The sequence below is a fragment of the Argiope bruennichi genome, chromosome 10 (genome assembly GCF_947563725.1).
Source record: "Argiope bruennichi chromosome 10, qqArgBrue1.1, whole genome shotgun sequence".
Classification (NCBI taxonomy): Eukaryota; Metazoa; Arthropoda; class Arachnida; order Araneae; family Araneidae; genus Argiope; species Argiope bruennichi.
In genome coordinates this window covers 75,232,592-75,304,680 of record NC_079160.1, presented here as the reverse complement: position 1 = coordinate 75,304,680, position 72,089 = coordinate 75,232,592, and the positions used below count along the sequence as shown (strand labels likewise).

Genomic DNA, 72,089 nt, shown 5'->3' with positions numbered 1-72,089 from the left:
TTGTTATTCACAGAATTTGAATTTTTTACAAACTTATTTATTTGTTAATTAGGATCTCTTACAGATTAACCTACAGAGTACCTGGTTGGAAGTAAGTAACAGCTATTCTCGTGTCCATCTTTTAAATTCCAGCAGAGTTTTTCTATGAATATCTAAGTAGGAAACTTTGGTGATTCTCCCTTAATTACTGCCAGAGTATTTGACAAATACCTTAAAGAAAGATAGCAAGTGCATACAAAATGGCATGCCTTGCTATAGCAAGCAAATGTTTTTAAGTTTATAGCAGTCTGTTTAGATTACTGTATAGAGAAATGCGATGCCTGCATGTTGATGACATTCAAGTATCTTCATCTGACCATCCCTGATTTCAGTCATATTCTGTATGATGGAGTGGGCAGGACCTTCAAGCTTATCAAACCTGAATACACTGGACTGCGATTTTCCTAGGGGGCACATGAAGCCATGTACAAGACACCTGTGGATCCCCATGGAAGATAGCCAAAAAATTGGATTTGGAAAAAATGATGACAAATACCTTAGCAATATCCACGCAAAATTCAGATACTTGATAATGTGGATGAAAAATCAACTTGCAAAAAACTTTCAATCCAGAACTATCCAGGTTCAATGGTATTGCGACATTTTTATTAACTAGCGATTGTATTTTCTTACTTGGATCGAAATAATACTTGAAATCTATTTTGTGTAGAACAATTAAGTTTTGATCATAAATATGTCTCTTCATCTCATTTAATTGGCTATCTAATTTATATTTCAAATTTCAAAAAAAAAAAAAAATTATTTTGAATATTAGGAGTAAAATCTAAATAATATCTGTGGAAATCTAAGTCTTGTAAATAAATTTGTATTTTCATCATATTTAATAGATTTCTCGTTTTATTTGGATTCCTTTCATTTCAAACTATAGAACTCAAAAGAATTTTTACTGATCGATATTTGAAAACTTCCAATAGCAATCCTGTTAACACTTTCATCGCGAGGAACGAGATAACTCGCCTTTCAGGAATATTCGCTATGAACGAGACATGAGATAACTCGTCCTCTGCTCAAGATTTTTCTATATTATGCAGCTTGTTCCGCGACTTGTTTCAATTTTAGCACTTTTGTTTCAATTTTAGCGCTGCGGAAAGCGGCGCAGACTCTTAGCGCAGAGGGTGGGGACAAAGGCGCGCCATTACAGCGATGAAAATGTTAATAATAAATTACTTATTTTAACTTGTAAAAAATAAGTTAATACAATAATTTATTAATATCTTCTTTTCAATGAAATGTCTATATCTCAGGATTAATAGAAATCAATCCGAATCTTTTCTTTCAGAATTTTCTGTTTTGTGATGCTTATTTTATCTTATGTTTCCTAATAAAAAGATCCGTTCTCCATCTTATCACATGATACGATAAGAGAAAAAGCATGAGTTTGCAATAAAATAAAACATCCATTATCAAGTTAATGTAGATAACTGTATCAGACATTATTTAAATAAAGTATCACTCAAAATATCTTATTTCGAAATTTGTAAAAAAAATGTTATTGTTTTATTAATTTAAATTATTATTTAATTAAGCATATATATATATATATATAGATAGATAGATAGATTTCATCTAAGAACTATTATGAGATAAACTTTGTAATTTAATTAAATTAATAAAACAATACTTATAAGTTTGATACCCGAGTAGCAATGTTCAAAATCAAAACTCCACATCGCATCAACGCAACACTGTTTAAACCTGATTGATTTAATGTTCACAGTGTTTGTTTAAACAGCTGATTTACTTGAAAATCGAGTCTTGAAATGAATCTGATTCCAAATCTGAAAATTGGATGCTCCAGGGTACTTTAACCCTTTCTAAGGCCTTGGGAAGTATTTTTCCCACCAAATTTATCAATCTTTGTATGAAATTATGTAGGTTGGCATAAGTTCTGACAATTTTTTTTAGTAAGTCAGAAAATTTAGATGCTTCAGTTTTTTATCTCACACAAAATGATGTGTCTTGATTTGTTACTTAATTATTAATTAACCAAATTAATGAATTAATCAAATTAAATTTATCTAATAAGCTAAATGAATCCCTTTTATTATTCTCATTTCAAGCCTAAAAATATTTAAACATAATATGACTAGAAAAAATGGCCCTTTAAAGGGTTAAAGCTGGTCATTTACAATGATTACTCAACACATAAATGAAGTAGTTGAACTCAATTCCATTTTTAGGCCATCGTACCATTCGCGAATATATCACGTAAATTATTCACCAATTTTATCGATTAATGCTTTCATAGAATTCACCGCAAGGCACACAGATCCACGCACCCCAAACCTCTGCCTTCCCACATGCACGCTCTGAATATTATAGCCATTCCAATTGTTGCAGCCAAGACTCATATTATTATATTAGAAATATTACAAAATGTGACGGTTAGTCAAATTGGTAATAAGCCGTCGGTTTTTGATGAATAAAGACACCCAAAAAGATCTTAGTTTTGCAACCTTGCAAGATTTTCACAAGGAACTATCAACAAGATTTTTTGAAAAAATTGACAAAAGTGATAACATCGCAATAAAAGAAATGGAAAATTATGACCTTACTCTTCAAAGAAACATCGTCATCTTCTTCATGTCTAAGTCATCATCATAGCTTTAACACACTAATTTGACTCTGGAAAGAATTTGCAGAAAATCATTCATGCAAAATCTTTCTTTTTCTTCTTTCGGTATTTTAGTAATAAGTTCACTCTTCTAAGTTATATCTTTAATTATCTAGACACAATCACTTACTAAGTATTCTCATTCCCATACCATTATTCTATTCAACTGTTATATCCGAAGGTTAAGAACCTTGAGTTCAAGAACTCCGCGACACTCAACTTAGATCAGAAAGCGGTCATTCCGTATCATTCCATAAACTAATCGGTGTCCATCCTTCCACTCGTACGTCAAGCCATTTCTGACCGAATCTTCGTACTGACAACTAATTTTAAAGTTCTAACTTTCTCATATCGACAACTAATTCACAGTTCAACTTAATCTTTTGTTAAGGTTAAGCTGAACTGTGAACGTTCAGTTTAACCTTAGCAAACTAGATGAAAATTTAGTTAATCCAAGAAGCTTGAAAGACTTAGATGTTAGAATCTCGACAACCGAGATGGAAGATATTCAATGCCATCTGAAACCAGTAGTATACGTTAGCTTGACACACTTTAACTTCTTTGCATACAATGACCGATCAAATTACAGATTCTTTTATTTTTACATCTTTATTTAGGGCACAATTTTCATGAATTAAAAAGTTTTAGAAAAGATATTCGAACCTCTTGAATGAAATATGTCATGCTAATTTTTTAGATTCGATTCGTTTATCTTTATATTATTTTTAAATTTTCAATATTATATTGCAACGATAATGTATTCATGAAAAATATATTTAATATCGTTGCAATGAAGTTTTTATAAATGTTGTAACTGAAACAATGAAAAGTTTTGTTATGAAATATACTTAAAAATAATTTAAAGATGAATTAAAATTATGGAAAAAAAAAAGCTGCATGTAAATAAAACTAGCATTATTAAAAAACAATTTTTTTTTAAATTTACAGTTTCTTTGAAGATGTTTAGTAAAAACATAAAATTTCGTATGATTTTTGATTAAAAATTTGAAGAATATTTTTCCATAATGCGCCTATAACCAAAAAAGTAACTGTATGTCAAATTTGGTACCTCTAAGCCTAATCTACTTTATATTAGGTTTTGTATTTTGATTAAAATTTCGAATGTCGCAATTTATAGATAGTATATCAATCTATATGCATTAGCATGTCAAAAATTAATATAAATTTAGTCACGTGATTGTTCTTCCTTTATTTTCTCGTACAGCATTACGTATTTTTTATTAAGATTCGTTCTTGTTGTTTTTAATGGCACTTGTCATAGACAAGCCCACTGACTTTAGAAGTCAGTGATTTTAAGCCAAGGGTGCGTCTCTTGTTTTTTTTTCAGTAGCGCCATCTAGGGCCAAGAGTACGACTTAGCTACACACACGTCACAACTCTTTTTACGGGGCGGACTTTATTCTCGCATTTCATTCACTCATCCACAGATCGTAATTTAGACCTGAATCAGAGAACGATCACCCCTGATCCAGTACCCCCAGTGGTATTACTCTCGACATGGAGGAATCTTTGACCACGACAGATTTTTACGTGCGCCAGCCACCACACACACACACACACTAGGAGTCTTCGGCCGGCGGGGTTCGAATTCGCAACCCAAGGGACACGAATCCAAACCCTATTCCAGCCCTTTTTGATTTTTAAAAGGTGGAAAGCTTCACGATTTTGCGTGTCATCCTTACGCAGGGGCCATGCTAAACTTCTCTGTATCCTCCCAATTTTAGTATATGTACTGCCAAATTCGTCGTATAGCGTAGTGAATCAATATGCAGCTTAGACATCTCACTCTGACTCATTGTATCTAAAAAAATTGATAGAGATCTACAATTTTTGCACCAAAAATATATACCAAGTTTCATTTACCTAACAAATCACGCTTTGAAGCCATCGCATTGTCAGACAGTCATTCTATATGCGTACGAATTAAAGAATATGTATTAATTTCGTCGTGCAATGTACATTTTATACATTTTGTGTAGAGACGATATGCCAAATTTCATTTTCCTAGCCCGATCCGATTTTGAATTCTGTATCCATAAAGAAGGAAAATCTGGTGGAAGGAGCAACCAGCCGGAGTGATCTCCCCAAAACTTTCTCGCATATTCTCTAATAAACTTCTCGTGCTAGAGTACGCCTTACATGGCACTGGCGTACTATAGTCACCAAATATTTACTTTTAGAGTGAGTTTAGTATTTTTCTGAATCTATTGTGCCATCCTTGGCGAATTATTTGGCGATTAATCTCTGCGTATGGCTAATAGTATCCGAAAATCGAGGTTTTAGATTCGTTTCTCCAACTCCAATGGAACAAAAATTTGACCCAAAACTACATTTGTAGTTAGAAAAAATCAAATACCAAATTTTATATATTTAAGCCATTACGGTTTGAAATATCACGTTTACATGTTTCTGAAAATGCAAACCAACAAACAATCAATCCCTGGTTGGATTTGGCTCACTATATTATACATATTAAATCCGAATCATATTTATACCGAATCATATTTATCTAACATTCATGTAGTTATCGTGTTACCTTATATTCGCAAACCGGACAGACGGACTTCTGATTAGATTTTACAAAAAATTTTATAGAGATTAGCAAATGTGTTGTAAAGATCGTATACTAAATTTCAATCGTCTAGCTCAAAGAGTTTTTGAGTTATCTTTGTCTCAAACAGACAGACGGACGGACATTTTTCTAAAAATCTGTTTTGCGAACTCGTTGAGAAAAGAATCTAAAACGTAGAGATTTGTCAAAATCTCGAGTTCGAATTATTTGACGATCACTATACTTTCTTTATACTACGTATACGAAAAAAAAAGCAAACATTTGTTTTTCGAACTAAAACGTAGAGATTCGTCGAAATCTTGAGTTCGAATTTTTTGACGATTACTATGCTTTCTCGATATTACGTATACGAGAAAGTAACAAAGAATGTGAAATTGTATTTCTCAAGTCGACATTTTTTTTTGAAATATTTTATTTGTAGAAAGAAGAAACTTGCTGATTCTGTGCGACTGTTCGAGAGTTCTGCTTTATTTGAAAGTAATATTCTTATTTGTCAAAACAGATGTCAAAATAGACTTCTTGCAAGAAGAAGAGCAGATTATTTTTGAATTGATGAGAAGATAGCTTATACTGTTTTTTTTAAATGTCAATAAACTTTTTAGATTTGGCATATATTAGATCAAATAATCAATGCGACGAGTCAAAAAACGTTAATGATGCTAAAGACGAACCATATGGCGATAATAAAAAAATAATAAAAGAAACTTCAGATGATAAATTTTATTTGCATCATACTTAATTTCCACTAAACAACAGTCGTTTTTGTTCTACTGATTTCGAAGTACTTAACTTATATACATAAATAAACTTCCGTATCCCAAAATATGAAAATCATCAATTGTTATTATGAAAAAAGCATTCGATAATAACAGAACGAACAAGGCTACACAGATTCAGCAAAAATTAAGAGCTCTATGAAAACATCCATCTTGTAAATTAACATATGAAGGTAACAGGATATGCATATCTCCAGCAGTGACGTAGCAAAGAAAGGCAAGAGGGAATGCTGAGATGTTGGATGAATGAATGAATGTTAGTCTTTAAAGGCATGGTGATGACAAATGTTTATTTTATGTTCTTTAAAATAAGAAGATGAAACTTTTATTTGTAATATCTGCCTCATAATTTTAAAATTGTCCATATATATTTTTCAATTCCTGAGAATTATTCAGAGAATTTTATTTAAGGTGGAATTATTACTAGCTAAAATGTTTTCAATCCGAATTCGCCGGAAATGTGATTTTTTTACACTGCTGTATCATATTTCTTGTAAGAAAAATGCTATCAAGATATCTTATAACTGTAAATGATTATTCTTGTGTATATATATATATATATATATATATATATATATATATATATATATATATATATATATATATATATATATATTATTTGTTGTGAAGCATGATGCAGTTTGAAGACAATGAAGATACTTTTAATTTCGTGACTTCATTTTATTTCATTTTGAAGAAGCAAGCATATGTACAAGCGATGCGCACACAGAGCGACACAGAAACGGAATGAGGAAAAAGCTCTTGGACCTTTTATCCCTGGTCTTATATAACCTATGATTTTGATAGGGAAAATATTTCTTTACAGTGCTAATGTATTATGAGATTTCGATAGGGATTTTCATTACACGGGTGGACAAGGTAGGGGAAACACAGGGGGATTTTAAAAAAGAATTTGCTTGATCAGCGGTATGTTATCTCTTCACGCGTAGTGTGGGAAAGTTAGATTTTAGCTGATTCAACAATTTAACAAAGCTTCTCTTGAATTAATTAAGTAGAGACAGTGGAATTGGATCACGAAATAAGAGAATATTTTAGAATGAAGTTACTATGGGCTAAATTAAGATGAAGTTACTATGAAAATTAATTAAATTGAAATTAGAGTTAAAATATCATTACATATATATAAATTTATTTCGTGTATATCGAAAACGACTCTAACAATTTAAAGATTAATTTAGATAAAGTTTTGCTTTTTGAGGTTTTCTATATAGGCGCCTTTCCTGAAAAAACGCGATTTTACATACAAGAAAAAAAAATTTATGACTAATTATTAGTTATAATTAGTCATAACAAATTTAAAAAGAGATAATATAAAGAATAAGTCTATTCAACTACCGCTTCGAAATGTGGGTAGTGCAGTATAGTGGTCAGAAAAACACGAATGACACGCGAGTTCGAGTAGCACTTTTTGCTTTATTTTTTACTTATATATTTATATTTAATATTTTTGCTTTTTAAGTTTATCTATACATAACATAACGCCATCCTGTGCCCCGGTGCCTATAACACTAAGTTATCTAACCAGTTGGATGAACACAAGATGGAAGAAAGAAGAAGAAAAAAAAAGATGTTAAAAGAAAGAGACGACAAATCATGCAGACATCTCCAGAGAGAATCCCATCGGTGTCAAATCCTACACGACTGTATTCAATTTTTGGCGAAGTAATAACTAAATGGAGAGAACAACAATACTTAAACAAATGGAGACTTTGAGTTGAACTTACAGGAAATGAGATTACTAACTGAAAAGGAAAAAGTTGATAAATTACATTGTGAACATCTGTATGTCATGTATAAGCATATAAACAAACATTGTAGAGTCAGAAATCTGTAGCGTCCGTCTGGGTCCTGTGTTTTGATTTCCTTCGCGAGAACTGCACTTTTGAGCACTTTTGGATGAATAATTTAATTGATTTTGACAAGTGGTATTTTGGTCTCGGTTATTGTGTAGTCTTGAAGATGTCTTGGTATTTATGAATATGATTTATCTATACAGTTTATGTTTACAAGTGTATATAATATATATGGTTAGAGTTTATCTATACAGGTGTCTTTCCCGAAAAAAGCGATTTTACACACATACACACACACACACAAAAAAAAATATTTTTTTATAACTAACTATTACAGACTTTTTTCTATCTGCTCTCATGTTGGCAATGTCATATAACGCCATCTTGTACCCTATTTCACCATGCTAAAACAGAGTGTCAATTCAAAAATATAAGTAATAATAGATCAATTGTAAAACAAATGCTGTAATATAGCAGACTGTTTCGAATAGCATGTTGCACTAAATGCATTCATAATTTTTTTTTATTTAACCCTTTAAAGGGCCATTTTTTTTCTAGTCACATTATGTTAAAATATTTTTAGGCTTGAAATTAGAATAAGAATAGGGATTCATTTAGATTATTAGATAAATTTAATTTGATTAATTAATTAATTTGGTTAATTAATTATTAAGTTACAAACTAAGGCCCGTCATTTTGTGTGAGATAAAGAACTGAAGCATCTAAGTTTCTGACTTACTAAAAAAATTTGTCGGAACTTATGCCAACCTACGTAATTTCATACAAAGATTGATAAATTTGGTGGGAAGCACTTCCCACGGCCTTAGAAAGGGTTAAATTATCAGTTCATATGGAAGTAAGATTGAAAAATATTCATATGTAATCAGTATGTGGATTTATAGGTACATATTTTTCCAAATAAAAAAAAACTGCCGAAAGAATCTTGGTTAGTCCTTAATTTATCTGGAAAATCGTAGAAAAAATGAAAGTAGCACACGAGAAAAAATAACCAATGTGTTTTTGACCTTATAACAAAATAAAAAAAAATTATCTCTCACTTTCTCAGATTTTAGAGAGAGCAAAAATTCAGTGATTGGAAATTTAGTTTCTATAAAATATTGTTTTCTAATTTCGTTTCTATTCTTTTCTAAAGTATCCACCTTCCTCTCGTAAAGTTGATTTTTCTATTATCATCTTTAATTATATTAATTAAAGTTATTCTTATTAATTATATTAATTATTTACTGCTTAGAAATTTGATCCCACCTATCAGTACATTAACTAAATTAATTTTTTATATATTTATGTTAATTATTATTTGGATCCAATAAAATACGTCATTTATTTATCGTCGCTCTTTAACTTTTTTCTTCCTATTTATATTCCAAAGAGTATTCCTTATTCCTATTAGAGTATCGCAATCTATCAGTCAAAAATTAATTTCAACGAATATTAAAAAAATAGTTTGGAATTATGCATTATTCGTTAAAAATATTCTCACTTTCTGATTCATGCTTCTTTTTTTTTAATATTTCTTTTGTAAATGAACTATTATTCTTATTAATCATGTTAAATATTAATGTTTTCATATATCTTGAAGATTTCTTTATTCTCATATAAAGCCATCTTTTTATGTTATGCCTGGGTTTTTAAACTTGAATAGAAAATTTAGTTCAATTCTTTACACAACAATTCATTTCTTTTAAGCAAACGAGATTTTAAATAAAGTTGAAATTGTTTTATTTCTAGTGTGAAATTTATCTTTAGAGAATATTCAAAATGAAGAGAATGCTAGAGAATGCTGCATTTAGAGAATGCTGTTCAAAAACTTAAAATTATTTTGAAATTAATATTAAATATTTTATTTTCTTTCAAACATAAAACATTTCGCATATCAATTTCATATTAAAATTCAACAAAACAACAAATAAATTCAACAAAAATGAGAGATAAGATTTCGAATTTAAATAACGAAGTAACGAATAAGTGCATTCAAATATTCTATTGCATTTGTGATAGAGTTTTATGAATTTAAGTTCATTCGAAATAAATTTAAAATATTTCATTACTGTATTTTCACTCATTTTTATACTATTGTAAAAGTGAATTTTGAAAAGGTTTGCTCTCTAGTTTTTTCACTATTATCATCATCATCATTATCTTTTTTATGGAATTATCTTAGTGGGAACCTGAAATACTATCGGCTAAGAAGCTGATATTATTCGAAAAAGAAGGAAAAAGGCCATTAATAGTTAATAAAGGCTGTTATTTTGAAAACCTGCTTCCACCTGCACAAATATAACATATTAGTTTTCTTTTTTCAAGAGGATCATATCTTTTTTAGTACCAACAACACAGTAAGTGATGAAATTCAATCTCAATACTTTCTTTAAATCTTCATATTTATTCATTTATATTATCTTTATATTTATTAATTTATATTATCTTTATATTTATTAATTTATATTATCTTTATATTTATTAATTTATATTATCTCCATATTTATATTTTTATTATACCATATTTATCGTTCCATATTTCCATATTTTGTTCAAGAAGATTGAATCCGGAACGAATAGAGGAAAGATACTGCATCAAATTTTGTCAAAAGCTTGGTGGTTCTCAAAGCTAAAAAATACGCAAGATTAAGCAAGTGTTTGGAGACGATGCTATGGGGGTAATACGAGCGAATGAGTGGTTTAAACAACTTAAAAATGGCCGCACATCGGTAGAGACGATCACGAATGCAACACGAATACGCTTCGGAAGGATAAACAATTCTGGAAATACTAGAAGGGGAATGAAATCAATACCCCCGGACATTTCATGAAAAATTCTTTTATCTTAAAAATTACCAAGCAGATTTATAGTAAAGAAACAAATGCTATCAAATCTAACATTTTAAAGAAATAGTTTTTACATTTACACATTAATTAAACGGCCTTGAAATTGTTGTTAAAAAAATTCCTTTGTATAATCAACATAACCAACAAAAAACTTCATCTGTAACAATTTAAAAAACGAATGAAACATGTAAATGAATCAGTTTAAGAAATTTTCAAAAGGCAGTGAGAAAGAGAGAGAAATAATTTCTTTCAAGACCATTAACATGATGTGGACGATCATAGAATTGATGTTAATAGAGAACTGTCTTTGACCAATAACAAAAATTTATGAATTTTGTGAGGCCCTTTTTAAAAGGATGAAAAAAAAAAAAAAACTATCAATACAATATACAAAATGTTGTCACAATGACCAAATGCGCCTGTCAACAGTATCAAGCGATTCTAAGTTGATGAACGTTTATGTTACGTGTGCAAATATGTTAATCGAGAGGCTCTGAGAACTTAAATATATTTCATTATACGATAGTCAGTTTATATTTAAACCTGTGATTGTGTAAGTTTTTTTTTTTCATGTCTATAATTACTTGAGAGTATTCTCAAGGACATCAGCGAATTCATTATTTATATAACAGCAAATGTGTCTTTCATATTTATAATTCTATATTTATCATATCTTTATAATTTTCTTAGTTTGTTTCATTTTTCTGCTAAATTTATCTTCTTAATGCCTTCATTACTCAAGGCCTTTTTCAGGGCCAAACAAATTTATTCTATTCTGTTTCGCTTAAGATGAAAGGGTCGATAGCAATTCAGGGTAGCTTCACACAATTGTCTTTTTTACGCTAATTGGATTATGTCATGCGACAAATTCTATATTAATTCATCTAAATAATTTATTTTTAGAGTTATCTTTATATACCAGGAAATTTTTGCATAGCAATTTTTTTTTTTTTTTTTTTTTTTTTTTTTGTCAATTTCATTTAAATGTTGAATTAGTATTCTGAAAGCCTGCGAAATCAAAGAAGAAAATGTTTTAAAGCGATGGTTAAAAATTTCAAAGTGTCTTCTCTCTTCAACGATGAAACAGCTTAGAAAATATGTGTCTTAGAAAATGTGTGTGTGTATATATATATATATTGTATTTTTATTGTAATCATCTTGTGTGCTAGATAGCAACACGGTTCGAAGATTTTGAATATTTTACTTAGAAAATAGGCATTTATGATGCCTATTTTAATCTCCGTTTGTGCGAAATTCATACTATCAATTGTTATTTGATGTAAAATTAACGCTGCAAAATAATATAAAGTTAACTACCACTTTTATTATTCTAAAGTTCTAACTGAAATATATTATTTTTCACTATTCGAGTTTAGCTTTTCATTTAAAATATACATCTGTAGAACAGATATGATAGTCTATTTACATTGCGAGAACTTCTTTCTCACGTTTCTTGTCGACTTTTTTCGGCAAACACAAAGGAATTCAGAATTCAAATTTGGATTTATTCGAATGTAATTCGTCATTCTTTGCAAACCTCCAAATACTTTGCAAGATATAATTTGCAAACTAAGACATGTTTTATTTTCTGTATATTAATTCTATTCTACCATTTTTTATTTAATTATGCAACTACTACTTTATTAATGCAAATAGCGTACATATTTATATAATTTAAATTTTTATTATTAACAATAGTTTTATACATTTAATTTGCAATTGTAATTCCGCATAAGACTCGCTGCCTTTGACGACTATTTTGTTCAACCGGAATATTGATTCTTCTGATATTAAATTTTTAATTTTGAATTCTTATGTATTTAAAATTTCACTTATGTTGTTTGAAAAGATTTAAAAATATACAGTGGCTCAAAAAATTGAGAGTACACCTTACTTTTACTTGATAAATCGGACTTTTAATATAAATAACACATTACCGGGAAGTGCAGACATGTTTTTATTTTTACACATAACAAATGGTTTAATTTAGAGTAAAAAACAAAGAAAAATCAACGAAAAACTTCTAAATTGAAAAGTTTCAGAAGCATTTTAAATAAACATACGCAGAATTTCGCCTCAAAAAATTGAGAATACACCAATGAAATTCTTGTAATATCTCACATAGAAAGAACGTGTAAGTATTTAGTTACATGTTTTTTGGCTTTTATAATGGCTTTTATAATGGATCCAACAAATTTACGTCCTACAATTAAACATGATGGTGACTTCGTCAAGATTTGAGGTTGCATGGCTTCATCCGGGGTAGGAAATTTAATTTTTACAGATGGCATTATAAACGATATGGTTTACTTGGATGTACTTTGCAGCAATCTAAAGGAAAGTGCTAAAAATTTGGGTTTAGATGGAAATTCATTTTCCCGTAGGACAACGACCTGAAAGAGAATGCACGTAACATCAAAATATGGTTCTTTTTCATTGTAAACATCAGTTGCACACACCACCATAGTGCCCCGACATCAATGCCATTGAATATTTGTAGGCCATACTCGAAAAAGTGGTCCAAAAACACAAAATTACAAATAAACCCATTTAAAACAAGTGGTGCAAGAAGAATGGGGTAAAATATCTTCAGATAACACCAAAAATTGGTCGCATCGGTACCACAACGTTTAGAGGCCATTATAAAAGCCAAAAAACATGTAACTAAATACTGACACGTTCTTTCTATGCGAGATATTACAAGAATTTCATTGGTGTATTCTCAATTTTTTTGAGGCAAAATTCTGCGTATGTTTATTTAAAATGCTTCTGAAACTTTTCAATTTAGAAGTTTTTCGTTGATTTTTCTTTATTTTTATTCTAAATGAAACCATTTGTCATGTGTAAAAATAAAAACATGTCTGCACTTCCCGGTAATGTGTTATATAAGTTGAAAGTCGGATTTATCAAGTAAAAGTAAGGTGTACTCGTACTCTCAATTTTTTGAGCCACTGTATATTCAATAAAAATTAGAATGCATGCTAAAAGAAGTTACTTTTCCTATTCCTGCTCCCTAAATAAGTAATTTTAACATTAAGTGTTTTAAAATAAATGCCAATGCGTGGTCAAATCTAACAAAAAAAAAATTAAGAGATGAAAAACGTTACCAAGTATTTATTTTACTAAACGTGAAGAAATAAATTGAAAGAAATAAAAATATGATTTAAAAAAAAACTAAGCGAAATAACCTGAAAACGAATTAAAATTTTCTAAAACTGCATCGAGATAAATATTAAAAAAATATCAATAAATAAAGATAACTAAGAATTCTCAAAATAATAAATTTTATGGATATAAAGGCTTTTTTTTCTTTGTCAAAATATGTAAAAAATGAAAACGCAAAATTTAATAAGTACGAAATTAAAATAAAATTTAAAATCTGTAATTAGAAACCAAAGTAGAAAGCCAAGTAAAAACCGAAGCAAAAAAATCTATTTGAAATTTTTATAATGGAAGTCTTCAAATTAATTAAAAATCATTTCATGCAATGAAGTTGAGTTGGAAAAACATATTTTAATAAGCAGATAATATTCAAATATTTTATTTAATCTGATGAAACATTGAAATTAATTTCATTTTAATTATGATGTGTAAAATATCAGTGAAAATCTTAATTAAATTCTTTTTAAAAATTTATGAAACTATGGAAGAATTAATTATACGACAATTAATTTAATAAAAATATTGAAAAACTAATTTTTCTTTATCTTAAAATGGTGCAACAATAATTTTTGTGAGATAAGATTTCTGAAACATATCGCTGATGATGTCATGGAATTGAGTAATTTTTCACGTGCAAAGACATAATTATTAGTAAAAGCATCGGTGAGCGAAAAGTTATGCCTGATGGTTTTGTTGCTGATTTGCTGTTAAAATAATTTCTTCGAACGACTCTTAAATGCGTGAGTCTTTAAAATATGATATATTGAGCAAGATTACGAGAAAATCATGTCTAGTTTTGAACTTGCGGTTTAGAAATATTGTTCGAAAATATTCGAATGATAAAGCAAATTCTACATCCTTTCTTACAGAAGGAAAATTAATATCTTTAACATTAAAAATGATCTCGTATTTTTCACGTTATTAAAAAAGTTTAAAACCTGTACAGTTACTTGCCTCGCCTAATTTCATATAATACTTGTGAAACATCTTCGGAAAAAATTCGTTATGCGGATTGTGACATCACGACGTTTATTCTGATGTCTCGAGGTTAAACGTGATTGTTATATTTATTGCTTTAACTTCCGAGTTTTCGTTAAACTCAGTTTTCTCAGAATCGTCTGACGAAAGAAAATTTAAACTGATATGAAATGGTTGATGGCAAAATGAAATGGTTGCACAGAAAATTTGAAATTCACATTTATATTATTATCTTTTTCTTCTTTACTTTTTTGAAATGATTTTAGAGTCTAGTATTCATGAGATAGTAATGCAATCATTTTAATGATTTCAAGTTGAATTTCTAACAAAACATTTAAATCAACGACATTCTTTCGCTTGAGCAGAAGAAATGCAATTTTCCTTTCCAGAGAATGTTATAAAATATTAATTTTCTGGATTTCTGAAGAAATAAATTCAACGAGTGGATGTTACAGTTTATATAATAATTGACTAAAAGTCTTTTAAATAAAAATTTGGATTAAATATTTTGTTATATATTTATAAAAAAAATAGAAAATTATATGATTAATTTTTTTTTTTTTTGGTAAGTAAATAAATCTTTCCAGCGACATTCTTGACAAATACCTTGATAATTTGCTGAAATAAAATAATCATAAAATTTTAAAAAATGCAATTGTTTTGCTTTTCATTTCCTTTAAAAGCGATTAATTTACTTAGTCATTGACGTAAAAGCTGAATTTTTATCTGTATAAATTTACTTATTAAATACCACGTCCATAAAATTACTGAAGCAGCTGACAATGTACAAAGATAAAATATAATTTCAATTATTTAGCATTTCTGCTTTTTCTTATATGTATAGAGAAAGTATAATAATCGTCAAAAAATTCTAACTTGAAATTTTAACGAATTTCCACGTTTTAGACTACTCTGAGTTTGAAAAAGACATTTTTGGAACATGTCCGTCTATCTATCTGTCTTTCTGTGATAAAAATAATTAAAAAATGCTTTAAGCTAGATGGTTGAAATTTGGTATACAGACTTTACCCCAAATTTGGAGATTTCTATCAAATTCTATGTGAAATCTGTTCAGAGGAAGGCCATATGTCCAGCTGTTCGAATATACAAGTACTTACAATTACAAAACGAAGATAACAAAATAATTTAAAATTCCGTAGATAGATTTAACATCTATAGTATAGACGTCTGCCAAATTTTGAGCCAAATCCAACTAAGGATTAAATGTCTATCGAACTGTATTTTTAAAAACATGTAAGCAGATAATTCAAAATGCAATGAATTAAATGTATCAAATTTGTGACTATCTGTTACAATCGATTGCTAAAAATACGTCTTGAGCATAATCGATTTTTGGATACTATTAACGCATGCCAGGGATTAATCGCCAAAGGTGAGCGACAGATTCAATAAAAATGTCAAATACACTCAATAATTAATATTTCGTAGCTATTGTACGCCAATACCACGCAAGGCGTTCTCTGGCATGAAATTTTTTTTTTTAAAGTATACGAGAAAGCTTTGGAGAAACCACTCCCGCTACTTATTAATTGTTTTTGAAGAACAACTTGCTCGATAAAATGATTGACTTTCATTTTAATTGAATATATGCATAGTTTAATATGCGGTTCTCATAACATTATATTTTTAGACTTAAATTGTGATTAAAGCAATTTATTATAATAACTTTTCACTTATTTTATTCAATGTGCTGATGAAAGTCCTGTGCAAGTTGAGGTTCGAACTCGCAACAAAGTCACTAGACAAAAGTGCACACTCCTTTCCAGAGGTTGTTATCTGGCTTATGAAGTTACCACCACAGTCCTTAACTCCGAAAAGTTTTGTGACAAACGTCATGTTGACATTCATAATCAGTGTTATCCTCAGTTTTTTTATTATTATTATTATTATTATTATTCTTTGTTCGGAGCAACTCCCGTATACGGCCTATTGGCGCCATTTTTTTTTCGCCAAGAAGTCGCCAATAATGCGTGTTTGTTTCGGATGTTGTGATTCTTACCTGAAAGTTAGAAGCTTATTTCTAGGACTGACAAAATACACTAGACTATAAGTCAGGGGGTGGCGCTGCCCCTCCCCTTTTTTACATTCTTACCTGAAAGTTTTGAGTGGGGAAGGTGGGAGCTAACAGCCGTCGACTGATACAAGTGGATGGAACAGTGTGAAATGAATGAAGTTTAAAATTAGAGGTTAAGGTGAAAGGTTAAGAGATAAGGTTTAAGGTTACCATAAAGAAGAGTACGTACGCCGATGACGGCATCCAGAAATTACCGTTTATCGCCAAATTTCTCGCCAATTTGGCGGAGGCTGTATACGGGAGCTGAGCCTAAACATACTGATAAAATATATTAAATAACTGCAGCCAAATTGCTTATCGTATTTCCTACTATACATACAATTTTAGAGAGCCTAATTTATAAAAACCACAAATAATGCAATAAAATAAAATTTATTATGATTTTATCAAAAAATATGAACAAAACAAGAAGAATCTTCTCTCTTTTTTAAATACGTGCTTCATTAACAAACGGTATGGTTTTCATTTCATTGCAACCACAAAAAGAATTGTTACAAATTATGCATGACAATATTTTAAAAAATTTGTTAAAATAAGCAACAACAAAAATTAAGCAAAAATTAAATTTGAAACATTGAAAAGATAATTTTCTTTATTTTTAAAGTGGTGCTAAAAGATTGTGGGATACTGTTTTCGAAGTTTAACGCTAAAAAATGCCGAAATTTTGCATCTTAATTAGTAAATTGCAATTTCGAAAAAGTCCAACAGAAAGATTCATATTCATTTTTCTAATTAGCAGAGGCTAATATTTACTAATAATAGAGTGATGGAATATTATGCTTCGAAAACTGGTGTCTTTGGCCATCCAATGTCCTACACCACGATTATCGATAATAACTTTGTGTTTATCCGCATGTGAGTGAGCTTTTAAATGCGATATGTTCCGTAGGATAAAGAGAGTTTGCTATGAAACTAATTATAACGAAATTGTTTAAAATCTTACATATATCTTGGATACCTTCTTTTAAGACAACCACCTTTAATAAGATTTTATTGTCATTTTAAAAACATTAACCAAAAATTACAAATTATAAAAAATTATGTTTGTGATACATAGATGGCAGCACAATATGCAAATAAACAAAACCAAAAAATCGAAGTTTTTCAATTCATTTTTTTTTTTTTTTTTTATCGATTTACTATGAAGTTGTTTAAAGATGATAATATTTATTAATTAGATACTATTTGTAAATTTTGTGATGCGAATGATAGAATGTTCAAAACTTTCCAACGAAGAGACCGTCGGATCTAAAGTTACCAAATTTAGCATGTAATTACTTATAAGCGTGTAAATACTCATTAAAAAAAGCTTTCCAAATTTAAAAAAAAAAATTAAAACGCTAATTATTTTCCTCATTAATTTCAGAAATTATTATTGCAGAAAAACTATTTTTATGCTACTTTAAGCCTAAAAAAATAACTTTTTCAGTGATACCAATTTTATTCCCATTCTTCTAATTACAATAAATACTTAAAAGTATTTTCAGATTATGCAATAATGTTTTTACTTGTTATTATAACTGCATTTATGTACATGTACGTTTCGGCAATATTAAGTACTTTTTTGTACGTATATTATTTCTTTAATTAAATATAAATTTCGGAAAATAATATAAAAATGGATGAATTAAGTCCTAAACTTTATCGTGTTATGATATTTCGGTACAATAAATAATTTTAAAAAAAATTTAAATAAGCCAGAGTCGCCAAGTTCAACAAATGAAGAGTGGCAATTGCCCATGGGGTTGCAGTTTTAGATAGGTGCTAAAACGGACCCTCTAAATATTGCATCACTTTTTACTTCCTAGTATAAGTAGCATATAGTAATCGTCAAAAATTTCGAATTCGAGATTTTGAAAAATCTCCACGTTCCACCCTGAATTCAAAAAACACATTTTTGGTAAATGCCCAAAAATGTCTGTCTGTCTATAACAAAGATAACTCAAACACTCTTTGATCTAGACAGATGAAATTTGGTATACGTTCTTTATACTAAATTTGTAGATTTCTATCAAATCTTGAACAAATTTCGCTCTGAGAAAGTCTGTCTGTCAGGCTGTCCTGAATATAATTTAACACGATAACTACAAACCGAAGAGAGCTAGATAGACAAGATTCGGTATATAGAATTAACACCTATAATCTCGACACCTTTCAATTTTTGATCCAAATCTAATAAAGGATTGATTTCTGTTGGTGTGTACTTTTACAAACATGTGAACGTGATAGCTAAAATATACAATGACTTAACTGTATCAAATGCAATATGAGATTTTGTGACAAAATTTGTTCTCTGTCAAATTTTCGTTTCAATCGTTTGAGAAAAACCCATCTAAAACGCAAATTTGATTTTGAAATACTATTAACCGCATGCCAAGGGTTAATCGCCAAACACGCAAACATGATAGATTCAATAAAAGTGCTAAATTCACGCTAAAGGTTAATATTTCGTAACTAATGTACGCCAGTATCATGCAAGGCGTTCTCTAAGATAACGCCTTTATTAGAGAGTATGCGAGAAAGTTTTCGGGAGACCACTCGCGCTAGTTCGTTATAGCGTTTGCCCTTGCAGTGAAAATATTAAGAACATTTATTTCTGTAAAATTATCATGGCTCTAATTAAATAAAAATTTTCAAAATTTATGGAAATCATAGAAAAAAAGAGCATGGATTATTATTATTATTTTTTTTTTTCATTTTGAGATGGCATGGTAATTGTTTAATTCGAATAAGCATTGCCAAAGCTTTTTTGAAAATTGAAACTTTAAGATTACGAAGCATAAAAACGATTAGGATCGGAAAAGTAATTTCGGACTCATTAAGAAGATCTTTATTAATATTTTAATTGTTGATAAAACATGAAAAACTTGACTGATTCAAATGTTTTCAGTTTGAATACATAGATAATTCGAATTTTTCTTTTGCTTTTTACATTTTCTGTTAATGTTACAATTCAAATTTTTATCGAATTCAGAAATTTGATTTTTTTTATATAAAATTATATTTAAAACTAATTTTTATTTCTGAATCGTTTTCTTAATTAAACACTTAATAATTTGTGTCTACAGTGTCTGCCTAATTTTACGTGGGAATGTATTACAGAAAAAAAATCTAATTAAAAAAGATTTTAATGCATTTGGATGTAAATTGCACTACTCATAATGGAGTTTTATTTCAAAACTGTAGTATAATGCAAAAATCTCGTATATACAATTTATTTACTAAAATGATCGAACCACTTGTAAAAATTATTATCGTTAAAATTATTTAAAATTTTAAATATGGTCATTTTTATTTATTTATTTATTGTTATTTATAAAAGCTATGGAACATTAAAAATAAATTTTTACTAATATTTTTAACATAAAAATAATCATCACTGCTTACTTTACAAAACTTACATTCAGTTTCTTAATTCACATTTTTATTTATTCGCCATAATTATTTCATAATGAATTCTAGACATTTGCGTTCATTTGGGGCGCCATCTAGTGATAAAAATCTAAAGTTAGCTGCTGAAGGAGAATATAGAGCCATCTTTGAGAACGAATAATCTATAGTCTTTATTGACAAAGCTTTTACAGAAAATATTTGGTTGCAAAAAGTGACATAAGCAACCAAAATATTCACAAAATTATTATTTATTTCACTATGATTTTTTTTCACTTATAATGCCACAATATGTTGAAAACCAATGTAAGTTCAATACTTGAATTAAATAATTCGTTTAACCAGATTATAGCAATAATGAATGATATACGGTCCGCCATAGATTTTAAAACAAAAATATAATTATTAAAAGGCAGTATAAAATAAGTAAATCCAGATTAGAACTAAATTATAAGGAGTTTTAGAAATGCACAGCTCTACTCATCATCATTAGTATCAAAGAATTGTAAAAAGTTTTTTGAAAAACCTTATTAAGTTTTATAATACATGATATTAAAAAATTTTCTGCTTCGTCCCTTTACAATTATCATATGTTAACTTGAAGTTTTACCCATAAAATGACATTCAAAAAATAAAAAACAAGATTTATCTTCAAACTGTGATTTTATACAAAACTATTAAATGTAATAATAATAACATATTCATAATGTAATTTCTTTTAAGGTCATAATTTTGATAACAGTATTGTTACAAAATTTTTCTTCTACAACAAATACCGCTAATCAATTGTAATAGCGCAGCACATTTAATTGCTATAGTTCAGCAGTTTGTTTGCTGTCTCATCCTCTAATTTCTCTTATTTGTCGGCGACTCCGACTCCTCTCACACACACACAACTTTTGAAGATCCACACAACTTCTTCTGACGATACACACGACTTCTTCACTTCAGAGTTCTCGTCTTTTATAGTTCCGGGAGGCGGGGCTGGAATCTTCGGACCAATCAGGGCGTACCTGGCTGTATCTTGGGTCTTAGTGGATGGATCGTGAAAGTTCTCGAACTTTCCAGTAGTATCCATTTAGTCGCCAAGCTCGCCAAATTCATCGCCAAACCGCCAAATGTTCGCCAAATTTGTCGCCAAGCTCCGAGGTTATTGACGCGGCATCCACTCAACATGCACAGGACAGATCGTACAATTGTCTTTCTTACGATGACACTATTCGGGCCGGGTAGCAAAATTACAGATTTGTAACAGTAATATTAAGCCATGAAGAAATAAGTATAGCGAAACGTCGATTTTTGTCGATAGTCCGTTAGCTAATAATCAGCGAAATCGGACACTAAAGAAAACCGAAGTAATTATTTCACGGTAAAACCGTAGAATGTCTAGAACGAATTCATTGATTCATATGAAAATAATTACTTCAGTTTTCTTTAGTGTCCGATTTCACTGATTATTAGCTAACGGACTATCGACAAAAATCGACGTTTCGCTACTGTGGAATGTCTATTTTATGGAGAATAAATGTTGTGTTTAATACTTAAAGTAGTAAGAATTTAATATAAAGGACTTAAGTGAACCGGTGCGAGTAATCTCCCGAAAACTTGTTCGCATACTCTCTAATAAATTCGTCTTGCCAGAGAACGCCTTGCATGGCATTGGTTTACAGTAGTTATGAAATATTAACCTTTGGCGTGAATTTAGCATTCTTTACTTTACTGAATCTATCGTGTCATTCTTGGCGAATGTTTTGGCGATTAACCCCTGGCTTGCAGTTTATAGCGTCGAATATCGAATTTGTGCTTTAGATCCATTTTTCTCAACCAGCTGGAACAAAGATTTAACACAAAACTGCACTTGTAATCTCAACATCTCATACCAAATTTGATATATTTAAGTCATTGCGTTTTTGAGTTACCGCGCTTTGAAAGTACAGACCGACAGACAGTCAATCCCTTGTTGGATTTGGCTGAAAATTTGACAGATGTCTGCACTACAGATGTTGAATCTTTGTACTGAATCTTATCTTTGTAGTTCTCTTTGTTTTGAAGTTATCTTGTTAACATATATTCAAACAAACAGACAGACGAACTTCTTCTGAACAGATTTTACACAATTTGATAGAAATCTATAAATTTGATGTAGAGATCGTATACCAAATTTCAACAGTTTACTTCAAAGCGTTTTTGAATTGTCTTTGTCACAGACAGACAGATGGACTTTTTCCAAAAATGTATTTTTCGATCGCAGGGAGATCTAAAACGTGAAGATTCATTAAAATCTCACGTTGGAATTGTTTGGCGATTACTAAACTTTTTCCATACTACGTACGAGAATGTAAAAATAAATGAAAAATTAACTTTTCATTTAAATTTTTATATATATTTGTTATCCCTTCTTTTTAGCGAGGAAAGTGAGAGGGAGGTGCAGATAAATTTCATAGAAGGAGATTCCTTTTCATTAGCACTTTAGTAACAAGGACTTTCTACACTTACTCATGAACGTAAATGCGATAACAGGATAGAGATAGGACAAAAGAAATTAGAGTGAAAGTTATAGTAACTATAATGGTGTCTTCTCTGTTATACTTTAAACTTAATACGTCGAGGTGTTAGGTGGTTTACATATTCGCATACATGCAAATAAGATAATTCAATAATAATGTAATTTAATAGTAAATAGGCTTAATAAATGTAATGTTTAATAGGCTTAAATAAATGTAATTTTGTGTATGGTCTTGTAACTGAAATTGTAGTCCTGTGCTAAATTCTGATCTCTATCAGTCCAGGGGGAAAAAAATGCTTCCAAATTGCGTATTCATTATTTTTTTCAATATGTTACGAAGCTTAAAACTCATGTACGGTACTCTTAAAATAAAAATCTGAGCACTCCTGGCAGCCCTGGCTTTTTCCACTGCCCACAACTTTATGGGAGAGAAGGAGAATGGAGAATACGTGAGAAATTTTCCGAGGAAACTAATCTCTATAGTTAAAGGTTAAGATGAATCTTGAGTACATGCTTAGCAAAAGCTTTTAAGTTGACTTAGGATTTTTATATACGAACCGTCTTCAAATTTAGCCATTTCTTCAAAGGCTGTTTAGTTCTGAAACCCATTCTAAAATCGATTGCATCTCAAGCTGCCTGCATCACTCTGGCTCTGCTATTTGCTCATCATTTTCGTATTTCATTTTCAAACCAACTCTATGCTTTTTAGGGTTATTGCCTTCACATACAAATACAAATACAATTCCAAAAATGTGTTTGTTGAATTTCGGGAGGATTTAAAAGTGGATATTTGTCAAAATCTCGAATTCAAACTTTTCGCCTATTAAAGTGCTTTATCTTTGTATATTTGCCTCAAAGTATCAAAGTAAAAATATCTTAAATGTATATTGAAACTGCAATGCTTGGATCAAAAGGATGGAAACTGAATTTCGGACACTCTGTTCTGGCAAATTAATTTAGATGTGTGATTTATTCAGTTCGAAATTAATTTTTTTAAACACAACTACTGATTTGAAATTCCGTACAATTTTGGCAATGCTAGTCTAAAAAAATTATGTGATGTACATCATTGCGGGAATCCCCTTGAAAATAGCATGTCTCTTGACTCTAGAATTTCAGTTTGAAAGTTCCAAATTACATATACGTCTCTTATTACAATAATCAGATATTAAGCGACACCTTCAAATGCAAAAGAGTTGAAAATTTCTCTATAATTACAATACATATATATCTCTAAGAACTATAATTAGATACTAAGCGACAGCTTCAATTGTAATAAGAAATAAAAAGTTTCCTATAATAATACTGTACGTCAAAAGTAAACAAACATAAATGATTATTTAAAATTTTGCAGAACCAAACAATCTATATTTCCAGTTTGGATAGACTTTTTATAGGAAGACTACCTCTTGCAATGGTTCTCCTGACATTCCGTCAGGAAAATTTCTGCATATCTTCACCACTCATGATCCCTGGAACTCAAAACTACACTTCGTTCAAAAGTTTACATATATATTCTAATTATGGAGAAATTATCGTTTCCCTACAGCTTCTTTAATATTGAGGATAGAAACATAAATTAAATTATCCAAATTAACACCTCATTAGCGGGGATAACTTCTGTGTCTAAAGTTTATTGATATTTGCAATTAAAAAGCATTTTCAACCCGCAGTTTTGATTGTTTATAAACTCGGGTTGACAGTTTTGAGAAGAAAAAAAAATTAAATAAAATTTCTATCTTAATTTCTTTTCCATATTTTGACATTGTTTAAATGCACACAGACTAAAGATTAAAAGATTGAATAAAACTAATTAAATAAAAATAAAGGAGGAAAAAGGCTTAGTGTCAGCATTGCATCCCAAAACCTATGTAGTAAAGTCCTACAGTCCAAGCTATAGTCCAAAACCTATGTATAAAAAAGTAATATAATCTTCAAAAAATATTTCCTAAAGATTTTGATGCATCTTCATGTTTTAGGCCTCTCTCAGTCCGAAAAATACACTTCAGGAATTATGCTCATCTATGAACACTATAACCCAAAATTGCTTTCAGCAATTACTTTGACCGATGAAATTTAGCATGTAGCCTTTACACCAATTTTGTAGAGTCTATCAAATTTGAACAAAATCCTTTCACAAGAAATTTTTTCGTATATTTATCCCAGTGCAAGAAAAATGGATGATGACAAAATGTAACCAGAGGAAGTAGTCTTTCCAAAACTTTCTCGCATAATTCAGGCGCATACTCTACCCCCGCATAAAATTGAGAACCTTGGGTCCCATCTCTAGTCGCTAGCAGGATATTGGTGAATGATATATACGAAATATAGATCTTTGATATGAATTACCATTTTTACTGAATCTTTCGATACAATATGTAATTTGGATGTTTTTTGTCTGTCGATTGACATTAAAATTCGACTCGAGACTACAATTGTAGTCACAGAAAAACATACCGAATTTCTTTGATTTAAGTCATTGTGCTTTTGAGTGAATTGCATTTACATGAATGCGTAAGTGTAGACCGATAGATAGTCAACACTTTGACGGATTTGGTTCTATATTTTAAAAGTTAAGCCTATGTACCAAATTTTGTCTACCTAGCTCTTTCAGTTTTGTAGTTATAGAGTCTAATCATATTTGAGCAAAAATACCGACAAACTACTTGTGAATGGATTTAATTCAAAATTGTACAGAAATATAAATTTACTCACAATTCCAAGAAGCAAATTTCAGTCGCCTGGCTTAAAGAGTTTTTGAGTCAACTTATTCACAACTAGACAAACTGACAAACAGACAGATGTAATGCAAAAAAATGTGTTTTTTGAACTTAGGAAGGATTGAAGTGTGGAGATTCGTCTAAGTCTCTTGTCCGAATTTTTTGATGATTCAATATTTTTTCTATACTTCGCATACGAGAAATTAAAAGCTAGATGAGTAAAATTTGATAGAAGTTTTTAATATCTAAAACTCAAATCCATATCAAATTTTATACCAGATTTGACAATGGGTTGGCTGTCTGTCGGTCTGCACATTTGCAGGCATGTAAACGCGATAACTCAAAATCACAACGACATAGATAAATGCAATTAAGTTTGTGATCCTTTTTCTAGAATTATAATCCAGAGTCAAATTTTGATTTCAGTCAATTGAAATAAAAGCATACAAAACGTAAACTTATTTTTTTTATTTACTATACTACGTTGCACAAAATGTTCATATGTGGATCACTAAAAATAAAAATCTGAGCATCGCGACTTTCATTATATTCACTACAGTTTTTATGCGGAGGAGAAGATAACACCTTTATCATAAAGCATGCGAGAAAATTTCTGAGAGATTATACCTGCTGGTGCTATGAGATCGATTATACTTTTTCTCCGACCTACAACTATGATAGTTTAGGCATTCGAAAATGCAATCGAGATAACGAAAATATGATAAAAACATTTTAATCAGCAAAATTGGTCTTATGATAATTTATCGTTGAAGCTTTTCATTTAACTACAAAAAATCTATCTATTTAGATGCAAAGAATTCCACTTTCATTGCAATATTTCATTTCAAACCGCAAATTAAATAATGAAATATCGTTGATAAGTTAACGGAGCTTCAAGTTTAACGAAGTCATAGATACTACTTCGGATAATCAATTTTAAAATCCGTTAAGGTTGAAATTTCGGAATTTCATGCCGTTTAACATTTTGTTGCTATTGATGCCATTTGTTGCATATATGTTATTTATAGTATGGCTGAAGAGAAGGAGTCATAGGTATCAATCCTTGCAGAGAGCATGTCTTGTCCGAAACGGGGATAAATTAATAAAAACATAAAATCCTAATTAAACACTAAATCCAGCTTAAGAAAGACACCTTTATTATGTGAAAGTAATTCTAAATAGTTTTCAAAGGTTTATATAATGGGCCAATCCCTGAATTTTCATTATAACTAAATGATTCTTCTGTGCTGGAGAAAGCAGATGAAAGCCATAAACACTGCTATATATTTATAACTTATTCAATAAACAAAGTATGAAGAGCAATAGCAAACAATATCTTTTGAAGAGAAATCCATTTTCGCTATTAGCACAAAATGTCCATCAATTCTGCTGCTATATCTTCACGATATTATACGACATTTAGAATATTGAGCAGTGTCATGGAGATATTGTACCATATCTTGTACTAATACGATTTCGATATATCTGCATTCAAAATAAAAATTTATTTCAATGTAAGTGAAGGAGACAAAAAATAATTTCTGTGTAAAGCTTTTAATGTAATTTCCATTTTAATTACATGATATAAGGTTAACAACTCATTTCCGTAATGTTGAGCATATTGTATTTTCTTGTTCCTTGGAATGGATTAAATATAACTTCTCTATTAGAAGAATTTTTGCAACGTTTTCTTTTGAATCTTTTTCCTGGAGGTAACATAAGAGAAGTATGGTTCAATTACTGTTTAAATGTTCTTTAGAAATTTCTAATTACCTTAAATCTTTCTAACAATTTTATTAGTCTCAATGTGATGACACTACTAACGATACTACTTTTTTTATTATTGTTGTATTCGACGTACTAAATATTAACCTCATTCTGAATATAAGATTAACCACAAAATATTTCCCAAAATGTAACTCACGGTTCGAATCACATTAATTAAAACAATGCAGAGATCCTTATTAGTACAAAGTGCCCAAAAATACTGTTATGATATTTTCACGATATTGTGGGGAAGTTGCAGATTATCTTATATAGTAGGAATGTTTTAATTTTATTTAAATATTAAGCAATATTACATGGAATCTATAAACATTCTCAGGTGTCTCTGGATTCTTAGTGGAACCAAAATAACACTTCCTATAAATTGCAAAAGTTATGTAACAAAACAGCAGAGAAAATAAACTGCAAAGAAATTAGCAATGCATTTAGAAAATTCTTTAGTCTAACATTACCATGCTTAAGTTTAAGTAAATTTCTCGTTGACTTGTTTTGGGTAGATACAAAGAACGACACTGATTTTCTACTTTCTGTATTACCTCGTATATTTTACAAATGGGAGGGCATTTCACCTAGATGTATTTAAATTGTACAGAGTTCACAGCGAATATATAGAGAAATTCATCTCAGATTTGAAATCTTTAAATATGGAAACCAAAATTTTGTCACCTGCTCCACTTTGATCCTAATGATGTGAAAAAGAAATAAATAACATTATTCATACCTAAAATACTTGAAATTCTGCTGTAGGTACTTGCTGAAAGCAATATTTTCTAATCTATCTTTTGGACAGAAAGACTTCATAGCTGTCTTTGATTTCAGTTTTAAGAAAATATACTAGTCTGATTGATGTCATACTATAGAGCTGTTGATATTTTCTGAAGCAAGAAAATCAAACTTTCTTTTTAATTCAAGAAACACATTTAATAAATAATGAGAATTCAATCATCTACTTACAGATGACGAATCGTTTATGAATTTGCTAAGTAGGACATGTTACTTTTTCTCTCGCATGGATATAAAGACATGGAGTATAAACCTAAAGCATTGATAAAGAAAGTTCATCAGTTTTTGTGATCTCATAAAAATAGAATCATACGGAATAAAAAAATACCTTTTTCGTATAACTTATCAGGTGAAAACACTTGAAAACACACAAACTTATTGCTTCTACTTACTTATCAGCGAACCGATTAAAGAAGGAGGGGGGGGCATAGATATGGAAATTGAAGCATTTTATCTTGAAAAGCAAAGGTGATGGTAGTTTGTTTCGTATCTGGATTATTAAAAAAATGCTTTGAATCTGACATTAACAAAAATAATGCATCAATTTTAATTATAAATCGATTGTTTCAATGAATTACAGTCAATCAATCATTTCTTAAGTTTCTCCTCCAGGTAACTATGAATAATGCTCTTTCATTATTCCTTTTGTCTTTATCAGAGACAATGTTTGTTATCTATACTTTGATTGATTATTGCGCAGACAAATTATTTGAGCTCAATTTTTTTAACCCTTCATGCCAATATTGTTGATGTTAGCTACAATGATTAAACGAATTCTTTATTCTAAAAAATTATAATTTTTAGAATCCGTAATATTTTGATATTTTATTTTTTAAATATAAAAAAATTTAATAGAAAATCATACATTTTTATTTTTTTTTATAAAAATATGATAGTGCAACAATGATCTTATTTATTCTAGTTTGAGTAATACCGGAAGCTGATAAAGTTTATTCCTGAAATTTGGCTGCAATTTGTAAAAGAAAAGATAAATAAAATAAAACAGACGTGATCGTCGTAAGTAGGATAGCTGACTTTTTAAGATGGTGTAATATCCGTAATAACTAATGAATTACCTCACATATGTCAGATAATTGTATTATAATATTCACTTACTAAATGTCAAACTGGCATTATGTGAGGTTTTAATTTGATATTTTCTTCAAAGATGGATCGATCTGATACTGATCACAAATCGAGAAGTTTAGAACGCAGATTATCAGGTAGGCGTAGTAAAAATGTTTAATTCTTTAAAATTTAGAATATGTGAATGATTGTTTTGTACTAAACCTTTTGTAAAGAATACTAGGAAAGGTAAAATCATGCAGATAATTATAGATCTAAGTTGTGTGTTTAATGATATGTAAACATTCTATACTGTTTTCATAAATGTCAGATGATTGTTATTGTAAATATTTAATTTATTTAAGTTTGTACTTTCTTAAATAAAAATAGGATTATCAATACTTTATTTTAATTTATATTTTGATTCGAGTTAAGTTATCCTTTTATTTATATAATTTCTGTAATGTCATTTATGTGTGTTTTATTTGTAATTTTATGAAAAGAAAATGTAATTAATTAATAGTATAAGAAGTATTTGTTCGAATACTATCAATTCTTCCGTAACGAATTATTTACTGGTAAATTAACAGTTTTCCCAAACTTTAGAAAAGAATTTTTACGATGTAGTCACGCACTCGAAAACTGTAAATTGATCTGCAAAACTATTATTGCTTTGCCTTGTTTGTAAACATTGCTTTTACCCAACCTAATATTTATTAAATTAATATTTTCAAAATGAAAGGAAAAAATCGTTTTAAAGTGTGTTACCCCCCCCCTTCATTTTTTTATTTACTTATTTTTAAAGAATTTCTTTACTCATGTATTTTTCTTATAGTATTTCTTTTATAAGATTCTGAATTTTTCTTATTAAAAAATGTATATTTGTATGGCTATTAATTATGACATATCTATATCATTGTATTGATTACAATGTAGAAAATTAAAATAATAATAATAATAAGGTAATCAGAATTTTTTCTTTTACTGAAGCATAAACTTATTTTTTTTTTAATGAACTAGTTGTAGATATTTTTTTCTCAAGTTATAATTTAGGTTTTGGAAATTTCGGTATATATACAACATTATGGTATATACAACATTGTATATAATGCATAAACATGCGTAATGTTATGACAAATCAGGTTAATAAAACTGTATTAAATAAATTTTTTATCTGCTTTTATAAATAAGTATATATGTTAGAAAATCTCTTTTATGTAAAATTTATTTAGTAAAAAATAATTATACTTTTGAGAATGTGTTGTAAATAAAGATATCTATGAATAGGAATAATTGATATTTTTAAATATCATTAGTATTAAATTCAAAACAATAGCACAATATTGTGTTTTTATTTTAAAATAATTTAAAATTTTCAGTAAAGTAAAAATTTATACTTTTATTTATAATAAAATTGTATTATTTACATTTTTAGTAGGAGGCGAGTCATCTAGATCTTCAAGTAGTGATAGTGTGCCTGGTGATCACAGTTGTGATTTTGAGCCGGCATTAGAATTTGATGACACTGAGTTAGTTCATGCAGTAGAAGCAGGTAAGTTTGTATGTAATGAATCTTTAGTTAGTTCATTTATTAGAACAGTTTAATATTTTTTTTAAATCAAAGAACTTTTCACCTAGCATAACACCACCCCAGACCAAATGAATTGAAAACAGTATCCTTAAAAAGCAAGACATATGTTTTTTTCCCTCAATTTTTCAAATGAAGGTTGCAGTGCTTAGCAATTTTGTATATATTTTGAAAATGCATTTCTGCTCAGTAACAACTACTATCAAGTTAAAGAAAAGTACCAGATTAAAAATTATTTTTCATTATTGTAATAGAATTTGACTAGTGGCTTTTAATAACTTTAGTATAAGCTAAAACAATATTTGAATTACTTGATTTAGAAAGATTAATTAATGTATCTTTTGCACGAGTTTAAGATACTGTGCTATTCATATTATTTTAGTCTTTTAAATTCTTTAATTTTCTTTATATATATATATATATATATATATATATTTGTGATAATTTTATATTCACTTGTATATGATTATTTAAGACATTGTTATTTATGTTTTGCTTTACTTTATGACAAGTGATACTGTTTACAAAAAGTGTTATGGATAATTGTATAGCATTTAAATAAGGATTCATAAAATTATGCAATTGTGTTATAAGAAATTAAGCAGATGTTACAACTATTACTGAATCTTTTATTTTTTAATAGAAGGAGGAAGATTTTATGATAAAAAATATGAATAGGATTACAATGAATATGAATAGGAATAGGATTACAATGTTTATGAATAGGATTACAATAAGAGTAAATCTAAGTAGTTAATTTTTTTCCCTTTACTTATAAGTAATTTGATATTCAGTTGAAGATCTATCCATTTAAATATCATGACATTAAAATTTGAAGTAATTTATTATGTAATTAGACATGTAATTTATTAGTTGATTAATAATTTATAATGCTGCTTATTTGTGCAGCATTCAATGTGCCAATAATCCCATATTATTACTACATTTTTTAAAAAATCAGGTTTAACACTTTCTGTGTCATGAAAGTATGCTTACCACCAAATTCATCAATCTTTGATTAAAGTTATGTGGATTGGCATAAGTTCTCAACATTTTTTCAATAAGACAAAATTCTAGATACTTTAGTTTCTTATCTCACACAAAACGACGTATTGTTGTTTGATTTAGTTAAATAAATCAAATTAAATTTCTGTAATCAGTCAAATTAATTACTTTTCTTAAGTCAATCTCAATTTTAAAAATATTTTAATATACCATGGCTAGAAAAAAAATGGCGTTAAAGAGTTAAGAGATTTTATAATGGGAAATTTTGTGTTGTTTACTAGATATTAGGTACTAAAATAGGCTAAAATTTTGATGCATGTCCTTAGTTGACAGTAGCTTGGTAAAACAATCCTTTTTTTTTTTTTAATCTCATATATGGGATTTTATTTATTTATTATTATTTTTGATCATTTCAGTCACTTTTATATATTATTTTATGTTTTATTTTTATTTTAGATATGGATTTGGATAATGATAAAGATACTGTAAATACAGATAGTGATCTACTGGAATCCCCAATGTCCGATGGATTAATGGAAGATAATTTTGAGGAAATCCTGGGAACTGATGCATTCCAACCTGATATTGATGGTGATGATGATGAAGATAATGACAACAAAGCTGTAGAAGCAGAAGAAGATGACTTTTCAGATATTGCTCAGTATGGGATTATTGAAATTGCTGGTAAGTTGGATGCATTTATTATTTTCTTTAAAAAATATATTGTACAAAATATTTGAACTATATTCCATACATCTTCCCTGACTATATTTCTGAATTCCTAACATTATGTGCTTTCAAGATATTTCTAGATTCAAAATTTATTTACATTTTTAATTTTTGTGCATATTTTACTATTTAAAGTTAAATATCTGTGTGTGGATTTAGCTCAGAATAGTCTGAAATTTGATTTAAATTGCGAAAAACATGAGTTAAAAGTTGTTTCGCTTTCACTTCATATTTCTACATTATATATAAATTAATTAGAGACTGTGTGAATGAAATGAAACCATTACATTATAATACCTTTCTTGTGAAGTTTATATATTTTAATAATTTTTCGAATATTAATTTTGTTAAGTAATTCTTTAAAAATAAAGAATTAATTTCAGAACAATCAGAATTGGATAAATCTTGTTTAATAATGTTTTCTATGTTTTTTCAAATTATAATGTATTCAATGTATACTGGAAGCTAAACACTGATACACTAGGTTTTTTTTATATTCATAATGAGTGAATAAATGATTGTTGAATAGTTTTCCATTTCTGAAAATTGATCATAATTGACTTCTGTGTTATTCAGGTGATGATTCTTATGGCCGAAAGGTCATTGTTATATCTGCTTGTAAATTGCCTTCAAATAAAGCTTTTAATCATGCAAGGTTTCTAAGGTGAGTTATATTTATTATTAATTAATTTATAACTATGATTTATTAAAAAATATATAAGTTTATAATAATAGTATATATGGCAGTATTGATATTACAATAAATGTTGATGCATATACGGATAGAGGAAATATCTAATAATTTTTTAAAGTAATTAAATAATTTGGCATTGATTCATATAAGGATTTGAAAGTGAAATCTGGGGTGTATTATTGTATTTAAAAATATTATCAATAAAAATTAATACTATTGTGAAAGTGACTGAAATTAATATCACTTTAAATTAAGTTTAGCTCTATGATCTTATATTAATAAAATTTTTATCTTGATGGTTCTTTAATATTATTTTATTTTCTAAGCTTTCTATTTTATTCTTTGAGTAGATTGATTATTACTTAATATTGAGACAGATTATCATTTTAAAAAAATGAGTTTTTTCCCCATGAATTTTAAATTTGATTTCACAGACTTTGCTAGTTGCATTTGATTTTTGGATCTTACTGTGAAGTAAAAGTACTAAATTGTATTTGATATAATGAAATCTGACATTCAGATATAAGAATATATTTATCTATTGGATTTAAATGAAGTTTCAAAAATTTTTAGGTACCTTATGCACACTTTAGATCAGTTTGTAGAAGCTGATTACACTCTTGTATACTTCCATTATGGATTGAATAGCAAAAATAAATTACCTCTGAGTTGGCTTTGGGAAGCTTACAAGGCTTTTGGAAGAAAGTGAGTAGCAATTTGTCTATTAATTCATTGAAATCGTGTAATTAATCGTAATCATAATATTGTGTATGTGTAATATAACATAATAGAGATATTGTTTCATCAGAAATCTGAATATTTAATTCTAAGAATGTTAATAATAAGGATCGATCAAACTGTTTGTCAATCATTCTTTTCATAATTATATAGCCTTCATTTCAGTTGCAACATATTCTTAAAATTCAGTAAATCTGAAGATGTTACGATATTGCTTTGAATAAGTAAATAATCAAAAAGGATTTTTTTCTTCTTTTGATCTATTTTTAAATGCAGTAGTTTTCAAATAATTTTTGTTTGTTTGTTTGAATATACATTTGTATAACACTTTCCAGATGCATGCATTTTCATTTATTTGTCATTAAACATTTGTATATGCTTTATTAATCAATGATTTCTCTTATGCAGATACAAGAAAAATTTGAAGGCTTTGTATCTAGTCCACCCCACTAATTTCATCCGATTTGTTTGGAGGTTATTCAAGCCTGTCATTAGGTGAGTTTTGCTTTATAAATTTTTCTTTCCATTCTTTCATTAATAAAACATTATAAAAATTCAGCACAGCCTAAACTTTTTTTTCATATTTTTTCACTATACAACCATATAGACTTGTTTAAAAAAATCAAAACAGCTATTTTCAGTTTTGGAAATTCTTGAATAAATTATTGTGTAGCTATGATTTTCTAAAACATATAATCTAGTGATTTTTAGCATTTAATGTAGTAGTACTTTGGTTGAATTTGTCTATGCTGCTTCAAATTTGTATTGACAAAGAATCAATATTTTCATGTACGATAGTAAAGAAAATTATGTTAGTAAAATTAAAAATGCTTTTAAAGTTTTTTATTGTTTTTTAAATTAATTATAAATTAAATATAAATGCTTAACTTTTTTTTATGTAGCTATTAAAATGTTTTGATGATTATGAAATTACTTTAAATTTTTGCCTCAGATTTCAGATAGAAATAACCATATAAGAACTTGATATTCAAACATAATACAAAGTTTTAAAATGTGAAAAATAATGTAAAATTTTAGCAATACTTAGATCCATTTTATAAAACACTATATAATATTGTTTTTTTATTTCGAGATATGCATTTGAATGCTTTTGCATTAAAGAAAATTATTATTATTATGCAACTATATTTATTTAATAAGTAAAAGAATTATTTTATTATTAATTAAAATTATATTTATTACCTGTTATCTTTGTGCCATCTTGTTCCCTTATTTCCACTTGTAAATATTAAAAAAATACATGTAATACACAAATTTTTACAATATAAATTTCTTTGTTGCAAAAATGTTTCAGTCCCCCACCCACCCCTGCCTTTCTACATTTCATTTTTTTTTTTCAGTGCAAAATTTGGAAAGAAAGTTATGTATGTAAATTATTTGCACGAGTTGAAACAGCATCTTCATTTTGATCAACTTGCCATTCCAAAACCTGTTTTAGAGTGAGTCTATATATTATGAATTCTAAATAATTTTATATATATATATATATATATATATGTATATATGAAATAAAATTCCTTTTACAGTTAATTATTTTAAAATTTTCTTTCGTACGGTGTGAAAAAAAAAGTGTAGGATTATATTAAAGCTAGCTCTTCTGTAAGGCCTATTTTAACTAAATTATGTAAATTGCTAAATATATGTATATATATATATATTCCTTTTGTGCAAAAATAATTTTAAATATGTCTGAATATATATTAAAAGCTGTAATTTTAAATATAGCTGCTGGCATTTAATTTGACCAATTTGGGAGTTATTTTGTTAACATTAATCAATTGATGACAATAAGCGAGTGGTGACATATCTTTATCATATTAAAGGGAGGGGGAACACTTTGTATCTATCAATAATTTTTTTAAAAAATTAATAATCGTTGCTTATCAACAATTATTCCTTAGCTGTTCAGTTGCACATTATTCATATTTTTATTGCTTATTAAAATTTACTGAGTAATGATGCTGGGTTTCAAAACTCATTTCACATTTGTTAGTATTTTTTTCCCCTTTGATGCATTCTGTCCTGTTGGAACCACAAAATTTTATTGCTTATTCTTACATAAAGGTTATGGGTTTTCAAAATTTAGAAAGAAAAGACTGTAAAAGTGTTTGAATTGCACTGAAGAATTGCATTGACTAATTTTGGGTAAACTTCCATGCTTATTAAGATTTTTCAGGTTTGTCAGTAATATAAAATCAATTAATAGTCAACAGTTGTTGTTCAATATATTTTAAGCATACCTGGCTGTATAACTTTTAGATTAAATGGACCCAGATTGTTTTAGTCCAGGCAAAAGATTGTGGAACCTCTCGTGATAAAAATGACTTTTGGATGTTTTCTTGCAAACTGAGAAATTCTGCAGATGACAATAATTTAAGTTAATTGAAAAGGATAGATTGACCAATTCTTTACTTTAACATTCTAATAGTAAATAAGAGTGATAGCATTAAATTAATAGGTTGATTTTGGATAGGAGGTTATTGATAATATAAAATAAATGATAGCTTTAACCGCAAACACATTAAGCAGCATCCACTAATATTGGAAAAAAATTAAAATCTTTTTGGGTTTATTCTAGTAAAAATTGATGAAAATGAGTAATTTTGTCATCTTTAGATGCAATGTTACATTTAATTGGTGCACGACTCAAAAAAAAAAAAAAACTGTGCCAAATAACATTGCCAGTATGTAATTTTCTATTTCATTGTTGTTGTTTAATCTCTTTGTGTTTAGAACTATGCATTATTTAAGTTTTATGGGTTATATGATTGTTTACGCTTCAAAATTTATTAGAAAATTGTTGGAGATAAAATATTTAAATTTAAAAGAATTAGTTTAATCTATACAAAGAGTTTGAACCTGTACTGAAATAAATAAATTTTTATTTAACATTTTAAATTTTAGAAACTTTAAATTAAATATGGTGGACATATTTAAAATATCTACTTCATGGCCCTTTCAGATGATGTTATTATTAAAGAAATTAAGTCCTCTGCATTCAAACATTGATCTTAAAAAATTGAATTTCTATACTTTTCTGTTGTTAATATGATAGTACATCAACTTTATATTGCAAAACATGAATCTTGTTAAATTTTTTGTTGTAATTTTTAGTTTTATTTCATACCAGCAATAACATCTGCCACTCTGACAGAACAGTTCTGAAATGCATTTCATATCTATTTGCTGAAATTAAAGAATATTTCAAGAATTGCATCTTAGAAATGAATAGAAAATTAAATAAATTGCTGATATTTTTTATTAATGGTGCCAGTATCTGCTTTTAAAAACCTTTCTTTTTTTTAAACTCATTAATCTTTTTTCTCTTCTAGACATGATAAAAAGTTAGTAGCTCTGTCAAAGAATTCTAAGTTAACATCTTCTAGTTCTTTCCATACCAACATACCATCATTTGAAACTCAACAGTTCAGAGTTCCAATATCTTAGTAAGTAATTTTATGACATTTCATGAAATACCAAAAAGTTTTATTCTTCCTGTGGGATTTGATTTTGACCTAAGAGCAATAAGAATTTTTTAAAAAAACCAACAAACAGTTTATTAAATCAATGATAGGATTAAAAGCACAGAACTTAAATAGAGAGCAAATTGGATTAAATTAAACAGTAGAAGAGTAATAAAAAAAGTTATGAATATCAGCAATTGTATCCAAATGTGAATTAAATTGTATTTGTTCAATCTTTTATGGGCATTTAGTAAATAGAGCAGGTATACATTAAAAACTTAAAAGCTATTTTGAATACATTCAGTAAAAATCTTTTCTTCAGTATGAAAATATAATTAAAAACTATTTCCGTTTGTTTTAATTTAAATAAACATTTCATTAAAAATTATAAAAATGAACATTAGAGAATATTAACAAGTTTTTCCTCCAAATACCATAATTTTAGTAATCTTATTCAATTTTTATTAATTATTTTTTATAATAAATACTTTTTGAAAATGTTTTTAGTTTTTCCTGAGATTGCTAAGCTGACCTCGGGTAGAATGTCTTAATACTTAGTAGAAATTAGAATCAATGTTTCAATGTCTTTTATTATATCTATATATAATATAATAAATTTTTAGTAAATAACTGTACATTTACAATTTCTGCTTAATAACAAAGACCACCTTTTGTTGCACATAATTATGAAATCTAGAAGGGTTTTATAAGAATAATTAAAGATATGTATATTCTACAACTTTTATGAGCATTTTAATTTGGCTGATTGAAAATCTGCTAACCTTCAATTGTCTTATACCAAAAATTACCTTCAAGAGTTATTGGGACATTTCCAGTTCAAAGTGAAGAATTTCCCTTTTTAAATAATTTTAAAATCCATTCTTTGTCTCTCCTGGACAATTTCTGTATCTGTAATTTTTGTTGTTTTTATGGAGATATTTATAAATGAAGTCATATTTTAAGTTTTAATAATGCAATGTAGAGACTTATGAGAAAAAAAAATTTTTAATTTCGAAATGCTTTCTGCAATTTCATCGAATTTCCATGACTGAAAATTTACAAGCAAACATAGTGCATGAGAAAAATATCAGAATTTTTTTTAAGTAGCTTTTCTAATTTGTGATGACATTATTGAAAACTATTTATTTATCAACTATTAAATAAGTAATATTATAGGATAGACAATTAAAGAATAGTGTCCTTTAATTATTGTATGATTCCAGAATAAACTGAGCACATGAAGTCTCCATATCAATTATCAATGCATGTGTCAAATAATGTGTTTTTATTCTTTGCTTGTAATTTTTTTTATTGATCAGAATGCTTCTCAATTCTGATCATTACTTTATTGTATATAATATCCTTTTTTGTTCCAAAATTTTCTTGTAATTTTATTTATTTATTTATTTTGTAGTATAAAAGAACATAACAAAGGTGACGTCATTCCACGTGTCATGAGAGAATGCATTGCCTATTTAGATAATGACAATGGTAAATCTTAAAAATTCAAAATATACTTATCCGGATGTTTTTGTAATCCTTTCCTTGATTTTAATAATTGAAGCATTATTTTTCAGCATTGGAAACGGAAGGTATATTCAGACGTTCAGCCAACACCAAAATAGTACAAGAAGTCCAGGCTTTATTTGATGAAGGTAAGTCATATAAAAGGGGGGGGGGAATTCATCTGAAAATTTTCTCTACATAATGTTATAAGATTTGGACCACAGTGTACAACTTTGTGTGAAAATTGTTTTAAAATTAAATTCTCTAGGTGATTTGTAAATCTTTTTAAAAACTAACTTATATCTGTAGTTTTACAGTAGTCCTACGTGTGAATTTTCAGATCCAACTTTTAAAAAATATATTTATTAGTTTCACTAATTGCAGTTATAAATTATATCATTGAATAACTGTAATTCAGACAATGCAATGTTTATTAGTTTAAACAGCTTGTAATTTTTAAATATTTTTGAACTGAATTATTATTTTGATTTTATATGGATTATTACTATCCCATTTTAAGCTTTTTGAAAATTTCAGTTAAAAGTAAAATATATAAATTATTGAAAGAATTTCAATTTTAACTTTCAGATTTGTTATCAAGTTTTATTTGGTGTTACCTTTAAAACCACATAAATGGAGTAAAAATTAAAAAAAAAAAAAGTTATTAACTTTTGCTTTGTAAAATTTACCTCTTTTAGGTAAACCTGTATGTTTTGATGATTATGGTGATATCCATGTGCCTGCTGTGATATTAAAGACTTTCCTTAGGGAGCTGGAAGAGCCTATACTTACATTTGAGTTATATGATGAAATTATGACTTTTCAAGGTAATATATTTAAAACTTTCTTGCTTAAATGTAACTAGCTGCCTATGGTGCACTTTTGAAGCATGTCTTATTTTGTCGTTTCAATAATCAGTAAAGCATTGAATTAAATACAACTATAAAAATTTTCACCTAAGCAGTCAAACTTTTATATCATTTGTTTACATGTGATTATTGCCATTTGCAATATGTAATGAAAGCAATTTCTTTACCATGTATGTTTGTGTTTTATATATAAAAATTGTTGAGATGTTTTGATTTTTGAGCAGAAAAAATCTTGAAATCAAATTCTAATTCGGTTTTTCAAATTTTTACATATACTTTAAGTGTTGATGGAATTATCGTTAATTTTTTTTTACTCGTGAAAACTTATGTGAAGAAAATGTTATCCATGCAATTTAATGCAGTGATGTAGACATTGTGGGGGGAATGAATTTTAAAAGTATTTTTTCTTTCTTTTTTTCTTTTTTTAAGTATAATATTATAGCTGTATATATTTAAAGAAAGAAAAATGTTCGTAATGTATCTCTGAATGGAATTTTAAAACTTGATTAAGGCACTATTTAACTTTGTTAAAGTTGTTGGTTATTGTAACCCCCTAATTGGATTATTATTTTTTATGTGTCTTATATAAATATTAAACTTCTCATTTTAAGATAATTATCCTTAAATCAAATTCCTTCCCATAAAATTTATTAACCAATACAATTTATGCAATGAATTATTTATTAAATTACATAATTCTTCTTTCTTTTAGAATTGACATCAATTGAAAAATTACCTGTTGCCAAATCCTTGATATTGCACAGACTTCCAGAAGATAATTATGAAGTGTTAAGATATTTATTTGAATTTTTAGCTAAGGTATTCAACATTAAGTATATTTTATATAAAACTACTTCTTAATATATTGTAGATAAATATTTTGCTTTAAATGTCCAATTCTGCATAGGTTTTGAACAACTTTTTATATCTTTGGGTTTTATGCTTCTCTAATTAAATTGAGACAAAATAAATGGTGGTTATTGATCTAAAATACCCTGCTATTTATCTTTAAGGAAAATGTCATCAACAAATTTTTTCTTCTTATTTATTCTTCAATTAATTTATTCAGATAAAGACTACATTAATATATAGTACAATGCTTCTACGCAAGAATTTGAATGTAAGATAATATAAAGAAAAATTGAGAAACTTTAATAACTGTTTAATTTTATAAAAGCTAAAAAGAACAGAAAAAATGCAGTGCTACATCAAGAATTTTGCATTAATCTTTATAATTGCAGTGATTAAATCTTTATTAATATATTTGCATGTTGTTTTTTAAAAGTAACTTTAACTAAATTTTAAAAAGTTAAAGTTGTAGTGATGAATAAATTATACATATACATTTGAAATAAAAAAAATTGTTTATATACAAATGGTGTAACAGGTGTTATATTGTTGTAGCCTAAATGAAATTGGGTTGATAAAGGTTTGAAAATTTTCATTTTAAATGATAAAATAATTATTTTTAGATCAGTAGAAATAATTTTTATGGTGATTCATTGAAATATAAAATGTTTCAGTATAATTATTGATAATAATATTTTTTTAATTTGAATTCTTTCATTATTAATTTCTTTATGTTTTTCTCAAAAGGTGATAGATCGCAGCGATCTAAATAAAATGACAGCATCGAATTTGGCTATTGTGTTTGGACCAAACCTATTGTGGGCTCGCAACAAACAAGCTTCCTTGTTTTCCATCACCAAAATCAATCATTTCACTGAGTTCCTGTTAAAGTATCATGACCTGATTTTTTCCAAGTAGGAATTCTAAACAAGAATACGCAAGAAAAAAGGGCAAGAGAAAAAATTAAAAAGGTGCTATGAGACTTAAATTGTCGACTACATTCACCGGTGTCTAAAATTAAGATTACAAGGCCTTCTATGAGTATTGTCAGTAGTTGTTGCTGTGCTGGGATTAAGATTGCTATCTGTTCCAGTGACACGCACATTGATGAATATGGTTGTTTCCTACCTTATTCTATTGTGTCATTGCTAATCGTATTACGGTACCTGGCTTAGGAAGTCGATAGATATATTTACTCTGATAACTGTTTGCTCAAAGAAATTCTCAATGATTTAGTTATTTATATAATTTAATTCAGGTTTGATTGTGCATATCATTCAGGTTAGAAAGTGTTTTGATTGATGGATATTTTTATAAAATCAACTACAGCATAAGATAGTTATTATAAAGATAAATATTCAGAATTTTAACGATAACTCTGGTTTGTGAACTGTTTTGAAACTAATGTTTCAATATAAATGTTTCAAATAAAAATAGCAACAGATATTTATATGACTATCTTATGTAAATACTACAAGATTGCACATATTCTTCAAGAGAAAAAATAGTATTATAAATAATTTTATAAAAATTTTCTGTTAAACTATTTATTGTTTAAATCTACATTCTCTTTTTTTTAAAAAAAATGGAACTGTCATAATATTTGTATAATATTACTTTTCTTAATATTTATTAAAATTCTTTGCTAGGTTTTTGTCTCTTTATGGAATAAAACAGCATTTTTTGAAAGTTGAGTGCATTTCAAATAGATTTTTTTAGAACGTTTATTTGCTTGTCTTTTTAGGGTAATTTAATCAGAAATATTCTTTAAATTTTTCTTATTTAATGAGAACATTTTAATTCAGAAATAACATTTTTTAGATTCTTATTTTGTTTCTTTATATTGAAGTGACTTATATTGATAAAGGTTATAATTATGATCAATTTCTTTTTTTTTAAACATACATTACTGATAAGAAGAATTTTGGATACGATTTTTTGTCATATGCTTTTTACATTTATTGATTTCAACACAAATTTTTTTGTACTTAGATCAAGAAAAGAACAAATTCTTTATCTTCTTTTCTTATTATAAATATATTTATTTTGTAAAAATGGAGAGTTATTATTATTTGTATGAAAATTTATACTCTGTTGCTTTGAATACAGAAAGCTAAATTGCTTTATCAGTATTTAGCATTTAGTGCAAAAGTCTAAGCGATAGAAGTACACCAAACAAACAAAAAAAAGAATTAAGATTTTTAATATTTATTTTTCTCTCATATGTGTATATAAATTATACATGGAAATATTTCTATTCTTTAAACAAATAAGTGAATATTTATCTGTAATTTTATTTTATTCTAATTTATTAATTTTTCTTCATTCTTATTACCTGTCATCTGATAACTATTTTAATTTATTTTTGATTTTGCTTTATGGAAGGTTTTATTCTAATTAATGTAAAATAATTTGGTAATTTTATCAAAATTGAATAAATTTTTTAAAGTATATCAGTAGTTTTTTACATTTAAAGCTTTCCAAATATACAAAAAATTAAAAAAAAGAGTGGTCAAAATATTAGAGCTAGTCATTAAATAATGAACTGAAGTATGGTCATGGCATTGTAGGAAGTGTGTTTTGTACTATTCAGAATTTTAACAATTGAATGAATGATGAAATAGATAGTTGAGTTAGTGACAATACGATTACTGTTGTTGGATTTAAATGCTAATCTATAGTTTTGAAAAATACTTTATTTCTTTCTTAATGATTAAAAAAACATCCTTGTATTTTCTAAAAATTGATTGCAATTTAAAATAATATTATCTAAATATAAATTATGGTTGGAAATTTGTAAATTAGAATATGAATTCCTTTTTTTATTGTTTGAGATTTTTTTGTTATTTTTAATATTAATAATTTTAAAAAAAATAGTGTCTGTGGTTGAGAAAAGAAAAAAAAATTATTTTTTCTTTTATATACCCCCTTTTTTTATATTTTGTATGCTGTTCTAAGAACGTATATAATCTCTAAAGTTTAAAGCTTTCTGGTGTAGGTCAAGTTTTGGATTATAATCAAGAAGTGGTTTAGTAAAACCAGTGATAGTTTTTCTCATGGGTGCAAGAGACTCTTACCTCAAGACCTTGGGGTAGAGGACTTAGTCTATTCAAAAAAAGAATTGCAAGGCTGATTTAATGGCAGAATTTTCAATATTAAGTTGGGAGTGAAATCTCAAAATAATTTTATGTCTGTGGCCTCATATTTTCAAAAACTACCAGTGAGTAAATTTTCTTTATCTTATCAAATTTCTTTTTTTCTCTTTCTGCTTCAAAATGTATTAGCATCTCCCTTAATTAATATTAAATATAGATTTTTGTAAAGATTAAGTGCATTATAATTACTATTATTTTCTTATTGCTTTTAATCATTTTAATCTGAAAAATAAGAAAAAATTCAATTTAAAACTGACTGATAAAAATAAATTTGAATGAAAAAATAAAATATAATTTTTAAAAATTGTTTTTTCTTCAAAATTTCAATTTATACTATCCATTTTAATCTTACCTCAATCTTTAATAGTTGAGATACAGGCTAGACTCAGATTTAATCTGTACCTACTTAACGATACTTTTGGATTGCTAGATCTAAAACTGCCTTTTTGTCCTTTACAATCTTTTTTATATATATTTTGGTGAACTATATAAATACAGATCCATAATTTAGTGATATACCAACTATTTCAGTGAAATTAAGTCATCTATGTTTTTCTTAAACTATGCTATGCCTGTTATTGATCCTGTATTCAATAATTAATTTAGTTCATATAATTCTTCTTTTATTGTATAAAAAATTTTTAATTAACATGAATTATTTAGTACAGAATAATAAAATTCATTATATAGTCAACAGTTGAATGCACTATTCATTAGTAAACAAACCCTAAAAAATAATAATAATTTGAAATGAAGTTATTTTCATGAAATGATAACTAAAAAGAAATCCATTATTGTATTTTTTTTAAAAAAAAGTAATAAAATGTGCTGTGAAATGGATTGTAGTTGATTCGGTTGTACATTATAAACTGCTGAGGCTTTGGTATAGTTTTCAATAATAAACCTATAAATCTTTAAAATTGTTATTTCCTATTTACATAACTATATTCAGTTATATGGTAGAAGTAAATGTTAAGCTATAAAAAGATAATTAATTCAGTGCTTTAAAAACTTTTTTTTTAATATCAGAAATGCATTTTCATTGAAATATTCATCGATATTGGAAACTGCAATTTTGAAACTTGAATCTGAGACATATGAACAAATGAGATTGAAGGATATGCACTTATTCATTATTGGCTTTTGTGGTATACCACATTTTACTTGATAATCCTTTAATGAAACTGAATATTTCTTAAGTCATTTCCTTAGATTAGAACAAACTTCAGAGCCTTTTAATTAAGAATTTATTTATTTATTCTTATATTTTTTTGGTATTATATCATATGTAAAATATGTAGACTTTATATTTTGTGTAATGTGTGAATGATGATGATTAGTACATATGTGAGCTTGGACCTGTCGATTTGGATGTTTTATTTAATCTTGTATATAGTTAGATATCAGTGTATTATTTAGTATAGATCATTGCTAAATGTGATAAAATTATTCATTGTCTTGTGATTAAAATAAAACTTTATGGAAATTGTATGTATTAAGTTCTGTGTTTGCTGTAAAAAGTATGCAGTATCAAAAATAATTATCATTATGTGTTTATTTTAATTTGTTATGCCATATGTTTTGAGCTTTAACAACAATCAAGCTTTTTCTAAATTTTAAGTACTAAGAAACTTGTGAACAGCAATGGTATTACCTCAGAATTATGTGTTAGTATTATTTTCTTAAACCATATAATCTATTATTACATCCATTGATTCACTCTGGTTAATCATCAGCAAATTATATATTTTATGAATATAAGTGTAATTACAAAATATTAACTAAATTTCTAAAAGTATTACTAATATGAAAATAAATTATAATTCTTAAAAAAAATTGAAAGCCCCCCAAAAATTAGACATTCTTGTTACTTGTTTTTTGTATTACGACATAACTTTTATACAGTGGTCTAGTTCTTGTTACCAATGTTAAATTGTATTGTTTTTGTTTATAAAAATGCTGATAGAAAGATCCAGCTATGTGACTTGCAGTAGTACAGGTACATAGTGTCTTTAATGTAATCTCATTTGAAGTTATTACAGAATACAGGATCTGATTACCTAGAGAATCATTAAAAAAAAAAACAGGTTATGTTTCTAGTAAAGTAATTTTTGTAATTATTGTTTAACTCAAAAAAAAAAAAAAAAAAAGAAAGAAAAGAAAAGAAGGCATTCTATTTGCTGGATGGCAAAAAAGTGAAATAATAAAAATGAAAATTAGGTATTTGCTTCTTCCTTCAGTTAGCATTGAAGAGTGCAATTATATTTTTTTAAAGTTATATTATTTCAAAATATGATAATTGTTTGATAATTGCCCTCTAAGTGCAGTTCAACCTAATGATTGCACAATTTTTGCAATGGTACTAAAAAGAATGTGTCCCATATCTTGTTAATGTATGAGTAATTCTATAGTAAATTAATTAGTATTAATTTCTGAAGGAATTTTTGAAATTTTTTATTTTTACCTTGCAAATGTTTGGGTGCCTTAAAAATGAGGCCTGAAGAAAACTAAACAGTTCACCAATTATCAGGTTTAGAAAGGTGCTTGTTAATATTCATGCTACCAGGGATGCTCTCCTATCAAAACCGGTTAAATTAGTTTTGGTAAAATATATCTCTATATTAAAATTTATTTTGTTTGCCCTGATAAAGGTATATGTTGAGAATTCTTTTTCTTTGCATGTAAAAAAAAAAAAAAAAGCATTAATGTTATGATCCTTTCCCTTTAAATATATTAATCTTGCATATTAGCTGAATCATCAGACATAAAAACTTTACTAGAATTTCTTACTGAATTTGACATTGAGCTGACTTGACTGCGACTAACAATTGTATATTTTTATCTATATGGAAGAAACAGCATTTAGGAATTTCAAAGAAACAGTTGTAAATAAGTAGGACTCGGAAGATTTTCTAATGTTTCAGACTAACTCTACTTGTTGTAGGTTTTCTGTTAGAAGTATATAACAATGAAATCTATGAATCCAAAGGATCTTAAATCATCAAATTATAATTAAAAATGTATGCACAACAATTTTTTCAGAGAAATTCAAATAAAACTTTGAAAACTCCAAAATATCAATCAGTTTTGTAAACAAAAGTAACAATTTATAATTTGCTTTTAGAGACATTCTTATATTATTCATGTGAGGTATTCGTATAATTTTACAGTTTGCTCTTTTAACTTGTAAAGAATATACAGAAATATGTATACTTCTCTAATAGATCTATTTTTTAAATATTTAAATGTAAAAAATTCTGTTATTATTTTATGTATAAATTTATGAATTCTAAATACTTTCTCTTTTTTTACTCTGTTTCTTAACTCTGATAATTAATTTTTAATTGCTTAACACATACTTTTTTCTTTGAATTCAAAGGCAAAACATCAAAGCAGTTTTTAAAAATTTTAATTTCATAAGCTGAAAATTAATGAAAAAGTTCAAAGTAAAACTTCTGTATGTAGCAAGTTTTGAAGTGTAATTATTTCATAAACAATTTCAAGTTCAACAATAAGTTGACTTTTGCCATTGATATTAGAGATGATGACTACAGCTGCTCAAATGGTCCTATTTTAGATTCATATTAGAATAAGATTATTTAGTGTTTATTGAAATAATTTCAATTGTATTCACTTTCAATTCAATTCAATTCACTTTTCTGAAAACCAACTTTTATAAGTATTAAGAATTTAACATCACAAGAGAAAACTAGTTTGAAGAAAGGTTTGGGGTTTTTTTTTTATGAACCATAGTATCCTTAAACAGCTGTCTTCCACATATCAAGAAGTTTTGTTGACAAATATCTTGTATATCAATGGCAACTCATGCTATGACAACAACCATAGTCTTTTTAAACCTGAATGATTCTTCCTGAAATGTTGATCTACTTTCATGTATTTTATTTCCATCGATGCTGATGGTTCTGTTCTTAATTTGTGAGCTTTATATATTTAACATACACATTTTAAATCCAGGTAAATTTACAAAATAAATTGAATTTTAATATTTTTTCTTAATATTTACCATAATCATTGTTCTCATGTTAAAGTGAATAGGTGTAATGGAAGAAATAATTATAACTCATACATTCAACTTCTTAACTTATGAAAGTTTTGCACGTATTCTTCATATTCATTGCACACTTTATTGCTGTTCTCGCATCACAGAAAACATAGGTGTTTGCTTGTTTTGGTTTTGTGATCTAGTTGGTATATATCTGAGAGCTTGATATTTGTTTGTTTTGCTATTGATTACTTAAATTTGTACATATTTATGATTTGTTTTTCTTTTGTTTCTGACGTTGCAAATACAGTAGATTGGTTTAAAAATAGACTTAAGTCATACTTTGATAATTTTCTGTTTGTTTCAAATTCTGATGGTATATTTTTCTTAAGTAATGAGTCTGTTCTGTTTATGTTTTGATCCTTTTCATTTAAGTTTAATATATTTTTTATGTGTATAGAGATCTCTGTGTATTATTCAAAAATATTATGTACATACTATTCTTTTGTACAATTGTTCTATTGGATTGTTTAGTATCGCATGTTCCCAAACATATTTCACAACTTTTTGAAAAATCATTTATTAATTTATTCTTTCTTTAGATCTGGAAGTTTTATTGAAATATTAAATATGATTATTTTTATATTGCTTGGATAGATACATAAAGAGTCTAATGTGACATTTTAGAAGCTAGTTTTCTTTTTGGCAATAGCTTAGATAACTTTTCACTGTTATTGAATAATGTTTGATTCGTATTTTATTTAATTTTCTAGATTTTTATTTAGTTGTGTGCAATAATTTTTTTTAAAAATCTTTATAGGTCTAGTATTTTACTTTTTTGCTTATTTATTTATGAGAAGTTTAAAAATTGTAAATAAGATATATTTCTAATTCACCTTTTTATTACATTTTACCATTTGAAGACACTTTTAAGGTTTTGAAAATAATTTATCTTATGATTTTTTTTACACATTTTTATGTTTTTATCATTTTTTATTTGTTAAAATGGAGTTTGGTTATCAAAATTTCACTCATTTCCTAATGTAACAGACTGTCAAAAATTTGTACTTTTGTGTGTACTTGATAATAGTATATAATATTTTGAAAATTTAATTTAAATTAAATTATGATTTCACTTCAATGGTTCTGCCTGGTAGTAAATTTGAGGTTTGAAAAAATGATTTAAAAATTCCATATTATTTATTTTAATGAATTATAAATTAAGACTTAAAAACATAGAAAATAATTAAAATAAAAAAAGTTCTACTTTTTTAACACATTGATCAAAGTGTCTTCAAAGTTAATCATTTTATTTATTTCTCATACTTATTTGCCAGTTTTATTTTTATTCTTAAGTTTATTTGGTTTGGGAACAAGTGATATCTGATGAGCTTTGTTAATTAACAGTTTTGTTTTCTATTGTACAGGAGAAATATGCCATATTTTGTTATTCAGAGCTTCTAAGGAACTTTTGTGTGTGTTATATGACCTATTGAAGAATATCGAATCTCAGATATTTAATTATTGTTGCAATACCAATTATTTTTATTATTCAATTTTATTTTTCAAATACTATGATTTATATATTATGATGTGATGGGAAACTATTGGATATTTATGATGCACATAGCTGAATAACATAGATATATATTTAACAACTTTTTGACCCGAAAGGTGCATCCCATGGTTATATGTTATTATTACATTAATATAGTTAACTCATTTTTTTGAGTGAATTAATGAGAATACTCCATTCTTAAAACTTTTAAATCATCTTTGTAGTTGTATTGAAAGAAGACAGAAAATTTTGTATGTAATGCTTTTCTTTGTATTATGCAGAATTTGCCCTTACTAAGCATTTATACTTGTACAAGAGTTGTTTCGTAAATGTGTTACTGTATGTACTCAGAATCAATATTAAATCTCTCTCTACCTTTTTTTCAATACTAGTCTTTAAAAGTAAGCAGTTTTATACTGAGTAAACCCACTTGTCAAAGTGAATTAGCTTACAGTTTGGAGGTTTTAAACCAAAATATATAATTAATTTTATGATGGCTAGTTGACCTTTATAGAACGTTTACAAACTTTTAATCAGTAACGGATATTTATTGTAAATTAGCACATGAAATACAGTACATTTTGACATTCTATTGTGGTTTTTATTTCTTCTCTCCAAACACCTGACATAAACATTGACTTTGAAGAAAATTTGATTTTGTCTTGCTTTCAAAATTATGGAAATTTAGAAACCAACTTTCTTCTTCTAAATCAGATGATATTATGCAGAACCTCTGCATTATAGTGTCCACTCTTCGAAATTAAAGCTATACAAGATGTCCACTCCTAGTGGTTAATTTCTATAAGGTATCTGTCTACCTACAGAGATAATTTTTTGAAAAATTCCTCTAATGAGCTATTTTAGGTCATTTTCTGGATCAGTGTAATTGCAAATAATGAAAAATATTGATCAGGAAATTCTGTGTCAATTGAGATTCTGTAAAATGTTTCAATTAGGGTAAAAAATAGAGAAAATTGCAACAAAACGCAAAATACTCTACATGAAATTCTATTGTACAGATTCCAATTATTTTTTTTTTCACAACATACTTACATCTATGGTGAAGGGAATGAACTAGAATCCAAGAAATATGTGCATTTTCAATAACGTTATTGCTAATCGAATATTTCTTTATTGAAATTTTCACAAAATTTGTTGTTGAAAATTGCATTGGGCAGTTCTGAAAGAAAAACCTACTCAGTTCAAAGTTATATCCCTAGTTCATTGCCTTTGGCACACTAAAGGTAACATACATGCAAAATTTTAAGGTAATATGTTAATAAATTTTTAAGATATCATGTTTTATGTATGAAACTTTTTACAAAATCCAAGTTTTTCAAAAAATTCATTTAAAGTTTTCATTTGTCTTGTACTAAAGATGCTTTGTAAACATAAACAATATTTAAAAGCAGATGTAATTGCCAATCCTTTCGGCATAAAAACCAGAGGCGGTGGCAGAGATTTGCCGACGGGGAGGCAAGCACAATATATCTCATTTGGATTCGAAATAACTCATAATAATTAATTTTATATTTAATTAAAGAAAATCAAGTATTGTTTAGCTTCTTTTTTGTTCAGATGCTGATCTTTTCTTTCATTGTTAAAACTTTACAAAGAAATTTGTAAAAAATATGTTCTCGGTTTCTTTTAATGACCATCAAAAAATTGTCAATATTTTGAGTCTATTTCTTTATGAGACTGTTAAGATTTAATTTCTCCGAAACCTAAAATTAGAAAAAATATGTTATATTTCATTCTAAATTGTAGTATATAGATAAAAACATAGATTGCGCCAGAATGACGTGTCATGTTAAATAAACAAATGCATGCTCATATTTTATATCGGAAGCTATATAAAAAAAAGTTCAAAGAAAAAGTTTTATAAAAGAAACTTTTTCAGAAATCTAAAATAATAAATAAAAAATATTCGATGTTTTCACCAAAAATCGATTTTTCAGCATAGTTTTCCCTACCTAAAATATTTTTTTCAATCAGGATTGCAGCAACGATCAGGAATTCAGATGTGTTTCGAATCCGAGAATAATAAGTGCGCAACAAAAATGCAACACATTTAAAACAAAAAAAAAAATTTACCATAGTTCTGACACGATCAATATAGAATGCGGAAAAGATACAATGGTATCTTTTCTTAAGAAATTTAGTTTAACAATTTACTAGATTTTAGTCAGGCAATTCTCATAGTGAAATGAATAAAATAAATTTACCAATTCGTTATCGAGGAAGTAACAATTAGAAGAATAAGACAGTGATTAACTTTAGAATTTGAATGATGAATTATGGAAAACAACTTTATTGTCCTATTCATGAATAATATAAAAGCCTCCATTTCTCTAATAATTCCACTGGCAGGTGATCGAAGTGCTCGATGAAAATAATTTTTTTTTTCCATAATCTATGATAAAACCTTAGCCGAAGGGAAAAAGATTAGTCGAAAAAATGTGACATCTTATTCACAAAGTATATGTTGAATGAACATTATAACATTCAAATCAGATGACTGAGAATTTGGATTTTACGTCGTCGACATCCATCGCATTGAAGTCTTAATCGACCGATCAAAATTTTTTGGCAAAATGCGACATATTTTTTTAAGCCTTATTCACATGTTACCTCGTCGGTTATATATTGCCAAAAGTAGTGAAAATTAAAAGCTGGATGAACAACATTTGAATCAAATGTCTGAAAATCTGTGGATAGAGTCATCGACACTGGCATAGCTCAAAGCGTTTATGAGATCTTTGTCACAGTATTTTCCGAAAAATCAGTTTTTTCTAACTCAGGGGGGGGGGGACTAAAACGTGGTGATTCATCAAAATCTCGAGTTGGAATTTTTTGAAGATTACTATACTTTCTCTATATTTCGTATAAAAAGCAATGCTGCATACGGCTAAAAATAATGCGGAAAGAAAATATTAGCACTAACAGAGCTTGAAGCTTGAAAGAAAAATATACTGAATAACTAGTTTTTATTCATGTTTACCTTTATTCATACACCAATAAATCAATTAATTTAAAAGTTAAAGACGCCGAAAATCATTTAAATTTAGTAAGTGTCTAACCCTATGGATGTTAAATATATGTACCAAATTTTATCCATCTAGGTCTCTTCGTGTTAATTTATCTGCGAACGGACGAATAGACCAGATTTCTTCTGAACAGAATTTGCTCGAAATCTGACAGAAATTTACAAATTTAGTGTAAAAATTGTATAGCAAATTTCATCCGTCTAGCTAAAACCGTTTTTGAGTTATCTTTGTCACAGACAGACGGACGGACAGGCAGACATAATTCTTAAATTCTTTTTTCGAACTCAGACATTTAAAACCTGGAGATTCGTCACCATTACGACTTCGAATTTTTTTGACGATTATAATACTTTCTCAATATGATTACAATATTTGTACATGAGAAAGTAAAATACGCAGGGAACTAAAATAATCATAATTTTGCGTTTCATTTTGGCATCAACATCGTAGGTCTGTAGAAAAATTCGAACCTGCAAATCAACAGAAAGAGATTGTTTCAAAATGCCCACGGTGAAGCTAAATACAAAATATACCGTATTGTGGAAATATATTAAAACGTCGAGAAAGAAAGTGCATCTTCTAGTTTTTGCTATAAAAATGTATGCATTTGACGTTTCTCATACATCATCGATGACCAACTATTAACTTTTAATGTTTTCTATATTCTACGTCACTACGCTTCAGAAAGAATTTCAATTTAAAAAGAGTTTGCAAGATCGTATAGTGGATTATGCAAAGTAATAAGAAAGTTTATTAATTACTTAATATTAATAAAAACTTGAATATTAATATTGTTATCAATAATGTCAGCGGTACTTTGTAAATCCAAAACTGTTGATTAGAGCCTATTTTCTTCGGAGTTAAATTGTTAGTTAAATTGGTTAGTTAAATTGGAATCGACTGATTCATTTTTTCTTGTATATTTTGAAACTTCAAATGTTTAAAGAGCTTTTTTTTTTCTTTAACTATTTCCTCATTTGTGAATTAGATATAGTTTAATTAAAATCGTTTGATTTCTTTTTTTTTTTTTTCCTTACAAATTTTAAAACTTTAAATGTTTTCTTTTAAAGCTTTAAAGAACTCTTCTTTTACTATTTCCTTCGTTGTGGATTTGGTTTAGTTAAATTGGAATCGTCTGATTTCTTTTTACTTATAAACTTTTAAATGTCACTCTATCTTTGTTATCTGGTCGATTAAAACAAAAGAAATTCTGGAAGAAAAATAAATTAATTGATTTTTCAATCAGGATGCATAATAGACTTTCGACGAAAAGTTTTACAATCATTACTTGTATTCGAATCATTACCATGAATTCGTAAATCATTATCAAACCGGGGATTAAAAAAGTACAGCTGAACTCTTCTGTCAGAATGTGTGAATTCATACATTTTGGTTGGATTGTTGTGGGAGATATTTCATATTCTTATAAAATCTCTATTCAAAAGTTAGCTGAAAATGTTTTAAAGCATTAACTTTGGTGATCAAACAGTCTTTGGAACTTTCTGATCATTTTTAACCTTTACGTCTTGGTTAAGAAACAAAAGAAAAGACACTAATTAAATACGCATTCTAAATTGAAAGGACCACGGTGGCCTGTTGGTAAGGCTTCGGAATCGGAGGGCATCGGGTTCGAGACCCGACTTCACCGAAGAACCGTCGTGTAAGCTGGTCTGGGACATCTTAAATCCGTCGGGGACAAACGTCTTCCCGCTGGTGTGGTGTGGAAGCTTGGTAAGGGGGTGTAAGCTCAGGTGTCATTCTCGTTATCTGACCGCGGTTCAAATTACGTGATCCGTCCCAAAATAGTTCTAATGTTGCTTCAAAACGAGACGTTAATATAACTAAACTGAAAGATTGCTTCTTCGGTCCCTTCTAAGAGTTACAATAACTCTTGGTTTTGCATTAATAAACAAGTAAACAATATTGAACACATTGTCTTGATTTAATTGACAGACCTAGCTTGGGGGGGGGGTATTATTAACCTAGCAATCGTAGATAATTTATATAAAAGATTTATCAAAATTCTTTTTAGTCATTGATAAGAAACACGATTTTAAGTGCCAAAATAATACACTACCAAATAAATCTTTTTCAAGAGATGCAGTTTTCTAACATCTCTTAACTCGAAAGAATTCGGCGATGGCAGCTTTTGTTGCCAAATATTCTACAAACAAACAATCTGTATCAACCAACCTATTTTTTCTTATGCAGAAAGGGACCAACTATTACGCCCAATAGAAGGCCATGTCTACCCCACGTCAGGAGCATCACGTGACCCCAACGGGACAATGGTAAATGGTTGTGTCATTGACTCTCACCACAACCCCCGATCTATCAGGGGTTTCACTCACTCTACTCTGTTTCATTGCGGTCACATGATCTGCCTGAAGAAGGTGTGGCCTTCAATTGCTCGCAATAGTTGGCCTCGTCTGAACACTGTTTTAGAAGCTCATTGATTCAGTGAATGCGCAAAAGAAATTTCCCTGTTCATGAGAAGCATTTCAATGTACTGACGTTTCCCACAAAAAATGGCTGAAGAAATTGTGATCCAAAAATCTGATCCTCTTCCCATAAAGAAAAAATCTGCCAAAGTCTGTCGTTATTTCAAAAAGGGCTTTTGTGGATATGGAGAAAAATGTTTATACAATCACAGTTTGCCTAAACGATCTTTTCCGTCTAACAATCCATCTGATGTTCAAAACTGCCCTTTTTATAAAAGGGCGTCGTGTAAATTTGCTTCTAAATGCTGGTATAAACACATCAGACCAAAAGGCAAAGTCTATCCAAAACCTGAACTGTTAAATCAATTCATTGTGGTCGGTCCAGCTCGAAAAGAACCTCAAAAAACAGAGGACATGCCAGCCACTGTCGAAGATTCTTCTTTAGCTATGCCTGCACAAGAAACAAAAACCCACAGACATTTTAAAAGACCACAGAATCAACAGGTTGTTCCCAAGAATTGCTTTTGTTATGAAAAGGTTAGTTTGTTATTTAAGTCACGAAATTATTTTTTTTTTCAATATTATTTTTCCCTTTATTACCTAAATGTTTTGCAATACTTGATTTGATTGTATAGGATATTTTTTTATTTCGATTTTTTTCTCCATTTGTTTATATTTTTAATGATGTTTCAAGAATATATTTTATGGTTTCTCATCCCTATCTTCTCACGGCGTGGTGGCTTTATGATAAGGTTTTGGGCCTGTAGTGCTCTAGGCTAGAAACCAGAAACGTCCACCCGTTGTTGTGGTGTGGAAGTTTGGGAAAAGGGTGGCCTCATCATTTGATTGAGGTTCAAAAGTACAAGGTCCATTCCAAAATAGTTCTCAGATTGTTTCCAAAAGGAACGTTAACATAATTGAACTATTACTATTTTTGTCTCCCATACAAGAACTGGATTATTAAATAGGCACAATTCTAAGGTCCTCTAGATATTTTTACAGTATTTTTAGTTATTTAATTTTGTACTTATTTCATTATAAAGGCTGTGCAGTCGAGTTTATTCAAATTAAAATCAAACATTGTTTTAATTTTTGAATAGAGTTCTATTCAAAAAGTTTTCACATTTCTAATTAATTATCATTTGTAAATTTTATGTTATTTAAAAATTCTAAAAAATTATCGTGCTTTATAATTTAAAAACTGCCCAATTTTACAAGTTAAAAATTATTCCCTGATTAAATATGATTTATATTATATTTTTTACTGTTTTGTTTGAAATTATTTTTACTGAAACCAACTCTTTTGTAAATGATCCACATTTAAATAGTTTGTTATTTAAAGCTACTTTATAAATATTAAAAATCAATAAATGAAATTTGATTTTGAAAATCGGTGAGATGGAAAGGAGCATTGCCTATGGGCTCCTAGAGGCTTTAATCCAGCTCTGCATACTTGTATAATCCCTTACATATTTACATAATTAAGTGCATCTTGTATTTAACTTCATAGCTTAGTGAAAGGAATCGAGTATTTTTTAGACCCTCTCTGAATTCATAGATTTATAATTTTGGTATAAAAACACCAAATTTCATTTATATTGTTGCTGTTTCTTTGAATTATTGCGTACAGCAAATAGTTTAATTTTTTTCCCGAAATACGATGCAGATTTAAATTTTAGAAATAAAATTATATCCCAAGTTTCATCAATTTTTCTCCCTGTATTCCTTTTTTTTTTTTCTCACTGTTTCTTATCATAAAATGTAAATATGTAAATGGTTTTTAGCAATCATAATAATTTTCATCTAATTAGTATTATTATCCGCTAGATGTCGTTTGAAGATTTTCAAAAATCTTTTGTACTTTAAATACGAATATGCTACTCACTTTACTTTAATTATTTTGTGTTCCTAAATTGCATAAATATATATATATATATATGGAATTGCAATGAATGATATGGAATTAGTCTATTTAATTCATCACAGATCTAATTAATTAAATATCACAATGATATAATGCTCCGATCTCTGATTACTATCACATAGGACCCTCGGGGGGGCACCTCGAAATGAGGATGAGATGCTTCCGGCATGGTGGTTGGATCTCGCCACCCTGGAGGGTACACTAATAGGTGGGGGATCTGACTCCCCCCATCGATGACGGGACGTACTTCCTTCGGGGAGGGTTGTACCGTGGCCGGTGACGGCCCTTAGGACTCAACCACAGTTCCCGCCAATTGCTGTTGCGGCGGTCCGGTCATTCAGTTCTATGGTTTAAATCCGTGTGCCTTAGGGCGGGTCGGAGAGTTAGAAGGTTGACTTGACTTACTATCACATAGAAGACTTATATTGGGGATGAGAATCTGTCTCTTCAGTGGCTGGTTCCCACTTCTCTGATGGAGTAGGGTCGAGCTACTTCCATTCAGGCAATAAGTTATGTCAAAGGGAGATTAAGGCTTAATCTGAGGTTTTAATAATATACAATATAAGATCATTCTTTAATAAAGTGGTTGATTTAATTTCAATTTTTTATTTTTTGTTATTTCTTTATTTCAGTAGCTATTCAAAATCGCATGTTTTTATTTATTATGGATTCATGATTGTATGGCATCATGTCTATACGCATATATATTTAAATGTTTGGAGCTTATAAATAAATATTATAATAAAGTATTAATTAGATTTGGTAAAGTATTGATTTTATCAAAGTGTGACGTTGTGTGGCAGTTTTGTAGCTTTCAATAAATTTAGTTAATATCAGTGCAGCTTTCATTGGCTGATTTCTACTCTTCAGAATTTTCGTATAGCCATCTAAATGCGTTTTACATTCATTCTTCTTCTTTTTATAGAAAGGGGCATGCTATTATGGAGAAAAGTGTTGGTATAGTCACAATGAACCACAAAAACTTCCAGCAGATGAACCTCTATACGAAGCAAATCCAGAGCCTGAACCAGACCCCGATCACACCAAGATGTGTTATAACTTCATTTTTACAGAATGTGAATTCGGAGATGAATGTCTCTACGTGCACGGGGATATTTGCCAATTCTGTGACCTTGCTTTTCTGCATCCTTTTGACAAGCAGCAACGAGAAGACCATCTCAGAGCGTGCGAGGCTTTCTTCCTCGAGGACATGGACATTGCGTTCAAATTCATGATCAGCAAGGACAAGATGTGCGCGATTTGCTTGGAATACGTTTGGGGATCAAACAAGTTATTTACCAGACAGAAATTCGGCATTCAAGACAGCTGCAATCATATTTTTTGTCTGGACTGCATCCGCAAATGGAGAGATGTCAAACGGAGAGCAAGCCAGCCGAAACTTTGTCCTGCATGCCGGACGGAAAGCCTTGTCGTCGTGCCAAGTGGACGATGGTTCGAAAGTGCAGAAGAAAAAAAGCAGTGGATAGATGCTTATAAAGCCAACGTCCGTCAAAAACTTTGCAAGTTCTATAAGAAAGGGAAATGCTCGGATAGAGAAAAGTGTCTCTATATTCATCCGGGGCCTGTTCAATATATTTCAGAAGAGCAAAATGGAGAAATTTGGCAAAATATCGATCAAGAGGAGAATTGGGAGTATGTGCAATCGCATAATGAATTAGCATCTGGTGATCAAGAGGGTATTGCCAATCTGGAAGACGCTATCGATGCTCGAGATAGACAGAATATTCAGGATTCAGAGACCAGGGATGATACCTCAGCAGAAGACAGGACCAACGAAGATTTAGTTTTGCAATCAGGAGAGCAAATAATCCTAAGTAATTTGGCAGACGAGCATCAATTTGATGATAGTTTGGGGCAAGTAAACATAATTGAGGAGGCTGATGAGCAGAATATAGCAAGACAGGTTCTACGAGATCCAGAGGATCGATCCAATGAAGATTTGATTTTGCAATCTGGAGAGCAAGTGATCCCTAGTAATGTAGTGGACGAGCATCAATTCGATGGTAGTTTTGGGCAGGTAAACATAATTGATGATGCTGATGAACAGAATACAGCAAGACCGGTTGTAGGAGATCCAGATAATCCACCAGAGGATCAATCCAATGAAGATTTGGTTTTGCAATCAGGAGAGCAAGTGATCCCTAGTAATGTAGCGGACGAGCATCAATTCGATTTTAGTTTTGGGCAGGTAAACATAATTGATGATGCTGATGAGCAGAATACAGCAAGACAGGTTCTAGGAGATCCAGATAATCCACCAGAGGATCAATCCAATGAAGATTTGGTTTTGCAATCAGGAGAGCAAGTGATCCCTAGTAATGTAGCGGACGAGCATCAATTCGATTTTAGTTTTGGGCAGGTAAACATAATTGATGATGCTGATGAGCAGAATACAGCAAGACGGGTTCTAGGAGATCCAGATAATCCACCAGAGGATCAATCCAATGAAGATTTGGTTTTGCAATCAGGAGAGCAAGTGATCCCTAGTAATGTAGCGGACGAGCATCAATTCGATGGTAGTTTTGGGCAAGTGAACATAATTGATGATGCTGATGAGCAGAATACAGCAAGACAGGTTCTAGGAGATCCAGATAATCCACCAGAGGATCAATCCAATGAAGATTTATTTTTGCAATCAAGCGAGCACATAAGACCCAGCAGCTTGGCTGAGGAAATGGTGGAGCATCAGCTCGATGATAATTTGGGACAGGTGGACGTAGTTGATGTTGATGATCAGCATGCTGTAGAAAGGCAGATTGTTGGACAAGAAGATGTTTCATCTGGTGGATCATAACAAATCTTTCGTTATCCGAGGAATTAAAAAAACCAAGTTGAAAATTTGATGAAGAGAGAATGAGAGAGCATTAATTCGAACAATTTCAGATAGCTTTAATTGATAATAATTTAAAATTATTTTTAATTTTTGATAGACTAGAAAGAAAAACTATGCGGACAAAAGTATTCATGCTGGATCAATGCTAAAAGAAATGATAAAAATGACAAATATCTGAATGAAATGGAATTTATGTAACTTCAGTTAAAAATGGAATAGCGCAAAAGACAAAAAGGGTAGCATAAGACAAAAGCATAAAGCGTGGATTATAAAATTATTAAGGGAATCAAAATGAATTATTAAAAACGGATTATTTTATGCGAAACAAAAATCGACGTTTTAAATAATGCTTAAACATGAACTAGTGGTTTCCACGCTACTTTCACAATAGAATATTTCGTTTTGGATAAACTTACGAATAACGAAATATGGGATTGTTAACCAATAAAGATTCAGGTTCTTCTCTGCGCATTAAGCTTATGCTGAAATTTTAGATTAATCTAAAAGTACTGTCACAAAAATATCTAAATTCTTTATATTTTATTATATGGATTCTTTATATTTTAAACTTTTATAGTAATTTTAATATCATTTAGATTGTTAAAAAATGAATTCTACATTATATATGAGTTTTAAATGTAAACTTATTCTGTCAGCAATCTTATCAACTTTTTTAATAGGTTAGTAACAAAAATTGAGACCATATTCGTTTTTTTTTTTTCCAAAAAAAAAAGTGTTATAATTATGTTATAATCTTAAGAAAATAAACTAAATTTAATTTGCATTGGAAAAATTAAAAGTCAAATCTAAAATAGCAGGAAGTTATTGGTTTGACATTTAAATTTGATTTTTTTGAAATTCTGACGAAAGTTTTTTATTTTTAAAAGCATCAAAAATAAAATCCAGTTTATCCAAATAGTTTAAAACATATTTTGCAATTATTCCATTGTTTTTTCTGTAAAAATTCATCAGTGTTTGGAACTAGCTTTTTAGGTCAGAGTTAATCAACTATCTTAAATTATAATTCATGAGAAAAAAAATTAAGGTATAATTGTATGCATCTGTGAGAAAATATGCTAAAAATTTCCGATAATTATTTTAAATATATGCATTTCTATTTTGTTGCAATCCTTTACAAGAGCATTTCAAAAAGTCCATTTTATACCATTTCATAAATTTTCATGTGTAAATAGATTTTATCTATCAAGAAACAAAGGTGGAATCCAGAATGTATTGTGAAGCATGAACTGCTTTACTTTTGCAAATCATAAACTGTTGCCAAATGTGATTACCAAAATGAAAAGAAAAAAAAAAAATAATCACCAGGAAATTCGTTATAAGTTATTAAATTATATTATATTAAAATTGTTATTAGTTTCTTTAAAAATCTGTAGATGTAACGAGGCAACTAATTTATTTTAATCTGATTTTTCCATTCAGTTTTGAATTCAAAGGATCAAAATATCTTAATTTTAAAACAAATAAAAGACTGGATGATGTTAGATTATTTGCAAGAAGTGACCTTCTTTGATTATCTTTTAAAAATTATTTTACCGTATCGATCTCTTTTATCGCATGTGGGGGATGGATACCTCGACAAAATGTTGATTAAGAGTTTAATAGTAGAAGTGAACGTTATTTTGTTTTTATTTTTGACTAATCAATTTGTGTAAACTATTTAAAATAATAAATATTTTAATCTTGTATTTTGTGATTCATTGCTTTATTTTTACATCTATAACGTTGACAGGGGTCAATCCCATTGAAAATATATAGATCTGATACTTGTTAAATTTGCAAAATGAATGGCAGATTGTTTGTTCCTGCTTTTAGAAAATGATTAAGTGCTATAAATGGAAGTGTTTAAAACTTTCAAATATAATGGTATCCATTATATCATTCCGAACCAATGAAATTATACAGTAGTTTGAACTTTAAGAGAACTTTAAAATAGCAGGCAAAGATGTTAAGTATCTATTGATAGATTAAAGCCTGCATATTTCTTGCAAATACCAGATGCTACGACAGAACAATGAAGAAAGTCGATAAGACAACCTATCAAACCACCGATAGACTTACCTCCTACAATTAAAAAAAGTTCCTGAAATACAATCGCATATAGGACGGACAATAAACCCCTGTGCGATTTCGGGATTGACACCTACACATATCTAAAATATTTTTGTAAATGATGGGTTTTGAAAGATAATAATATGCGGTACTGAAACTTAGTTGCTGAGAAGGGAATACTGTTTTGGCTTGAACTACTTTATACATAACTTTAAAATAACAGTTAATATCGTCTTTTTTCTTGTTGTCGTTTTCGAAATGACAAAGAAAAAAAATCTTGTTGCTCAAAAAATATAAATTTCATATGGTTGTTCAGAGCTGTTATAAAGATACTATTTTGAAGTAAAATGTGGATGAAAGTTATTTAAAGAAAAGGAGCTCTAATTATTAAAATTAATTTGGAGTCGGGACCAATAACATAACTGCACAGCAATTGTCGTACAGGAGTGTCATTGTTATTATAGAACGATGATGAAATCGTGGTGGCCCATGGTATAATCGTTTGTTCAAGACATGGTTATCGCGAGTTCAGAATAATGGTTGGCGCTCTTTAAACCTATCGTCTTCCATATTTGAAAGCGCTACTATTTCTTCCAAGAATAGATAAGAGATTTTATTGCGGATATCATGAAACGTGTAGTATTTTTTTTTAAAAAAAGTACTAACTGCCTTTGGTGCTCAGCTTATTTGATTAGATTATTAGCTTCCTAGACTGTTAAATATTAATGTGGTTGGAATAATTTTTTTAAAACATTACTTTATTATTGATACGACAGAAAAACTTGAGTTTAAATGAATAAATCTAAAACTACAGGTGGTTATTAAAATAATGGTAACACCTGTGAATAAAAGTGACATTTTTTAATGCGCTTCGTAAGCATTAAAATATAATAATAGCCACCAGTTTTTTTTAGAAGTAACAATGTATATATTCTGGTAGTATGTGTTAGCTTTATTAAAGTTCTGTAATTCTTGGATTTTTTTTTTTTTTTTTCAAAAATGTAAAATGTTGGACCTCTCCGATTTTCAAAGACGCCAAATTGTAGGAGCCCGTCTAGCTGGAGCAAGTGTGACCGAAACATCTCAACTTTTAGGCGTTTCTAGAGGTACGGTGTCTAAAGTCATGACAGCGTGCACACAGCGCAGCAACACAAGCTCGGCAAAGCAAAATAGTGGGCGGAAAGAGAAACTCGGTGAAAGAGATCGACGGATACTGAAGCGGGTTGTAATGTCTAAAAAGTGACCGCAGAGCTCAATACCCATCTGGATTCTCCAGTGCCAGTGATTACAGTTAGAATGCAACTTCATAAAAAGAACATTTATGGCAGATCAGCAATTCCCAAGCCACTTGTCACAGATGTTAATGGTAAACGTCGTTTACAATGATGTCACGCTCACAAAACCTAGTCGATTGATTAGTGGAAGAAAGTAATATGGTTTGACGAATCGTGTTTAACACTTTTCTCAACAACAAGACGGGTGCACGTTTAGAGGACTCCTGCAGAAGCGTATAATTGTGATTGTTTCCTTCCAACTGTCAAGCAAGATGGTGGATCTATCATGATATGGGCAGCCATGTTGTGGTTTTCTGCTGCACAAATCTTAACCCTGAAAGGAAGGGTCACTGGGGAGAAGTATAGAGAAATTTTAGCTGACAAGGTTTATCCGATGATGCAAACTTTGTTTCCTGCAGGAGATTGAATTTTCCAGGATAATGCACCTATCCATGCAGCGAGACTTGTCCAATCATGGTTTGATGAACACGAGAATGAAGTTAAACATCTGCCTTCACCGGCATAGTCACCAGACCTCAATATAAACGAACCGTTATGGTTTATTTTAGAGCGTTCAATACGGAATCGATATCCTCCATCGGCATCTCTCCCAGAACTTTCAAAATATCTCCAGGAAGAATGGTACAATATTCCTCTAAACCCTATTCAACACTTGTATGAATTGATTCCTAGGCGAATCCAAGCTGTATTACATGCCAAAGGCTGTATTGCATGCGGTCTATATCATACTAATTAAGGATTCTTTATAAATCGAAGGTATTTCCATTATTTTGATAACCACATGTATAACACGTGCAACTTGAAAAGTGTATATACCACAAAATAAAAGCGGAAAGGAATTCGGAGCATTATTTTCAAAAAAAAAAAAAAAGTATTATTTTAATCTTAATTTTAACATTGGCAAAATCCCGTGATCGATTATTTTGATGGACGAGTTTAAATTTCATAACTTAAAAGACTTCAGTTGTTAAGAATTATGTATTACAGTTTAAAAAAATAAAATAAAATAAAATAACATTGTACAGAAATAAAATTGATATCATAAAAAAAGACAATTTTTTCGAGTTTAAAGATAATTAAAAAACATTTTTGTGAGATAAAAGTTTTGTAAGATACAGTAATCAATTTCTGTAAGTAAATCATAGCAATTACAAATCTGGCAGTAGTTAAGCCTTATTATCGCTTTCGATTAAGCTTTCTAATGCCTATTTTTTCTTTAACATTTTATTTCTTCTTAATGTATAGTTTTTGCTGGGCCTTATTCAGAAATTTTAATAATATTTTGCAGCTGCATTAATTAGCGAAGCATTGAATTAAATGCAGCTGTAAAAACATTCAATGAAGCAGTTTGAAATGTTCGCACAGTAATTTGTTTGCATTTTGTTGTTGCCATTTGACAATAAGTAATAAGAACGATTTCTGTGCTATGTACGTTAGCCTCTTATATATATATATATATATATATATATATATATATATATATATATATATATATATATATATATATATATATATATAATTAAGGTAAAGGCACTGACAAAAAGACGTTTTTATGCGTATTTAAAACGCAACTTCCACAACAATATTGATTGAAGTAATTTATTTAATTAAATCATTTTTTTTGTCAAGTTTTGCTTTCTAGAATCACATTATTACGAATATTACAACATTTATTTCAGAATAAATTGCTTGAACTATATTGGTTTTTTTTTTTTGAATTCTGCAAATTTTATTGATTTTAATAAATACCATTTGCATTTGCAGAAGATATTATGATTGCAAATAATAAAAAGTTATCCTGAGATTCAGTATTAGTCAAGAACAATTTGCATTTTAAAACCTTTTAATACGTTTTTATTAAATCGTTTTTTTTTTTTTTTTTTTTTTTTGTCTGTTTCTTTGTTTGTCTGTTAGGTACAAAGTTTGCAATAGATTTTAATCTAATATAATAATACATAATTTCACTATGCACTAAAGACTTAAAATTGTGAACATAGCATAACATATAGTAATATTGCACTACCATCAGAACTGATGGTAATACAATATTAATTCGTTTATTTGTTTTTTCCATATACATTTTAAAATCGGCTGCAGCTCATTAAAAAGTGAGTTTAAAATCGATTGCAAAATAATATACACACAGATTAAAACGAAAAAATAATAATTTAAATAAAAAATTTAATATACTACGTTTTTAAAACTGACTAAAAAGTATAAAATAATTTCTCCTAGTCCATTCCGATTGTCTTAAAAATCTGTGGTTTTGAATCTGTATGAGGCTAGAAAAATATTTTATACTTTTTAGTGCTTTGAATATCTAAAAAAATTATTTAAATAATTACTATTTGTCAATCCGATAAGCGACAATTATGATATTGAAAAGTTTGCTGTATAAGGTATGTAAGAAAATGAAACGAAAGTCACATATTTTAGTAATTCGCATACCAAGTTGCATTATATGAATCAATCATTTTTATTTTTTAAAACTCTGCTAACTATTTTTGCTGTAGAAAAGCTACTTTTCTTAAAATAATTCAATTATTTTTTGTTTTCAAGCATTCCTTAAGTTTTTATTGCATTGATTTGAACACTGTAATAAGTAATTAGATGCAATAAATTAATATTTTGTTGAATTAAGTTTGTTTCAAGATTCCGCCAATCGATCTTGCAATTGGTTTCGCTTTTGTTCGGCTTAACGCAGGTTTCAGTGCAATAGTTTCAGATATTTTATATAAAATTCCTCATAGACTCTTAATGCATTCATCTTTGAAATGTTAAATATTGCTAAACACAGAGCTGCTGACTCCTATCACTCATTAAATAGTGACAAACTGCCAAAAAAGAAAAATAATAATAATAAGCAGGTGCAAGTTGAAGGTTACGTCATCACAACATTTGCAAACTTGATGCGTTGTATCGCTTTATGTTTAAATTTTAGTTTCCATTTTAGATTCGCCAAGGTTTTTTTTTTTATATATATATACATAAAGTATGTACTTTTTTTAATTTATCAATTTTTATTAAAATTTTTGATAGTGATTAAATTATGAAATAAAAATTATAAATTAAGGATCATGAAATAGAATTTTAAAAAATGGATAGAATGATAGTGAATTTCTTTTTATTTACAATTTTTTTAAGCTATTATTAATTTGGAATTTAATATAAGTGAATATTAATTATTAATATTAAGAATTTTTTGGAAATATTTATACATCCTAATTATTATACTTAAAGTGAAAATTACTATAACTGTGATCTTGCTGTTAGAGTTATACTGAAACGTGATCTAACCATTTAACGTTTTTTAATAGCGCAGAGATTTTTTTGAAATTCTAAATGAAATTTTAATTCATTAAAGATTAGGTGAAATTTTGTAGCTTTCCTTTCATAATTGAAAAAATCCAATTGTGCAAAAAGGATTTTTTACCCTGTCTTAAATATGAAAATGTTATCAGATTAATTTTAATTATAATTAAATCATCATTAATTTTACGGTTATGTTTTAAGTACATTAAGTATTTGTATTCTTTTTTTTTTTTGTAAATATTTTTGCTTTCTCGTATGCATAGTATGGAGAAAGCATTGTGATCGTCAAAAGAATTCGAAAAATATCTGTCTATTTATCTGTAACAAAGATAACTCAAAAAACACTTTGAGCTGGACGGATGGAATTTGGTATACGGTCTTTATACCAAATTTGTATATATATCTCAAATTTTGAGCAAAATCCATCCAGAGGAAGTCTGTCTGTCCGATTATTGGAATATCAGCTAACATGATAACTTCAAAACGAAGAGAGTTAGATAGATAAAATTTGGTACATAGATTTATCATCTGCAGTATAGACATCTAATAAATTTTGATCCAAATCCAACAACATATTAACTGTCTATCGGTCTATACTTTCAGAAGTATGTAAACTCGATACTCAAAAATGCAATGACTTAAATACATTAAATTTAATATGATTTTGTGACTACAATTGCAGTTCTGTGTCAAATTTTAGGCTTCATTTGGACGGCAAAAAATATATCTAAAACACGAATTCGACTTTCGGATACTATTAACCGAGTGCCAGAGGCAAATCGCCAAATAACTCGCCAAGAATCACACGATAGATTCAGTAAAAATGTTAAATTCACGCCAAAAGTTTGTATTTTATAATAATTGTACGCCAATGTCATGCAAGGCGTTCTCTACTTTACTCAAGGACTATAATTTTTTTTCGTAAAGTGGGGAATAATTCTTTTATTAGAGAATATGCGAGAAAGTTTTGTGGTGACCTTCTTACTGGTTTTATAACTAGTAACTAAATTGTTTTATAATAGGTTTTTTTAACTGTCTTTTCATTTACCATGTTATAAGAAGTAAGCGCTGAACAATTGAGTTTTTTTTACTTCATAATATTTTTCTATTTATTATTACTTCAGATATTTTTTCTATACCATAAAACATTAGTCTAAGAAAAAAAAGTCTTACAAAGTAGAAAATTATAATAAACTGCTACATATTACTATCTTTTATATATATATATATGATTGTCAATTCTGTAAATATTTTTTTTTTATATATTTTCAGAAAATATTCAGGTTTTAATAAAATTTTAATGTGATGTCCATCGAATCGTTCAGTGACCAAAAATTGCTATGGATACGTGATGTATGAGATGGCATTCTATTAAATAAAAGTTGTGAAAGAGATAATTTTTCTGAAAACTAACTAGATTAAAATTAAATTTAACTGTCGATTTAATTTTTTAAATTAAAAATAACTTTCTAATGAGGAGAAAATGTGGCGAATCGCGGTCTGTAACTCACATTCTGGACTTAGAGCTTGGCAATCATATTACAAACGTAAATAAAACCAAAGAATTTATTTCATATCAAGGTCGTAGAGTTCGCATTTCTAGTTTTATTTCTGTCTTGATTCTCATAAATATCTTATCATAGTTTATGTTTAAATACTCGAAATTTACTTGCTGCATTTTTTTTTCAGATAATATTATCTTTCTGTCTTTGTGTGTAGTGATAAGGGATGAGTAAACATATTCTGATTTTGTTTGAATGAATCATCTGACGAGTAGCAACAGTTTAATGAAAATAGTTCCGCCTTATTTTATCTGGCAAGTTACCAAAAGAGCGATATCAGACCGGCAAACGCTGAAAAAGGGAAATACCCTTTTCTTGTTTGTTCGCTCGCAGACGATTATCGGAGCACATCGGTTAATGCCAAACATAACACGATGGCTGCTTCGACTAATAAGGATGATAAGTACGGAGCGCATTTTACATTTATTTGGAAAATCAAACATGCTCCCAGATTTGGGCGGTGGGAAAGCCCGGAGTTTATTGTTAAGTCTATGGAGATGACGAAATGGAATTTAATTATGATTGTTTTTAGTCAAGGAGGAGCACTTTTATGGATTGAAAGAGTGGCGGAGGACAGCGGACCGGACAGTATCGAAGTAGAGTTCGAACTTTCGTTCCTTGATGCTAACGGTTCGTCATTAACTGAAAAATCCGGCACTGGTCAGTTCCGAAGGGAAGGATGTTCTCAGGAATTAGTGATTCCCCAAACGAATGCAATTTTCAAAGAAAGGAAACCTATATTCCGGCCAAGAGATACGCTAACCGTTCGATGTCGCATGTCGAGAACGAGAACCAAAATATCAAAATCTGATTTGTGCTTCGCTACTACTCACTTCCAGGTGTATAAACGTTCTTGCTTTTGGGCCATAAGGGAGTTCAGTTCTCTTCGGCGATATGAAAAGTGGACCCTGCACCTGAATTCAATTATGGAAGGATGTCCAAATCTGTTACTGGCTGTTAATTTAACTAAAAGGAATGGTAAAGAATTTATATTTTTTGATTTGGAAGTACCTAACATAGAAAAATATTATGACGTAGAGGCGGAAATTGCTCTTTTAGATGCAGAAGGAACGGTTTTTCTTTCCAAACGAACTTCAGCAGCTCTGAATACAAGATCAAAAATTTCCGAATTAAGTGTTTTTGAAAAAGATAAGTTGACAACCAATGCAGCAGTTTTGTTATCGGACGATGTGCTTCTCGTGCGGTGTGAATTTAGACTTACATCTCAGCCTCCTGTCCTGAACAAAATAGATGGCTACAAAATATTACATTATTTACATTTGAAATCGTCTGACACAGAGAAGAAAGAAACATCTTCTGAGGACTTGAATGAGCCTGCCGTATGTCCTTTTAAAGAGATTATCAATAGTTTTAAGGACGATAAAACTTTAAGTGACGTCAGCCTCCGGGCTGGCACCGTATCCTTTCCTGTCCACAAGCTCATTTTGAGCAGCCGTTCTCCCGTTTTCAAAGCGATGTTTACCAAAGACATGAAGGAAAAGACGAGCACATGCATCGATATTCCCGACATGGATGCAGACACACTGCATCAACTGTTGTTTTATATCTACGAGAATAAATTGCAAAAACTCACGTGGGAGATGGCGGCAAATTTGTTCGAAGCTGCCGATAGGTACGGAATAATGGATTTGAGTGAAAAATGTTCAAAGTTTTTAAAATCGAATCTCTCCGAGTCTAATGTATGTGACATTCTAGTTCTTGCAGACATGCACCACGATGAAAATCTACGAAAGTCGGTGCTGGATTTCATACAAAAAAATTCGGAAATAATTTATTCCGATGGTTGGAAAGTATTCAAAGAGAATCATTCCAAATTGGCGTGGGAAACAGCGGAGGAAATCATTTATAGTATGAAACACGCCAAACCTTAAATGTAAGATTTAAAAAAAGTGCTAAAATATTTGGAGTCTGTTTTTTTTAAAAATTACATTCGTATAAAAATTATTTATTTCTATTTTGTGCTTTATAAGAACTCTGAAAATTTATCTAAAGAAAGGTGTTTGTATTTTATGACGTAATATAATTTTAATATATTGCTTTCTGCCTTATAATTATTTTAAGTAGTCTCTTATAGAAATTTTATGTTAATAATCATGAGATGCAACTTTCCTTTAGTTATACAGTTTATATTTTTGAATAAAACATTTAAAAACATAAAGATTGGTGATAAATATTCCAAAAAAATATCTGACTTGATTGTCATGAATTTCATATACTACATTTGTAAGTGAATTGTGCAAAAGTTCATGATAGAACATTTACTATGCAGTTTGATTATTTTTAAATAATATTTGATTTCTTTATTGTTTATTTTGAAATTTTATAATGAAATTTAATATTTTTAATAGGAAAGAAAAATGTTCAAACATTATGTTTCGAATCTACTGATTTATTGCAGGATAATGTATATAGTCTTTCTTTCTAGTAAGAAATTGTGATATACATGATACAAATTTTTTTTTAATGAATGATTAGATCTAGAGTAATCGATGTCGAGTCATGCAGGAAAATTGGGTGCATGGCGGGAATGACTCCAAGCTGTAATTTTTTTTTAAATTATCAGTTTCCAAATATATTAATCATTTTTTAAAAAAAATTTCATTATATTAGCTTGGCGAGTTTTTATAGGTTGGCTAGAATTTTTTCCGTCTTGGCGATAAACTGGGTACCCGACTCTCCTGATTTACTGAAAATTTTAATTACTTTTTTTAATTAATCAAATTTAACTGTTTTCTCTCAATAACTTCGGATCACTATTATTGCCCGATTTTCTTATATTTTTATTTTTAAACTTTAATAAATGTTTTAAAATAATTTATGTATATAGCTTAACAATACCTTTCATAGTATATCCTGGATTTATGCTAAGGCACGTTGGGGAGACATATACTTTTTTTATTACGTTATCGTTGTTTTGCAATTAATAGTAAATTTCAAAAATAAAATAAAAATAAACCGAGTATATTTAAGATATTATTCTGTTACGTTATTTCAGGCAAGAGGCTCCAATCTACTTAAAAATTTTGTGAGCCCGCTATCACTGTTATATTGTGTAGAGATATTTTTAAAGATATAACAACGCTGTATGAATCATGCCGTCTACATTGAACAAACAACATTATACGAAATTTCTGATATATAATGAATCAATTATCTTATCATATATGTTGAATTCTTATAATGAACCTTCAGAATAATTGACATATAATGAAAATTAAGTCAAGCAATACTACTGGTAATTGTTAAACCATTCCAAGATCTCATTGAAATCTATATTTAATTTAACTACCATTTCACTTTTTTAAAATTTAAAACTATTCAAGGTATTATTATATAAAACTATTTTCTGGAAGTAGTTCAAATTAAAAATAAAAAACTTCTTTTATAAAATTAAAGAAAGACATTTAGAAAGAAAATAAGGATTATCTAATATATGTAAAATCCACCATTCTTTAATTTTATATATAAATTAAAACTTTTAATAGGAAAGGTCAAGTTGAAGTTAAAATAAAACTATAAATACAATGATGCGAGTTTTTACGACTGGTGTGTAAATCCAACTGTATTATAATGACTGCATTTATTAACTGACTAAATATTACATATTTTATCTATTTTCATGATTTAAGTGAATTACAAATTAATAGTTTATATATATATATATATTTATATATATAATGATATTTTAATTCTTATTTCAATTTAATTAATTTCCAAGATTTTATCTTAATTTAGACCATAATAACTTCATTCTAAAATATTCTCTTAATTCGTGATCCAATTCCACTTTCGGTTTAATTAATCCCTTTGTAAAAATAATGCGCGCTACGTATTAAATGAAAGTGATACTTTTACCCTTCAAAAGGTATCAAAGGTCATTCCCTCGGCGCGTGGCCGGAAATCCTATGTTATATAAGGCTAGCATTATCTGTTCGCACCCTTTTTTTTTTTTTTTTTTTTTTTCGCTCTTCTTACTTCTGCTTTGTACCACGCTGCGTTTTCTTGTATATAATCATGCCTGCCACTCTGAATAGAATAAAACGAAATTAGAAATGCAAAGTCTCTTCACTGTTTCGAACCTGCATTCTACTTCAATCAAAATATGTTATATATTATTTAGCCGACAGGATTCGAAATTCATTATATATATATATATATATAACTATTAATTTGTTTTATATTTATTATTTATAGAT

At 28.6% G+C, this 72,089-nt stretch overlaps 3 protein-coding genes and 1 non-coding gene across 5 annotated transcripts; 3 read left to right on the top strand and 1 right to left on the bottom strand.

Moving 5' to 3' along the window:
* Window positions 1-4,336: 4,336 nt before the first annotated feature.
* LOC129989528 (U6 spliceosomal RNA) lies at window positions 4,337-4,438 on the bottom strand. Its single transcript, XR_008785793.1, has one exon. It is a non-coding gene; the product is annotated as a U6 spliceosomal RNA (small nuclear RNA).
* A 24,157-nt stretch (window positions 4,439-28,595) lies between these two features.
* On the top strand, window positions 28,596-49,957 carry LOC129987476 (rho GTPase-activating protein 1-like). Of its 2 annotated transcripts, none has more exons than XM_056095455.1 (13): window positions 28,596-28,735; window positions 30,624-30,740; window positions 32,238-32,465; window positions 33,087-33,174; window positions 33,778-33,909; window positions 34,351-34,437; window positions 35,304-35,402; window positions 37,296-37,409; window positions 38,842-38,918; window positions 39,005-39,082; window positions 39,632-39,760; window positions 40,515-40,621; window positions 41,399-49,957. In XM_056095455.1, the coding sequence occupies exons 3-13, from the start codon at window positions 32,240-32,242 to the stop codon at window positions 41,567-41,569; spliced, it is 1,308 nt and encodes a 435-aa protein (XP_055951430.1). In that variant the 5' UTR covers window positions 28,596-28,735; window positions 30,624-30,740; window positions 32,238-32,239; the 3' UTR covers window positions 41,570-49,957. The 2 variants fall into 2 exon arrangements, with proteins under 2 accessions (XP_055951430.1, XP_055951429.1); XM_056095454.1 differs by lacking the exon at window positions 28,596-28,735 and adding an exon at window positions 29,083-29,346.
* A 4,827-nt stretch (window positions 49,958-54,784) lies between these two features.
* LOC129987475 (uncharacterized) lies at window positions 54,785-60,402 on the top strand. Its single transcript, XM_056095453.1, has 2 exons — window positions 54,785-55,392; window positions 57,705-60,402. Exons 1-2 carry the CDS (start codon window positions 54,943-54,945, stop codon window positions 59,592-59,594), a joined length of 2,340 nt encoding a protein of 779 aa, XP_055951428.1. The 5' UTR covers window positions 54,785-54,942; the 3' UTR covers window positions 59,595-60,402.
* Window positions 60,403-68,207: 7,805 nt separating this feature from the next.
* LOC129988465 (speckle-type POZ protein-like) lies at window positions 68,208-69,960 on the top strand. Its single transcript, XM_056096699.1, has one exon. The coding sequence runs from the start codon at window positions 68,247-68,249 to the stop codon at window positions 69,762-69,764; it is 1,518 nt and encodes a 505-aa protein (XP_055952674.1). The 5' UTR covers window positions 68,208-68,246; the 3' UTR covers window positions 69,765-69,960.
* Window positions 69,961-72,089: the final 2,129 nt, after the last annotated feature.

Coding starts and splice junctions, on each gene's coding strand:
- LOC129987476 (XM_056095454.1), top strand. CDS start 29,292: ATGGATCGATCTGATACTGATCACAAATCGAGAAGTTTAGAACGCAGA. Junction 38,919..39,004: donor CTATTTAGATAATGACAATG/GTAAATCTTAAA, acceptor ATTATTTTTCAG/CATTGGAAACGGAAGGTATA. Junction 39,761..40,514: donor TGAAATTATGACTTTTCAAG/GTAATATATTTA, acceptor TCTTTCTTTTAG/AATTGACATCAATTGAAAAA.
- LOC129987475 (XM_056095453.1), top strand. CDS start 54,943: ATGGCTGAAGAAATTGTGATCCAAAAATCTGATCCTCTTCCCATAAAG. Junction 55,393..57,704: donor ATTGCTTTTGTTATGAAAAG/GTTAGTTTGTTA, acceptor TTCTTTTTATAG/AAAGGGGCATGCTATTATGG.
- LOC129988465 (XM_056096699.1), top strand. CDS start 68,247: ATGGCTGCTTCGACTAATAAGGATGATAAGTACGGAGCGCATTTTACA.